The following is a 71,644-nucleotide window of genomic DNA, read 5'->3' on the forward strand; positions in this document are numbered from 1 at the left end:
ATAATTAAAAAATTACCAAAAAAGGGACTCCAATCTTTGAAATGCCACTTGAGCTTTTATTCGTGTAGACATTTATCCACTTCTTTATTTTTTTTTAATAAAGTTGCCAAACTGGTCCAGGGATGGGTAGATGGGGCTTGTCATATAGTGAATCCCAGCCAAATGCAAAGCCACCTTCTACAGCAGAGTGGCTGGAACATTTTTTCACAGAGCTTGACTTTGAAGAGCAACTCTGTACAGTGCAGTGAAGCCTGAAATTCAAATTAATGCACATTTGGACTTAACCGTAGTGGATCAAATGTTCTGGAAAGGCATCTACTAAGCTGGCAGAACATTAGCCTTCTTTCTCTGATAACCGGAATGAAAAACTTGTTAACTGTCAGGCTCTGAGGTCACCTTTTGAATCTTTGGCCAGCCCCCAAGCTTCATAGGCTGTGACAACGAGTTACAGGGATAGTCCTGGGGACCCTGGAAAGGTTAACCATGCATGGCAGAACCCTGAAGAGTCCAGAAGAATTAACCTTATCTAATGCACACGAATGGTGCGCAGACATCTGGTAATTGTTAAAGATGCCTACCAAGGTTCATCTGGTCAACAGGAAGAAGCAGGCTGGCAAAATGGAGGTGGAGGAATCTTCAGTGCCTCGCAAAAGCATCACTTCCAATGCAAGCTACAAGGGCCAGCATTGCCCCAGGGTGACGCTCTAGCCCTGACCTTCAGTCAGCTGACTGGCTGGGAGAACTTCCCCTTTGTAATGGCTACCAATAAGCAGGGAAAGCTTCATGGGACACAAACCCACTGATAGCCTTTGAGCTCATTGCAAAGAAATGACACCTTTGACATTTGTATATATTGAATTCCACAATTTTGAAAAAGCCTAGGATTTGGGAGCTAGATATGTTGGATATGCAGACTTGTGGATTTTAAATGTACGGAGATGTTAAACTCAGTGATAGTGATGTGTATATTTTGAGGTGAAAGTTTCAGATACAATGAAAAGGGGAAATTTTAGCCATCGGGTCTCATGGAAATGGATGCTGTTTGGTGCCAGGTGGATTTGTTGGCAATGAATGTGATCTTGGGGTACTTGTGGACTGTAAGCTAAATATGAGCAAACAGCAGTAGTAAAGAAGGCAAATGCAATCTTCTTGGGCTGTATCAATAGAGGCAACACATCAAAATCACAAGATATGATAGTCCCAGTGTATATCACATCGGTCAGACACCCCCCCCCCCCCCGAGGGATAAAATTGAGAGGGTTCAGAGGAGAGCGACGAAAATGATCCGGAGCCTGGGGACTAAGCCTCTCCTTCTCAGCCAGGAGAAGAAGAGGTTGAGAGAGGACATGATTGCTCTCTTTAAGTATTTGAAATGTTGTCACTTGGAGGAGGGTAGGGAGTGGCTCCTATGGGCAGCAAAGGATAGGACCCACAGTAATGGATTTAAACTACAAGGAGAATGGTATCGGCTAGATCAGTGGTTCTCAACCTGGAGGTCGGGACCCCTTTGGGGTTCAAAGGACCCTTTCACAGGGGTTGCAGCAGGGCAAGCAGCTTGGCAGGGGTAGATCGAGATAGAGCGTTTGTCTGGAGCAGCAGAAAAGAGCGAGATCAGCATGGTGGGACAAGAGGCAGAACTGAACTGAGAAACCCCGGGAAAAAAACAATTTATATACAATCTTGAACAATGGATCTTCACGCCATTGGTCAGTTCCGGTTTAATTTCTGAGAAAGAACACTTGCATAATTTTATGGTTGGGGGTCACCACACTATGAGGAACTGTATTAAAGGGTCATGGCATTAGGGAGGTTGAGAACCACTGGGCTAGATTATCGAGGGGGATTCACAGTCAGAGTAGTTCAGCAGTGGAATTTCTGCCTAAAGAAACTGTGAGCTCCCCCTCAATGACAGTCTTGAAGCAACAGCTGGACAGATACTTTATGTTCCAGGCTGATCCTGCATGGACAGAGGATTGGACTAGATGGCTTGTATGGCCCCTTCCAACTCTATTTGATCTCTGCCCTATGAAGCATTATTCTACAACATGTAACAATTTGACTAATTTCTGCTGGACATTAAAATGAGCTGACTCTGTCCTTATTCTTGAATCTTACAGCCCCAAAGAATACAATGTGCACTATAGAATCCCATCCAAAATCAGAGCAGACATTTCCATTTTGTCTTGTATTTTGACACTTTTAATCTGACAGCCTTGGAGTGCAGGGGTGTATGTGTGTGTCTGAAGAAAAGGTGGGGGGGGGGGGGGAGGAAGCAATCAGATTCAGAAAGCAGAAAAATAAAAGGAGGGCAGATATTACGTCCCCTGTGCAACCAGCAGTGTCCTTGTTACTAAGCTACTGTGACAGAAGAATACATGTTATTTGGCCTTTGCAAATATCTTTGCACTTATTCAGCTGCAATATGTCATGAAACGCCTGTGATCAGCTGAATCAAAGACATCCCCTGTTTAGGCTGCCATTTCTGCTGGGTTCTCAGTTCTCTTCTAAGAAGGAAGAAGAAAAAAGCAACAACAGACTCTACTAATGAAATATTCTACCCTGCATTGAACTATAAAGATTGTTCCACTGTTTTCCTTTCTGGACTGAAAGGGGGTTTAGTTCATAATAACCTTCCAACCATTTTGAAGTTATCGGACACCTTATCTTGTTCATTTGTGTATCATCTGCCTTCTAAAACAGGGGTAGTCAACCTGTGGTCCTCCAGATGTTCATGAACTACAATTCCCATGAACCCCTGCCAGCATTTGCTCTCTTTATGGAGCGTTTGCTGGCAGGGGTTCATGGGAATTGTAGTTCATGAACATCTGGAGGACCACAGGTTGACTACTCCTGTTCTAAAAGAACCATAGAATCATAGAGATGGGTGGGGTCATACAGGTCATCTAGTCTAACCCCCTGCTCAATGCACGATCATCCAATCTATGTCTGGTGATATGGCATGATGTACATTTCCAAGCAGGCTCTGTGTTTGTACAAGCTCTGATCTCAATTAATATATTGAGGTGCCCTATCTTAGGGCTGGATTCAGGCTACATTTTCCATCTGCGGAATGCTTCCCCTTTCTCATTGCAACACACTGATCTCGATGGAATGCTAGTCATATACTGCAAGTCTCATTCGTTTCCAACTTCTACCATGGAAAACTGGGGGGCTTCTGAACCAAACTGTCTGCTTCTGAACCAAAGCAGTTGGAAAGCCACCCAATGCAACACATGGCCAATGCTAGCTGGAAGGATAAGGCTTCACTTAAAGCCAGATATTGATCAGCTATCCCTTAGGGAATGGATATCTGTCTTCCTTTTCCCAAATTGAAACAGATTGCATTCTACACTTAATTGCCTGGCTGCTGTCTCCTTCCAGCTTGATTGGGGAAGCTAAGAGGGGGGGGAGGAGAGCTGTGATCACGAAGCTCCAGCCAGCATTGAAGGAGCACAAGGATGGAGAGGGGTTTATTTCCTGCTGTTTGTCTCCTGACTCTATAGCCAAAGCAAGTGGGGGGGGGGGGGAGGAAATGGAGCATGAGTCTGCTTGTTTATTTTTCTTTTCCTGAGTGAGGTGGGGGGGAGAATAGGGGGGAGAGACAATTCAAAAGGCAAATCTCATCACATAGAGGTGTGAGCTTGGAGCACAGTCACTTTAGAAGTGAAGGCAAAAATAAATCTAGTGAGGGAATGGCAACCGGGAACAAGGCAGTCTTTGAACTGACACCCTGACCAGGCAGCAACAGACGGCCTCACTTCATAAGCGTTGGAGGCGTGGAGGAGGAAGTTAATCGGGCAAAACACAGAGATCTACACTTAATACTGGGCCTCTCGGAGTGGATTCCTCAAATGCAGCGACTTTTATCTGCTCCTGGATATTGTTGGGGGAAAAGTAGAGTCACTGCGGATCAATTGTAGACATTGTAGAGGGAAAATTTTAAGCACTAAATATCAGAATTGAAATTGAATAACGTATAGATTACTTTTTTTAAATATGGTGTCACCGGGGATAAAAGGCCCAGTGGAGATTCAACTCTGATTTTATAATACTGCAGGCAGTTCTGCAAGCTCTTGAGCATGAGCTTTCCCCAGTCTTGCGACCTATAAACCTTTTTGGCTTGATGAGCGGTAGACTGTACACTCTTGGAATGCAAATAGTATAAGAAGAAGAGTTGGTTTTTATACCCTGTTTTTTAACTCCCCAAAGGAGTCTCAAAGTGTCTCACAATTGCCCTACCGTTTTTCTCCCCACAGCAGACCGCCTGTGAGGTAGGTGAGGCTGAGAAAGATCTGAGAGAACTATGACTGGCCCAAGTCACCCAGTTGGCTGCATCTGGAAGAGTGGGGAATCAAACCCGGCTCTCCTGATTAGAGATCGCTGCCCTGAATCACTCACCATGCTGGCTCTACAGCAGGGGTAGTCAACCTGTGGTCCTCCAGATGTTCATGGATCACAATTCCCATGAGCCCCTGCCAGCAAATGCTGGCAGGGGCTCATGGGAATTGTAGTCCATGAACATCTGGAGGACCACAGGTTGACGACCCCTGCTCTACTGTATGGCATAGAGGTAAATCACAGGTGTTCTCTGGGCTATCTCACAACCCATTTTTCATGCTCTCCTTCATTTTAGTCGACTGTAAAGCAAGGCAGATTTCTGCTTGAGAATATCATCTACGGCTCCCATCTTAGAGCGCTTGCTTAGACATAAGCCCCACTGAATAAAGTAGCACTTGCTTCTGAGTAGATCTGCTTCAGTTTGCCCCCTAAAGCCCCACCACACCACCACAGGGAACTAAGTCCCATTGTTTTGTGTATTTTTATGTGAAAGAAGAAAAACTAATCATGGTCTCACTGCGCAGAAGGAACAGATAGTTCTAGAAGGGAAAATGAGCCATTAAGAGGCTTCTGTCGCAAACTTTTTCTAAAGCAGGACTCAGAATGTGTGTCATGCGAGGAACACTATTAATTGCTATTAATTCTTGCAGAGTGGTTGGTGTAATCTAGTCAATTATTTAAACCCAGCTGGAGGTAATAACTAATGTTTTTCTTTATAAGCCAATAGTACAATATAGAGTCAGTATTCATGTACTGAGAGGCTGTTCTCCCCAAAGCCGCTACTGTGGTTTGTTCAGGAATAAGCTTTATTAGTTTTCTGACATAACCCACAGCGGGTGATTTACCGCAAATGCGTTTAAACAGAACTGTGTCTCCTAAGGATTATAACTGGAAGACAAATTTGAGCCAAAGTAACGGGAATCAATCTTTTCAAGATGTGTACAAAATCGTGTCTTTCAGTTGGAAGACAATTCCTTTCTCTGTTCAACCAGGATGCAAACAATAGCAAGTCACCTCTCTCTTCTTCCCAGTTGAGAGCAGCCCTCAGTACGATTAGTATACCTTATTTGCCAGCTGCATCCTAGAAAAGCAGCAGAGATAACCCAAATAACAACTCATGGGGGCACTGAGGCTTCCTCAACAGAAAATGAAAAGGAGCTAAAAAAATAGACCCCTCAAAGTCTGATACAAGGCAGAACAAAACATATGATGATATTCTATGTATTACAGGGCAAGCTGAGCGGTTGGTAATTCCTCGATGCAACTTTGTGATGCTCCAGGTCCAATTCTGCTGGTCTTCCAGTGAAGCTCTCTGGCAAAATGGAACCAACTGGGCATCACAGGAATCATACCCCAGGCTTTAGCTTAACAAATACAGCCCCACAATGACAATGATCTGTTCCAGATAATATATTTCTGGTAAGGCCTTGGAGGAGGGCCATGTCTCATGTCTTAAGTGCCACTCAGCACTTAACACCCACTCAGTGCAGCTGTCCCGCCCCTGAGGTCCTCCTCCTCCTCCTCCAACTGGCTTGCCTGTCTGTCCAGCGGCCAGCCAATTGCCTTCTGTCCCCCACCCCTGACCAGTCCCTCCTCCTTCCACTTCCCTTGGAGGCTGCAGATCCCTGCCACATGAGAGCTGCCCCTGCCAGGGATTTCCATAACAGCTGCCTGCAGCCTTTCCAGGTCCTGGAGGGGAGGGAGAGGCCAGAGTTCTTCCACCCCACCCAACCCAATCTAGTGCCCACTGTATTCCTGAATGCAACTGGCTTTCCCCCCTAGTTCCAATAATAATACCAGTAAATGTATCACCTCCTCAGCAGTTAAATTTGACATGCATATTCTGCCTTGTACAAGGTGATAAGAGCCCAGGAAATACATCTGGCATGGTAGTTCATGCCATTGTGTTCTATGACTGGCACAGGTAACTGGTGGCGCTTCCAGGCAGGGCAAGGCCAGGCCAGGGGGATGCATGGCCATCTCTGGCTGCCAATGCAGCCTGCCCTCCTGCTTAACAGAGCAGAGGAAAATATGCAGAAACATGCAGAGCTTGAGGGCCTTCAAAATATTTGGGGTTTCACAAGTTAACTGGAGTTTAACTGAAGCTTTATAGCTCTGCTGTCTCCATTACTATGTCCATTGGCTTAGCATGAATTGGGCTTTTTTTGCAAATGCTCTTTGAAATCTTGAGACTGTCTGATTCTTCTCTGAAGTGCCTTTTGTCACATTGTCCACCAAAGTATTGTCACGTGTATCTGTTCCAGGCAAGCCCTTGCTCTCTTTTCTGTAACATTCAGCTGATGACATAAAGCAGAATGCCCCCCCCCCCCCGCCTATTCGTTCATAGCGTCTGGGCAAGGGGTGGGTATCTAATGATGCAGCATTGCTTGCTATCTTTTCTTCTCTAGCTGTTCAATTTTCCGTCAGGAGCTTAGTTCTGAAATGAGACAACTCCTTAAAGGATCAATTAGAGTTCTCTCTCCTGCACCATTTCTGCATTTTCAAAGCTGCACTGGACTCCCTATATTTGGGAAAGGGACTGTTTTTTTTTTTTTAAAAAATTATTTCATTCCTGCCTCACCTTCCTTTGCAGTGGCTATACATTATTTTCTTCTCCATTCACTCTGGCTCTGTTCTTAGTGATTTATACAAGTATATGAAGTCCCTTCCTCTCTCTAGGCACCAGGCAATAGTCATTTTCATCTCTGTGAAGGGTGCTGTGGTACGCTTCACTTTAGTAGTTTCTTTCAGTTGTGCAGCCAGGATATGATTGTTCATCCCACTCCAAGTGGAAGGAATCAAAGCTGGTATGCTCAGTAAAAGCCAAAACATAGGCTAATTCTATGAAGTCTTCTTCTCTAAGGTGTTTAGGGCTGTAAGAATCTTCTCCAGCAGCTCCCTACCCACTCTAGAGAAGTGGTGGTAACAACTCCCAGAACAAAGGCAGAAGCATCATGCAGCCTGCATTTCACTGCTCCCCCCTCTATTTTTGGTTGTTTCTCTCACTCTTGGTTCCCTGGAGTTCTCTGTAGCTAATATGCAGATTAGAAATCAGTCCTCCTGGAGGAAGCTTCAGAAGACAGACTCTATGGTATCCCATGGAGTTTAGCAGATACGGAAGACCTAGGGATATCTCGGATCTCCACTGAATTCTGTTCCCCCTCTAAAAGCCACTCTCTTCTGGCATGGTTCCCAAACCTCCAGGCATTTCCCAAGCCTAATTGGCAACCTTTATTTATTATTTATTAATTCGACTTATTGTCTGACACTCCCGGAGAGCCGTCTCAGGGCGGGTTACAAAAATAGGTTCTAACGCCACCACCCCTCCCGATAAAAACCCAATTAAAAAACACAACAATATCATGGAAACATAATAGCAACGTGGTGGTAAAAATAATCCCATCCTATAGCGGCTTGACAATTCTAGCTGAGGATTTGCAGGAGACATCTGGGGAGGGTGACATTCGGGGAGGTGGGAGAGCTCTGTGAGGTTGTGATGCACCCTCTGACGGTGGCATTTCCTCCAGGGCAACTGATCTCCATAGCCTGGCATTCAGTTGTACATTCAGGGGGGCTCCAGGACACATCTGGAGACTGGCAATGATAGCAACCCTAACCATCTGAGGGGGGAGGGGGAAGCACTACCCAAGAAACCAAGGCAGTTACAGAGGCATCAATTAATGGTGGTCAGGGACACATGTAGGATTGCCGGGTCTCCCTGGCCGCCAGTGGGGATTGAGTTGCTAGCTCCGTGATAGGAAACTCCTGGGATTTGGGGTTGGAGCCTGGGGAGGGCAGGGCCCTCGGTGGGATCCAATGCCGAAGGGTCCACCCTGCAAAGCATCCATTTTCTCTAGGGGAGCTGATCTCTGTAGTCTGTAGGTGATCTGGAATTCCAGGGGATCCCCAGGTCCCATCTGGAGGCTGGCATCCCTAGACTAATCAATGTCTTTTATGAGTCATCTAAGAACTGGAGACTCCTTCACCAGGAGGTTAGGGACCTTTTCTTGGAGATGAAGCTCTCAAAAGGTTCCGGGGAAGGAAAAACATGTATTTCTTGCTGCCCTCTTGTGGGGAAATCTTATCACTGCCCTTAGTGGAGGCTGTTTTCTACAAAGGTTTCCATTACTGTTTGGCTCAGAAAGCCTGTAATACTCAGTTCGCAGACAGTCTCCATAGTCTCCATATCACAGACTACCTCCCTTGAGAGTTTTCTTTTGTTTGTCCAAAAGACAGAAGAAGAATGGTCAGTTCTTTTATGTTGCTTTTCTCTACTAGAAGGAGTCTCAAAGCAGCTTCCAATCTCCTTCCCTTTCCTCTCCCCACAACAGACACCCTGTGAGGTGGGTGAGGCTGAGAGAGCCCTGATATCACTCTATCAGTGCTGTGGGAAGCCCAAGGTCACCCAGCTGGATCCATGTGGGGGAGTGCAGAACTGAACCCGGCTTGGCTCTGTGTTTTTAGTGTTTTTAGGAGGAACTACCACCCAAATCTTTGGAGGCCTCCCATCCAAATACTAACCAGGATGAATTCTGCTTAGCTTCCAGGATCTGGTGAGATCACACTTGCCTAGGCTATCCAGGTTGGAGCCATTTAGGTGTTGGAAAGTAATACCATGTGTCCGCCTGTCAAGGTGATTTCACAGGCTGTCTTGGGTTTAGACTGGGTTCAGCCTAAGCTTCCTGCTAATGTAAAGGGAGGTGTGATTTCCACTCATTTCCCCTTTCTGCTACAGACCCCTGATTCGCCCCACATGCCATTCTTGAAGGTCTCCTGTCCCCCAGCAGAAGCATTTTGGGAAGATCAGTGGACTGCAATGGGAAGCAGAAAAGTCCCATCTGTTCTGCTGATGGAAGTGCCTTCCAATAGCAGACAGTTAAGTCCACATCCAGCCCACAAATTGCAACCTGTCTCCTAAAACATTTCCTAAAAGATTAACATTATGGCTTGTTGTTTGCTAGAGAGGATTTATGTATGTGACATGCACAGAATGTGCACCATCTTCATTGCTTGTGCACTTGAGATTAGAATGCGGGGGGAAACAGGAGAGGGACTAACTCCATTACAGAAGAAATAGCCATACCTTTCCCTTCCTTTGCCTGTTCGTAGTGCTGAATGCTTCACCTCACAATAATATACCTCTCAAAATGGCAACAGGAGCCCACTTACACTGGCATTCAGAGAGAGAATTGTTGTTTGCCAGTATGCCCCGTGATACTAGCAGCAGGCTCCAGTTTTGTATTTCCCAATGAAATGACAAGGTGAATAACTTCTGGAAACTTCACTGTACTGCCTGTGTTGACATGCTGAGGAGCCCAAACGACTGGTTCTGACAGAATGCCTGTCATCTGCACCCCATCTGGCTGGAGGAGCCCACGGGTCAGAGCAGGCAATTGGACTCCCTCACAGCACCCTCCTGAGTTCCAGACTTGCTGATGACCCTTGAGCTGCTAGTGCTGGGTACAAAAATATCAAGTCTGTGATATTCATTTTGTGACCAGGGAACTGTTAAGATGGCTCGTTCTTCCTTGCCTGACATAAGGCTTCCTTGGGTCTAGTTCTCACAGGAGCCGATGAGTTGATTAATTCAAAAGAAATTCCATTTCAACATCCGGAAGAAGTTCCTGACAGTTAGAGCGGTTTCTCAATGGAACAGGCTTCCTTGGGAGGTGGTGGGTTCTCCATCTTTGGAAATGTTTAAACAGAGGCTGGATAGCAATCTGACAGAGAGGCTGATTCTGTGAAGGCTCAAGGGGGTGGCAGGTTACAGTGGATGAGCGATAGGGATGTGAGTGTCCTGCATACTGTAGGGGGTTGGACTAGATGACCCATGAGGTACCAACCCTATTATTCTATGATTCTAAGTTCTTTCTGTATTTTTCCAGAGCCCTACACTACCAAATAATTCACTGCACCAGAAAACCTAGGTTTTAAGCAAAGGGATATCAGCTTTGCCTTCCCACTCTCATACTAAGGCATGGCAGAAACATGGAAGGAGACCAAGAGATGCTCAATGAGAAGGGAAAACATATTTCCCCCCTTATCCTGCTCTTTCTCTCAGCCCTGTTACAAGATATCTTTATGGGAGAAAGCAGCCAGCATGCCGGACTTTCTTTTACTTCCTTCCTTCCATCTCTTTTGTTCTTACCCCCAGCACCCTCCCCCCTCATGATGGGCTTTTCAAAGCTTCCCTCCTCATTTACAAGTTCCAGAATCACCATTTTCTCCCCATCCTGCTGAAGTGGAAGCAGCCTTCTTTCAATGTTACACTGCCATTTGTATCCGTAACTACAGGCACACTTCTTCCGAGTATACGAGAGGACAGTATCCGTGTGCACTTTGACCCTCAGCTGGTCCAAACTGGTACAAATGGGGGTTGCTCTGATTCTGAAATAATACAAACTTATTTACTGGAATAAGTCCTCAGTTGCTAGGAGCAGAATGGCAGGTTCGGTATGATGCATGACCTGGGGGAATTAGGTCAGAGAGAGGGAAGCATCCCTTGTGGGCAGTTTAAATATGCAAGAGAGCAGAGCACCAAGCAGCTTAAGAGAATAAAATCTTTTTATTAAGAGAAACAAATGTTGTATAGAAAGAGGAGAGAGAGAGAGAGAGTGCTAACTAACTGTCTAACTGTTATGCATTAACTCAGTCTGTTCTGGAAGCATGCAGGGAGGAAGTGGCCTCAAAGCAGCAGGAGGTCTCCAATTGAGCCAATCAGGACTCTGGAGGAGATTATTTGGAAAATGTCAGGAAGTTCCTGTTCTAACTATGCTAAATTCACATCTCTTCTGATGTCCTCTGAAGGATATTCTTCATATGCTTTTGAATCATGCACACTACAAATCTTGCATAGTTGAAGATCCCTTTCCCTGATGGAAGATCACATATCACTTGCATGCCAAGAACCAAAACTACCCCATCACCAGATTAGGGGGCGAGGCCAGCAAGCTACTGATCTATATCTGAGAATATTATTAAAGAATGGTTTTGTGGAGGGAACTGGAGAAAAAGCCCCAAAGTTGTCACTGATTTGGGGGGATTCCCAGCCCACAAGCAGGCAAAAGGAGCCTTAGGACTCTATGCCCTTTCTCTAGTCCTGGAACACTTTATTTGTTTGATTTCTGTACCGCCCTATCCAGGAGACCAGCTTTTTTCTAAAGTGTTTCCTGTCTACTTCCTGTTTCACAAAACGAGGGTCTTCTAGAAACCTGCAGTGACTGATCCTTATGGGAGAGGAGACCTTTGGATGGAAGACTCCCATTCACATGCCATGAGACTGCACATGCCATACAAGGCTACTCATGCAGGAGTGAAAGTCCTGAAGGACAGCTCCATCAGATTGGCAGGAAGGGAGTGCCGGATGTCCTCCTTCACACACAAACAGAGACAAAAGAGGTGGACAAGAGACTGACTCCCCCACTGACGGTACTGGGAAATCCATAACTGGAGATTCTCCGGTGATGGCCAGTTTCTCCGGCTCTGCTCAGCTTTCCATGGAAGGAGTCAGACTAATTAAGGCTTCCCACCAAGCCTGCCTTGGCTCAGACCCAATGGTGGGCAGACAAAGGGGGTGAGCAAAGTGTTGAGGGGTTATGGATTGGAATAATAATGACACGAACACAGGTCTTCTGAACTGCCTTCTCAAGGATCGTGTTGCATATAGTCAGGCCCTCAGACATACAGCTGAGTTCCAGGTTTATTACCTAATATGCAAAACTAAATTCCTGGTTATCTGTTTTCTCTTTGGAATGCCCAACTCACATTTGCCTTAGCTGGCTAAAGCAATTTATGTTTCATTAGGCATGGATGATAACAAATGAAACGGTCCAGATATACGAGGCTTGCTGCATCAGGCCAAAGAGCAATTTGACTATTTCCCAACAACAGCTGACCAGATGCTGCCAGGAATCCCAGACCATGAGCTGAAAGCAGCTGCCTACCTCAACTGCTGGCTTAGCAACCATCCTCGTGCCCATCACCACAGGGTTTTTGAGGGCGTTTTATCACATGAGAACCAGTACAATGAGAACCAGTACAGTTAAGAACATCAGACTCCAATCTGGAGAACCAGGTTTGATTCCCTCCTCCCACATGAAGCCTGCTGCATAAACTTGGGCAAGTTACGGTTCTCTCAGAACTCTCTGGGCCAATCACAGTTCTCTCAGAACTCTCTGGGTCAATCATAGTTCTCTCAGAACTCTCTCAGCTCCACCTCCCTCACAAGGTGCCTGCTGTGGGGAGAGGAAGGGAAGACAGTTGTAAACCTCTGAGATTCCTTCGTGTATAGAAAAGTGAGGTATAAAACCCAACTATTATTAAGAGCAGGAGAGTCTAATCTGGAGAGCCAGGTTTGATTTCTCCATGTGTAGCTAGCTAGGTGGCCTTGGTCCAGTGATGGTTCTCTCAGAGCTCTCTCAGCCCTACCTACCTCATGAGGCACCTATTGTGGGGAGAGGAAGGGAATATAATTGTAAGCTGCTTTGAGACTCCTTCAAGTACATGTCATCATGAGCACAACGTGGAGAATATGGGAGAAAGAGCAGAGGAAGGGAAGTACTCCCTCCACACACACGAGCAGGGTTCATCTGACGGAATTTCCCCCAGAAAAGAGGCATCAGCTAAGAAATAGGATGGATGGCACAGGACAGTATTGATGCATTCTGCATTATTCCTTTCCCCAATAAAATTCCTCTTGTCCAGTGAAATCTCTGGACCAGTGACAAAAATAACATACCCAGGAACTTGATGTTCTCATGTTGTGTGTCTGAGTCATGTTTCCACTCTTTGGGCTAGCCAGAGCAGGCTGTAGGTCTAGTTCTCATAGACAGCGGTAGTCAACCTGTGGTCCTCCAGATGTTCATGGACTACAATTCCCATGAGCCCCTGCCGGCAAACGCTGGCATGGGCTCATGGGAATTGTAGACCATGAATATCTGGAGGACCACAGGTTGACTACCCCTGCTGACAGAGGTGCATGGCCTCAGATTTCAGGTGGGAGTTATATATACAAATGTCCACCAGAGGCCACTGCATTTACCGATGTAGTAACAATAAATCAAGGGTTCATAATTCATTGAGGAATAAACTAATCATGATAGGTCAGCCATGTGTATTAACTCACAGGGCTTTGTATATAAAATGAGGCTGTTGATCAGCTGTTCTCAAATTTTCACCGTTGAGAAACCCCTAAAACATTCTTTAGACTTTGAGAAACCCCAGAAGTGATGCGACCGTGCAGAATATGGTTGGGAAGCATAGCTGATAGATAACAGTCTTCTTTTTTATATGAAAATGAAACCAGCATGACAAAGGGGAGTCATTGCCTCCCACACCCCCTTTTTCCTGCCCAGCCAGGCCATCAGAGTATGCCAAGGCAAGGTGGGGAAAGGTTCTTGCTACTCCCTGCACATTCGCATGGAAATCTGGCCACATGGCCAATAAGGGCTCCAGGAGCAGTTGAAGGAGCAGTCAATAGCATGGGAGGGAAGGCTGGAGCCGTTTCTGCCTGGGTGTCCTGGTCAGGAGGAGAAAAGGACATGTCTGAGCCCAGGAGGCCCCAAACTCCCCGGGCTGTCTCATCTAATCACTTGGCAAGTAACTCAGCTGCATTTCAAGACTGGTAGGATTCTTCAGTCTAAAGAGCCCATTGATGCCTCTGGGACCCCCACCTCACTTATGCACGTCTACATTTCAGCAGGGGCCTAGATACTAGAGGTGGCCTCTGTATCAGGCTAACATTGCATGGCAGCGAGTCACACTGAGAGAGTAAGGAATGGTGGGCAGCTCCTCTGGTAGGCAGGCCAAGCCCATCCAAAGAAGGAGTCCACTGGAGGGCACTCTCTGACAATTCGCTCATAAGAAGCCACCCAGAACTCTAAGACAATAAGCAAGGGGCCGATTCCAGCAATTTCCTCCATATCTCAATGACTGGACAGGAGGTTTCTGCCTTTCTGGAATCACATTGAACCCCCAGCCATCCATACTTCACCATCTAACTTCCAGATCTCCCCAAGGGAACAGTTTTTATACTTCCAATGCAAAAACTGGAAGACTCTCCTCTACATTGCAAAGACTGTCTTTTAAACTAGCTCTTCTTTGCAGAGATTGAATTTTTATCATTCACGTTCCAATGCTAACACCCCATCCCCTCCTCACTCTTGGCAATAAAGTGTAAACAGCTACCCCTTGGCCCCAGTTTTGGTAGCTCATGGACTCCTCCAGTTATTGGGACTTCATGGTTGGCTTTCTGCTCCTTCTGTTCCTCCACCGAATTTCCCTGCTTCATCTTCTTGCTGCCTGGTCAATGGCAAGCCTCCCAGCCTCTCTCCTAGAGCAGGCTTGGATTTTTTTTTTTTTTTGGATTTTCCTCTTGCATTTCTCCCCAAGTAAGCAAGCAGCTTGTTAAGAGAGCCACTATGGTGAAATGGTTAGGAGTGTTGACTTCTAATCTGGCGAGCTGGGTTTGACTCTGCACTCCCCCATGTGCAGCCAGCTGGGTAACCTTGGGCTCACCACTGTGCTGATAAAGCTGTTCTCACCAAGCAGTAATATCAGGGCTCTCTCAGCCCCACCTCCCTCACAGGGTGTCTGTTTGTGGGAAGGGGAAAGGGAAGGCGACTGTAAGCCACTTTGAGACACTTTTGGGTAGAGAAAAGTGGCATACAAGAACCAACTCTTCTTCTTCTTCTTCTTCAAGAATGATTTAGGGATGGTATCTGTGTTTTAGCCTTGCAGGTTCCTCTCCCCCCTTGTGCCTCCATTTTGTTGCTCAATTTAATTTAGTTTCTTTTGTGTTAATTAAATAAAACCCTTCCCCTTTTAAGAACCACGTTTGAGGCCAGTGGCACCTTTAAGACCAACAAGGTTTAATTCTAGGTATAGGCTTTCATGTGCATGTTTCAGGATCTGACTGGATGCCAGCCTCCTGCCATGATCATTTGGTATTGTCATCTGTCAATGTCCCTTGTCATTTTGTAGTCTGTATATTGTCATCTGCCAGCGAGGAGCTGGCCTGGGAAAGTTAATTGATTGTAACGGGGTTTGCTTTGCTTTGCATTGCTTGCTTATTTGCGTAGTCTAACTGCCAATTTTCTCTTGGGAGGATTGAGCTGTGAGCGAGGAGAGTTTGGCCATTATCTGTGAGGATGGCCTGGAGTCAACCTTATGCAAATGATGTTATGTGCACCTGGATGCAAATCTCATTTCCGTGCTTTTCCTGAGAACAGGGGGAAGCCCACCGGTTATCAGTCAGTCAGTCAGTCAGTCAGTCAGTAACCAAACAGATCTTAAAATGATAAAATGAGCTATATAATATAGAATACAAAATAGGCAGCATATTATAAAAGTATCTTAATCAGGACTTTGGCGACAATAAGGGTTACCTCTGGATCTCTGTCGGAGAGCAGGAATTGCAAAGTCATAGACTTACTTGCAGAAGGCTTGTTTCTCAGCAAGGCAACAAAACTATCCTCCCGACATCACTCTAGCAAAATGTGTGAAATGGAATGAGGCCAGGCAGAACTGCATGGGTAGAGTCTCGCCTGATACGGGATACGATTAAACCTTCCCTCTAAAACCTTTGAGGGAAAAGCATTCATTCGAGCAAGAAGAAAAGCTCTTCTCAGGGGTGGAGCATCGAGAAGATGTAGATATGTAGGCATAAAATTTCTCTGCATAGCGACGCCAAAGAATGCTGGGGAGCAAACTCAAGGTTGGGTTATCAGTTGGAGGTGGGGGTTCTGGGGTTATATCGATCAATGCATTGCCTATCAAATCAGTTTCAGCAACAATTCTCATGAGCTTTGTATCACAAGCTTAATAAACTCCTTCTGCTGCTAATGCCAAGTGAGTTCCTTGAGAAAGTTGATGGGAACCTGACGGCATGCACACACCATCAGGTAGCTGCATAAGACACCTTAAGCCCCCTTGTTCTTTTGAGGGTCTGAATCCGGTCCTTGGCCTACACAGGTTTATGATCTCAAAGATATTTTAATAACACGAAACATGTGTGTTTGCTCCATGCTAGGGGTTGCTCCATGGGTACAGCAATTTGGGTAACAAAATGCTTCATTCTGAAATGGAATCAGAGACTTAGCGTGCATGTGCTGATTTTAAAACAAAGGCAGGTGCTCAAAATAAACCATGTGCCAGAATGTTGTTTTTTAAGGTGCACATTTGTATCAGAGCTGTTTTTAATTTTATTTTTAAGGCAGTGAGATTGTTTTCTGGGCCACTAAATGGACGAATACTCACCAATGAGATTGAAACAGCAGCTTTATAAATTGTTTCCTTGCAGTGGGAAATCGTGGCCTACATTGTCTTGATGTCTGAGGATTGGGGAGGGTGCTAAAGGGAAGCCCCCTCCAAGCGTCAATGTAATGATCATTCCTTTGCCCTGCTTCCTGATGATTCCTGAGCTCTTCTGATAAACGGTTTGGCTAATCATTGGAATGGAAGAATGTCAGAAATTCTACTTCAGACATTCTCCTAAGTAATGAAGAAAATCCATCACAGCGGGAGTTTTATCTCTTTCTTTGTTGGATGTAAATAAAATGTTTAGCTAATTTGCATCCATTAATCTTTAGGGCCATTGGTGCTACTGCCGTGCTGTATTCATGAGGGAGTTCTTTTGCATGTCAACAACATAAATAAATAACGCAATATATCCTAAGAGCAAGACATTTCGCTTTAGTTATTATTATTATATTATTCCTACTACAGAAACCCTCAAAAATCATGGGAAAGTTTGTTATTACCATAATGCATTTATCCCATCAGTCCAGACAAACAGAGTTCTTTCATTCCCATTCTGTTCTCACAACAATCTTGTGATGTTGGTGTGGTGGTTAGGAGCCTGGACTTCTAATCTGGTGAGCCAGATTTGATACCGCGCTCCCCCACATGCAGCCAGCTGGGTGACATCGGGTAGAGAAAAGCAGCATATAAGAACCAACTCTTCTTCTTCAGTAATATCAGGGCTCTCTCAGCCTCACCCACCTCACAGGGTGTCTGTTGTGGGGAGAGGAAAGGGAAGGCAACTGTAAGCCACTTTGAGACTCCTGGTAGATAAAAGTGTCATATAAAAACCAACCTCTCCTTCTTCTTCTTCTAGATTAGGCTGGGAGAGTCTGATTGGGACAAATTTACCTAACGCTATCAGGATGGAGTAGAGATCTGAATCCAGGACACCCGGGTCCTAGTCCAACACTCTAGCTCCTACACTACACCAACTCCAATGGCATTTTTACACCCTTGTTGTTGTTGATGATGAAGATTGGATTTATTACCCGCCACTCTTGGCAAAGCCGGCTCATGGTGGGTTACAAAATAAACAATATAATCCCCTAAACCCCCTGTTCCCCTTAAAACCAACAGTTAAAATAAGCTACCCAACAACCAGTGGCACCCAACCCACCCACCTCACTGGGGAAATGGGAGAGGATGACCACTACTGATGACACATGAGGGGACACTCCTCCTTTGGGGAGGCCCATAGATCTCCTTTTGGCCCTATTCGCCCTGGCCTCAACCATAAGCCTGGTGGAAGAGCTCCATTTTCAGGGCCCTGCGGAAATGTAGCAAAATGCTTACCTTAGGTAGTCATTATATTCCAGCCCCTCCATATGAAGTCGCCAACATCCAGTATCTGGGCAGCAAAATGCTTACTACATCCTCCATTTTAAAGTGCTAGTTGGGGAATCGCATAAAGTAGATTCCCCATTCTATTTAGTGCTAGCTAAGGGAGAGCAACCAGCAGGCAACCAGCAGATGGAAGTTATGGATGCTCAGATGTGCTAAAGGCACCTGTCTCATCCCGCCCTCGCACCTGCCTCCCTCTCCCTTGTTCCCGGGGATGAAAATATCTGTTTAAAAATGGCTAACTTCCTGGAGCAATGAACAGACGGACAAGCGTGCAGGTGATGCCAGAAATAATTTTTTCCCAAAGTTGTAACACAAACCATGCCTCTCTAAAGTTCCCCCCTCCCAAATCAGGAATGAGATTAATTTTTCAAAGTATCAAGACTCATGATTCCATAAGGGGTGGCATTCAAAAAGCACTATGCATCTATGAATAGATACATAAGCGTTGAAATGGAGAAGTATGAATTAAAAATAAATTAGTGGCTATTGCAGCACCTTTAAAATATGGAGAAAGGGGATTGGTTGCCTGGATTGATTGACAGGCAGAAGAAAGTCATGTATAAAGCATGTTACTCTCTTCCGCCATTTCCAGCAGCAGTTTTGGAGGGTGAGAAGCATGAAAAGGTGGCAGACAAAAGCGAGACAGCAAAAATGTGAGGAGGGGCCAGGAGACACAATATGATTTAGCGCTACGCCATTCAGCTGACGTAACACTATTTTTAGTGATGTGCGGAAATGTCCTCTACAAACTCATGCCTTTTTGGTCAGTTCATGTCTCTTCTGTGTACTGAAGTGCTGTCTTGAATGGAGTTTTCCTTTTCCCCCCAGAGTAATATCAGACACCAGGAGAGGATACAAATACACTTAAGGAAGCAGAATGTGCATTGAATATTGAATTGTCCCCACTTCTTTCCACCAAGAGCACACAGCCCCTAGGCCAGGTTCTTTTTTCCCTCTTCCAGAACATCCTGTGATCTCAAAACAGCTAAGCCAATGAGTGTTTAGAAAGGGCCCCCAGTTAAGTCCGTTTTCTAGTCACCTCTAGCTCTATTCTCTTCAGGTCCTCCACCCCAATTTCCATTTCCCTCTGTATCCTGACATCTCTAAGCCTCTTTTCCTTGCCCATAGAGCTTCTGCTACTCTTTGTTTTCTGGTTTCCTGATTCATCTCAGCTGAGTTACCTCTGGTGTTTTCTACATAAAAGATGCTAAACAAGAACTTCCTCAAGAATATGGGCAGATTATAGCTGCTTTAGGCTTGAAGATGAATGGGCATGAATTTATTTATCTGATTTCTATCCTGCCACTTTCCATAGACTTGTGGCAGGTTACATAAAATAGATAAAACCCACAATAAAACCAGTCCCCTTAAAAACATAAACCAAAAGAAGATGGTATAATCCCCCTTCCACTCCTGTTATCAGCCATTTGTCACAGTATGGGAGGATCACATAATGGTACTGCGTTGGCTGGAGGAGAGGCCCCAGTTGCTCCTAACCCCGGCCTCAACCAAAGACCTGTCGGAAGAGCTCCATTTTACAGGCCATGCAGACCTTGGACAGCTCCGTTGAGGCCCCCAGCTCTTCCTCATTCCACAAGGTCGGGGCCGGGACCAAGAAGGCCCTGGCCCAGGTCTGGTGTTTTATTTACATTCAGCAGAGAAGGATAAAATGCCCCTGTCATTTTGATGGCAAGGCACTGGACACAGCAGCAACATTTCGGAACAACCACCACGCTACAAAAGCAAAGGATAAGCCAGATCACAACAGCAGAGCATCAGGCCATTTTGCTTTGACAGCCCTTTCAATGGGCTATAAATGGCAGGGATCTCTGTGTGAAGAACAGTTGCTTGGAACTTTATTGGTTTAAAATTGTAACCCTTTTACTGATGACTCATACGCTGACTCGAGCCACCAGGAAAGCCAAAGATCAATATTTTAATGACTAAACAAAGTCAAGGGCTTCCAATTCCCGTTCAACGCAACAAGATAGTGAAGCACGTAAAGCCGCATTGAAACTGAAGAGATCTGAAAATGTTCTGACTAGGGCTGGATTACATCCTAAGTGCTGGGTGACCACCAGCTAAAATAGCTAGCGATGCACCTTGTATGAGATCTGGCTTTCTGAGACTTGGAAGGCTGGTATCATTTTGTGTAATAAGCTCTTGGGTGAGGGGATATCACTGAATCACAAAAGCACCACTGAGGAGCTAGAAAGCATGTTGTGGGTTACCATTAATGTTTAGAGTCTGTTTTATTTCCTCACTCTTGTTCTTGAGTTTATAACGAAACCACCTGTGGCAATTTGAATTGAATTGCTGCTGGAGGCAGATTTCAGAGTGGGTTTCGTGGAGCTCATTTGTTAAGAGTGATAGATTCTAATAGGGAAAATGAGGTTTGATTCCCCACTCCTCCATATGCATTCAGTCAGTTGGCCTTAGGCCAGGCACAGATCTCTCAGAGCTCTCTCAGCCTCACCTACCTCACAGGGTGTCTTTTGTAGGGGCAGGAGGGGAAGACGATTGTAACCTGCTTTGAGACTCCTTCAGGTAGTAAAAAAGCAGGTACAAAATACCAACTTTTTTCCTTCTTCATGTGGTTATGCCTGATATGCCTCCACCTCTTTGGCGCAGGAGATGCTTCAGGAGATCCCAAGGGGCACCGGCTTTTTGTCTGCAGACAGCACCCGTTGAAAAGATGCCTGCCTTGTAGCGAGATGTTTCACTTGCAGCCTACCAGCATTGAGTGATGGGCCCCAGCCCTGCACGGCAGCCATTTTGTTCTGGCACTCAACATTCCAAAAGCACCACAGTCCCAACAAGACCGCGATCTCCATTGGAGGGCAGGCAAAGCTTGTGACACTGTTCTAGGCTTTCTCAACAAGGGTTTCATGAAACACTGGGGTTTCTTGATGGCCCTGGAAGGATTTTCCAAATGGGTGGGAGTTAAATAATATTTTAATATATATTTTAATTCTGTTAAACATTTATCAGGCGAAAGGACCATATATGGTCATCTTGACCCACCCACCCCTCCCAAAATGGCCAGTGATGGACCTGGAGGGGGTGGGAAAGGGAGGAGCCCTGGGTGGGCGTGTCCATAGCCATGCTTCCCAACCATATTCTGCACAATCACGCCACTTCTGAGGTTTCTTGAAGCCTGAAGAATGTTTCGGGGGTATCTCAATGGCAAAGAAGTGACATTATGACACTGCCACTGCAGCACTGACATTCCTTTGTGGGAGAACAATGGCACGCTGGAATTAGCTTATCGACTCAGGAAACACGATGCCGGGCATGTCGTAGTATGATCTCGCTTCTAGAACACTTTTCCATTTAAGTTAATAATGGGTAGAAGGGGGCCACTGAACCAACCTCTAACCTCCAAAGCCCTTCCCTGCTCTGGCACATAAAGTGCCCATTAATGAATAGCTAAATATTTCCCTGCAGGTTTCACAGGCTTCTGCTTGAATGAACAAGAAAGGAGGCGAGCTCTGAAGGAAAATGGGAGTTAATTTATGATTCCATTTGCTTCAAGGCATTTGAATATACTGGAGCTCTCAAAGGGTCAGATTTCCATGTGCAGAAATTGAAGTGGTTGAATACATTTTAAAAATAACTAAAAATGATTGGCTGAAACCCTTTCCCCCCCTTTCTTTTTTGGCATTTGGGTTGGGTTTTTTAAAATTAGTTTTTCTATAATAGGCTACTGATGCTGAGAAAATACTCACCTTCTTGCATAGTGCTGAGGTGGGGGGGACTGCTGGACTTTTTAATGGAATGTCAACACCTAATGGATCACATTGGATGTCTTTTGCTATGGCAAGAGCAGAGCTGACGGTGTCAAGTTTCCTTTCCTCACCTTCTCTCCTGCCTCATTATTACCAGAAACCATTTACATGAAAATAGGATATTTATTTCGCAAAGGTTCCTGGGCTCCCAATGGCTGCTTTCCACAATAAGTCATCTTAATCATTTCCATGGTAACCGACTGTGACAGAGGAACGGCAGAGACAATTTTGAGATTGGGCTTTTTTCAAAGCCAGGAGCAGCCCTTTAAGTCCAGGAGGGACAAACAGGGAAGGTGCCAGGCAGCTGTCTGAGGGGACCAGATGTTGACCTGATTTGATGTAGTGCTTAGGAATGCGGACTTCTAATCTGGCAAGCCGGGTTCAATTCTGCACTCCTCCACATGCAGCCAGCTGGGTGACCTTGGGCTCGCCACAGCACTGATAAAGCTGTTCAGACTGAGCAGTAATATCAGGGCTCTCTCAGCCTCACCCACCTCACAGGGTGTCTGTTGTGGGGAGAGGAAAGGGAAGGCAACTGTAAGCTGCTTTGAGCCTCCTTCTTCTTGATTTGGTAGACCAAATTTCTAGGGAACTGCAGGGGTTCAGAAGCTGAGGAACATGGGAAGAAGAAGAAGAAGAAGAAGAAGAAGAAGAAGAAGAAGAAGAAGAAGAAGAAGAAGAAGAAGAAGAAGAAGAAGAGTTGGTTCTTATATGCCGCTTTTCCCACCCGAAGGAGGCTCAAAGCGGCTTACAACCGCCTTCTTATTCCAAGGCTTGACCAGTTTGAGTCGCCAATCCCTTACTTGGCCATACCAAAATCCATCTTCTTAAATAAAGGATCACTAGTGATGTGATAGCAAGAAGCAATTATTTAAAAATACCTTGTATACTATTTAGGCCCCAAACCTTAGGTTTCATGTCCAGTTGTTTTGCTTAGTGGCACAATAAGCATTTCTCTAGAACAGGAATCGGGCTATATATATAGCTATTTTGCCCTCTTGTTAATTAATCTGGTGTTATACGGCCACCAGATTTCACGCTAGAATTTATTTCATAAAATACTGATCTTTGGTATAGTTCTTTCTAATTACTGGGAGCCAGATGGATTAAAGTATACCCAGGTTTTTTGCATTTGCTAGTGTTTTGTGTTTGTGGCATGTGATGAATGTGAATGATGCTTTATGATTTCTGTAGCTTTGTATCCATCAAGCAGCCAGCAAATTTAAATATAAGCCAGACAAAGGCCTGCATGGGATAATGGGAGGGAAAAACAAGTTGGACCCCCTTTCGTCCTCTGGGATCTGCTCAGTTTCAGGGGGTTGGGCAGACTGATATGACCTCCATTCTTCCAAGTGACATACAGCTGCTCTCAAGAATTCTCCCTTCCTGGCTATTTGCAGCTGTGAACAAAGCAGTTTTTATTTTCCCTTTGTTTTGGCTAATTTACAAATTCATATTTTTCTGCATACTTGGAAAATCCCAGGCATATCTAATCTGCTGATATAAGCATTGTGCTGTTTTCATTATACACATATGAGTAGCCAAGTCACAACTTGATATAGACATATATTAGAATTTTAAAATTCTGGCAATCCCCAGGTGCATGAATTCCTAGATAAGGCACAATAAACAGCTGCCTTTTGTGCCTCCTCTGTAGTTAGTTAACCTGCAGAGAAAAACACCTTGAGTAACTAATTAGTATGTGATCTGTTGGACTCAACTAGGGGCTTATGAGAGCCTTCAGGGCCCATCTTTATTAGTTTCCTCCATCTGCAGTTTCCCCTCCAGTCTCTTACTTCCCTCTTTCCATGCATCCTTCATCATGCCTTCCCTCCAGGCCCATTTCTATCCTTTGATCCATTTTCTTTCCTCTGCTTTCTGGCCCCAAGCATCCTGCTTTTCTTTCCTGCCTGCCTTTTTCTTTCCCACATTCACCTAGGCCTAGTATGCGCAGGCACTTTCCTGTGCTTCCAACAAGCATGTCCACTGGGTTTTCTTTGCCATTTTACATTGATTATTCTCCCTTCTGTGCTCAGTTTGCTTTCTGGGAGCTGTTTTCCGAGGTTTTCTGCAAGCACTTCCCCCTTGTTTCACTTCCAAGCTGAAAATAATTCAAAAGCATACAGATTCCCTTGGATTTCCCCCCTCTGCCCTTTTGCCACCCCTCAAAGGTCACTTCTCACTCACATTGAAGCTGCTCCACCCACTCTGCACCTTCCGCCAGCCTCCCCCTTCATTGATGTATAAACTCCATTTCCCTGTTTTATATTTTTATTTATTTTTTAATAACAAGCAGCATGAGTCTAGCAATCAGAGACTGTTGCTAGTCTCATATCACTGAATTAAAAAAATGTAAACAATTGGGGGAGAGTTTAAAAGGAGCTGTGCAAAGTTTAGTTCCTTGCTGGTATTGAGTTGGAAAAGGGATCGGACAGAAGTCAAATGGTAGCGTCCTATGCAAAAAAAACCAACAAAATCAGTGCTGCATGGGAATAAAATAAGGGGGAGGGGATAATCATCACAGAATGAAATGGACATGGGATGTAAAGAGAGAGATTAAATCTGAGATGGGAAACTTTGAAAACATTTTTCCTTTTGGTGCTTTAGTGAAGGAAGTTTTTTGTTTGTTTTGAGGGGGAGCCATTTTGTCAGTCTCTGGTAGCCTAACATTAAAATGGCAGCTTTGGCATGGCCAAATTAAAGAATCACATGGTATCAATCCATTTGGAGGAAGAGTACAAGCTGCACACGACAGTCTTACTGCCAAGATTACAACCAGTGTGCCAGATCAAATTAGAGAATCACAAAGAGAAAACCACACATCTTTTCAAGGAAAGGCAAGGAATTAGCACTATTATGCAGCTGTGCTAGAGCATTGGCAAAAATACTCCACTATTTTTTTTAAGATTATATTATTATTGATCTGTAGTCCACTCTTTCTCGAAGGATCTTAAAACAGAGATTTAAAACAATTTAAACATTTAAAATTTATTTTAAATTGATCTCTAAATACCACATTATTTAAGCAAGAAAGAAGAAGAAAAGGGTAGGGGGAATAGATTAAATATAGTCTCCCTAATGCAAATTATTAAGGTGAAACTTGGACAGGGGTGCCAGGAAATATATAGATGTTATTCTGGGGCCTCAACCATAGGCCCAACGAAACAAGTCTAAGAAAGCTCTCCAGAGCTTCTGCCAGAGGACTTCTCCCCCACACAAACTGCAGCCCTGTGCAAAGTGTGGTGGATTTGCAGCTGACTCTACACAGGTGTGCATGCACACACACAAATGTTGCCAACAATGACAACTTGTAATGCCAGTGTCAGTGGGTTCTACCATGCATTCTATACTCTGAACATGTTCCCCCATACGATGACTTTTGTGACTCCCATTTTTCACAGTGGCTGATAATACAGCAGAGGATCCGCTGGTGCCCCACAACATGAAAAATGGGGCTTTGCAGCTGCTAGTTAATTTCAAAAAAATAGACTTGTAAATTTCCACATTGGGTGTTCCCCCTTTGTCTGCATTTCTTTCTGCTCCCTTTCAATTTAAAAACTAATGCTAAAATGCATGTGCAAAATCTGAACCACAAGGATTTAAATGTAAGGAGGTTGTTGGACACTATGCAGCGATAGGACAATTGCATTTTTTTTTAAGTTGCCCCCCTCCCAATGAATTACAAGTGAATTTCCACCCTGATTTAGAAAAGTGAGGTTTTTAAAATCTTAGCTGCAGAATAAATATACCAGAGGAAAAAGAATGGTGCACAAGGCAGGCATAAAATCTGAAGCCAAGATTAAAGGCTTACTGCTCTGAGAATCTGCAGTAAGAACTGCATGCGTAATGAGCCCTAAAGTTTCAAAACTGCACCAGCCATTTTGGATTACCTATGCCACCACTGTCACCATTGGTGATGCTGTCTGCAATTGCTCTAGGCAATCCATAATGGATCTCAAAAATCTCACACAAGGCAATCTTAGCATTTTAACCCTCCAATTTTATTCTCTCCTTTTTCAAAATAGGCTCTTCTGATCAGATTTTCTGTACATGTCCCTGTTGTGCCATTTTTTTGATCCGCACTCTGGGGGCTTGTTCAGAATTAGACACAGAGATGTCCTGAGAAGTGGTTAGGAGGCTAGAGTTAAAATTTAATTGATGTGTCTGATGTTGATAGGGATGCTCATCTCTTTGATGACTCTCAGTAGCACAGAAACATTCGAAGAGCTGCAAGCTGTGATATAATACAAGTCAGTAACTGGGTTCAAGTAAAGATCTTGGTTATCACCTACAAAGCCCTTCATGGCTTTGAACCCACATATCTGTAATATTTCTCACCCTGCTGTGCTTTACCACAACATGTTCCTCTGAGCAAAGTCTGCTGAAAGTCCCAGCCTGCATATAGGTGAGAAACCAGCTGAGCATCTGTGAACATTCCGAGAGGTGGCTTCCACCTTGTGGAATGGCCTGCCTGAGGTGGGCAGCCAGGCCCCCACGTTTCTGTCATTCTGCAGACTGTGTAAACCAGAACAGTTCAGCAGGCATTTTTATAAAGGGAATAGAGTAGTAACAGAAGAGAATGGTTCAAAAAGGCACTTTTATAAAGCGAACCGGATCGCTATGCTGTTTATTGTCTGCATTCTTACGACACAATCATCTTTTGTCTTCATTGTCATAGTATGTTATACTTTATACTGTTTTCCATTTCCATGGCTTTCTCATTTTGTAACGGTTGCGTCCTTCACCAGATGTCTTTTGCTGCCTGATTGCATGGTGTTGCTGGTCATATTCTGCCTTGAGTGGCAATGAGAAAGGCAAATGAAAAGTAAATAAATAAACAGTTTGCATTGCAAAATCAGAACAAATTGTGGCATGGAATGCAGCCCTGTGCATTCCCATGTTATCAACGCGGCAGGTCACCATGTTTTGTTTTTCGAAAATCAGTTTTTATTTTCCTGGATTCACATGTTAACGGAGGTTACATCTTTATTCAAATGCCGGTGTAGCCCCATGGTGGCAGGGCCCTTTTCACAGAGAGCAAGTGTGTCCCTCTCCTTGCCAGTCGTCTAAAGCCGAGATTCTTTAATTACAGTCAAGTTGTGCTCCTGAATATAGCGTAGCAGGATCTGACCTCTTCTGTCAAGGGTCTGAAGCCAAGGCCTCAGTCCCTCGATGCCACCCTGGCTTCCCCAGAATTCTTCATCCACGTACAGTGACTGCAGCAGCAGGTTTTGCAAGCATCCTGACCTGAGCACAGTCACCGCTGTCTCAGGAAACCTGGCCGAGGAAATTAAACAAGAAGGAGTGAGTTTCAAAGGTAGAATCCCATAATGCAGGAGCATTGGGGCAAGCAGGCAACATATGAGCCAGTCCTGTTTCAGTTCTCTCAACCATTCAGCTCTGTAGCTTTTTGATTATTTTATGCAAAACTGTTCCCAGGCTGAGAGGTTTGCATCCCTGCAGGTTAACGCCATCCATCTGGTAAATAAACAGTACAACCCTGTAGCACCTCAGAGACCGACAGTTTTACGATGGCATAAACTTCCCTGGACTGGGAGCCAATTTATCTGATGAAGCAGACCCTAATTCTTGGATGTTTACTCTTAGTCAGTCTTTAGGCAGGGCCTGGGGGAGAGGGGGGCGTTTGGATTGGCCTTCACATTTTTGGAGGACCTCAAATTTAGGCTTTTGATGGTAGCTCCAAATGAAATTATACATACAGCTGCAGACATACACAGGGAGGACTGGAAGAAGGCGACACCCGTCATACAACTTGAGCTCCCTATAGCAAGCCACTCTGGCTCTAAACATTTAAAATATGCCACAACTTTTGTAACCCTGTTCTGGCTCGACTTCATTTTAAAATATATATATATACCGGGAGTCTCAAAAGAGCAAGTGGCCCAGGACTTTCTCAACCTCTTTGGGATTGTGATTCCCAACAAGAGACTTTCATACAGCTGCCATCTTGATTTTAATATGAGGTGTTCTTAGATTCAACCCAAAGTCTTGAAAGCCCTCCTCCCCAATTAAAAGTGTCTAACATATGCACATCAAAAGGAGGCTATGTCCCTCTTGTGACGCATACACATGCCCTTCAAGGACAGACCAAAAGGTCATGACCCTTTGGGAGCAATCCTCCCCTGAGATGCTATTTCAAGGATGTACATCCAGGTGCTGCTGCGGAGGCCCCCACCAGAAGTTCCTTATGGTAAAAAAAGAGAAGACATGTGTTTCTGTGACCAAGAGGGCAGCAGTATCCAAAGTGAGTCCCTAAGCACTGTGGAGGCAGGACTGCTTTATTGCCCACAGGTGCCAGGCAGCCCCAGAAGGCTCCAAACTGATAGAGCAGGTGGCAATGCTGAAGGTGGTGAGAGGCATGTCTTGGGCCTCTCATGGCCTCTTGCACCAGTGCCCTTGCCACCTGGACTCCAGGATGGGCTGCAGAAAAAGTGCCACCTGGGCTTGCTGTTAATTCCACCTTGGACCCTGCTAGAGCAGCAGGGAAAGAAGACGCTTGAAGGAGCTGTGAGCCAGGAATGGGAATTCCTGAGAACCAACACAAGTAAATCCCATTCATTTGCCTTTCTTTCTGTGAGCGGTTGACTGGAAGTAATCTCCTACCCAACTATGTGCTCTTAACTATACAGAATAATATTTCTGGAGGACGGGAGGAGGAAGGGGTGTCACTGGCCATGAAGCTCCCAGACTTTCTGCTAAGAACACTTCTTACCCGTCGATGCCTTGCAGCAACCTGAAGTTGAGTTTGGCTTCTGGGTGGAGAGGCCTGCCTGCGTTGTCAATAAATACTAAGCGAGAAGGCTCACTGCTCCGGATCTACAAAAGAAGGGTAAACTCAACAACAGGGAGCCCTGTAAAAGTGCTAGGAGTTTTAATGAGACAACGGCAATGTCTCTTTTGAGCATACTTTACCGGCACTGGGTCTCAAGCCCATTCCCACGATATGGTCAATTTATATCATTTTGGGGAGGGGGGAGGAATCATGACGAATGGAATAGTATTATGGGGTGACAACGACTGGGAACAGCATACCAAGATATGAACCAAGGCTAGCTCAGAGGGGTTTCGGCATTTCTCATGAAGCAATTCTTGAACGCAGGCCTCAGAAGGATCTGGCTGAAAGCCACAGCAGTATCGATCCAGGCGGTCATGGACCTGTGGGTGATGTGGTATATTCAGAGGCATCAGAAATCCATCATACCAAACAATGACCCTTCATGTGTTTAATATCAGTATTTTGATGTGACTAAGCTCCAGACAAAACGTTATGGCACTGGATAATGCACTTTCAATTCACTTTTAGGGCACTTTAGTGACCATTTGCAAGTGCATTGGGCATTTCACACAATAAAATCCAGATGTAAAGTGCATTCATGTGGATTGAAAGTGTATTATTTAGCATGACTGAAAGGGATAACACTCTGGGGACACCTCAGGTCAAGAAATCAATGCAAGGATGATTCTGAAGCCTCCCCACCACCGCTCAGGCATAGCACAGTCCAAACTGCCCCCCCTTCTCATTCAGACCTTACTGATCACTTAGGCTACTCATTGGAGAGGGTTCCCTTCTGCTATGTGAGGAATCTTCCACTGGAAGAAAACTTTTTCCTGACTTCTTTGACCAACAGGAAGAGTTTCCATAAAATTTCAAGTCTGAACATTCTGGAAAGACAGCCCCAAAGCAACTGCAGGGGAAAAAGACGCGGTGAGGCAAAGGAAAACCCAAAAAGTGGGCAGATTGTACAATGTTAGGTGGAAGCCCACCCCCACCCCCACCCCAGTGCAGCTTGGAAGCAAGATGTATGCGTGGAGAAATCCCCAGTGCCATCCCCAGTCAAACAGGTTTTACAGATTTTTAAGCGCTTAGAAAAACCTGCAGATCTGCTTACCTGAGACAACGGTGGGATTAACATACAAAGAGAGCCCTCTGCTGTCTGCATCACAGCATCTGGGCCTCACACACACACACACACACACACACACACAATTAATGCTCTTAGCCATCATGTCAGCAAACTGGCAGGTTTCTGGGTTTGATTTCCTGAGACACGAAAGCAGGGCTATTTCTCCAAGGAAAGCTGAGCTGATATTCACACCGTTTCAGCAGATGGTGCGTCAACAGACGATCTAAACGTGTGAGAGTTGGCAGTCTGTGCCTCTGCCTCTGCTTTCTCACCTTCTGGGGTTGCCAGGGAAAATAATCACATTCCAAAAGATATCGGAGAGCCTCTATTACACAGTTGGTGGCACAAAAATGCCTGGGGGGGGGGGTTAGGTTGGATAGGATAGGGATGAGGGCAGGGGAAGAATCCAAGCCTTAGGAAAGAGCAGCTGCCCCAATAAATGGAACAGCTGGGGGTGACATTCTGTGTCATTTAACATGAGCATAATGTCTGAGTGGAATTCTTGAGGAATTCTGCTTTGTAAGTTTTAAAAATCCAGCATGTTTCTGGTCCTCTCTGCAGTGGACAGCACACTCACTCTAACAAGGTCTGCAACTATGGCTTCAGGCTTATCAGAGCGATCTTGAAGAGTGTTATACTACGTCCATTGAAGTCAATCAGTGTACAAAGGGGTAACTCTGCTGGGGGTTGCACTGCATGCTTCTTGAACAAGAACTTCCTACCATGTACACAGCAAACAAACTCTGAACCCTGGAAGAGATCTGAAATGCAACATAGGCCTCTGCTACTCTAAGAGAAGGAAAGTCCCATTAAGGAAAACAAGCCACTCGGTGTGCTAAAAGTTACCATAATAGGATAGCTGTCGTAGCTATTGTCTCGTAACTGGAAGTTACAAGTACGGATGTGAAGTGTTCATTTTAATGAAAGCAAAACTTATCCCTTGTTTTCCTGCACAGGATATTCCATGTAGCCCTTCACCTCGACTATCCTAGTACCAGCCAAAAAATTGCATATTGATACACAAAGTAAGAAACCATCTGTGGAAGTGGAGCAATCTAGGAAAGAAATCAGAACCATCCGCCAACTGTATCAGATTCCGACTGCTAAGCTTCAAGGCAACCCTGCTCCCCAATCATTGTTTACTCTGAAACTAGCCTCACGAGGGCCTTCAAATTCATTCCTAGGTAAGTATATTTCGAACTGCCAGCTTAACATTCCTCACATTTCGTGTATCATTTTGCAACAACAGAATGGCTCCTAGAATAATTTCCACATGAAATTATATGCGAACCAGTCTGCCTTCCCAATGGACCCTGCGTTCAGATTATGAATACCGTCAGCTAGACCCTGGACAGCTACAGTTCAGTGCTGCCTTCAGAACTGGTTGCAGCAATTGCACCTTTTCACGTACGTGCACCCAGGGAAATACTTCCAGGAGCCACTCCAAGGCTCGACAGCACAGCCAGCTCTCTTGAAAAGTGGCTCTTGCTCACTTGCTTGGTTCACTTGCCTAATGCCCAGAACAAAAAGGAGAAAATATCCTGACCCAAACCGAAATCAAGAACTGAACATGGTCAAAATAAGGAAGATGAACTAAAGCCTCTGTAGCGCCGAACACAATTTTAAAATTTACTACTAATATTTATTGGAGTTAAAAAACCAAGGCCTCAATAAAATCAGTGCATACGTGCACACCAATGCTTCCACTGACCAGACACATTTTGGAGTTGCTGCCTTTATCAAGGGTCAGGCAAAAATTAAAACAGCATACATAAAAGACAACAAATACAAGAAAGCTCCTTTATATAACCTTCATATGGCCTTTTATTGAGCCTGAGCTATAAGCCTTGGGTTTTTAACTTCAATACGTATTTTTACTTGCTTAATGGTCCATGTTTCATGCCATTTTGAATGAAAAAGCATTTAATGCATTTCATAAACAACTTGGTGTAGTGGTTAGGAGCACCAACTTCTAATCTGGCGAGCTGGGTTTGATTGGTCCCCAACCTTTATATCACCGGGGACCAGTTAACGCTTGACAATTTTACTGAGGCCCGGGGAGGGGGGGGGGGTGCCAAAGGATGTCGCCGCTGCCTGAGCCCCTGCTCCACTTGCTTTCTTGCTGGTGCCCCTGACTTCCCACCGCCCGCTGGGGGAAGCTGCCAGCAGCAGCTGCACAGTGCCATGCCAAGGGGGAGCCCCAGGCATGGCAGCCGCCGGAGAGCACCAAAGGTGAGCCGGCAGCAGAGTGGCAGGGCAGACTCTGAGGAAGCAGCCGGGGAGGAGTACAAGGAGGAGCCGCGGTCCGGTACCGACTGATCTCCGGACCAATACCAGTCCCCGGACCGGGGATTTTGGACCACTGTCTTAGAGGATCAAAAGATCATAGCCCTAAAACTTTTTTTTCTGTCTGTCACGGAGGCTTCAACTATGCAAGTACCAACAGAAGCAATTAAACTTATCACCTGACATTTTTAAAAAATCTTCCTTGTACACACACTGCAAATGCCATTATGATCAGAGAGGGTGGCCCTTCTTTGCATACCCAGGGAATTGCTGATTGCCACTGTGGGATGGTGGGTGAATTTCCGCCAGGCCAGACTGGCTCCGGAGATTTCTGGTGGGGGGATCACTTGGTGGAGGGAACATTGGGGTCACTATGGGTGGGCAGGTAGTTATGAGTTCTTGCATTGTGCAGGGGGTTGGACTAGATGGCCCTGGGGGCCCCTTCCAACTCTAGGATTCTATAAATGCTTCTAAAGTGTGTTCACATCTCGGTACACTCTCTTCCAATGACTGTTCTTTGCATCCTTATTCCTATAGAAGAGACGCCTGCAGAATGATTGGAATGATATCAGTGAAACAAGCTGGGATTTGTTTTTTAAAAATCTACAGTAGTATCTCTCTGTGAGTTTGGGGAGTTTTATGATGAATTTCAATCCGTGTCGCTGGCCTTTGAGACACTGTATGAAGCAGCCATATATTAAGGGAGCTGCAAATAATACAGTTATGGGAAAGGCCTATAATAACATTTAATAGCGGGAAAGCTATCTCATCTCAGTGGAATGTAATTTCTAAGCTCTTCTGTAAAATGGCTGATTCTTAGCAGGAACAAACCACTTGGAGGGCTGATTTATACAGTCAAAATCTCCTCCATCAAATGCATTCAGAGCCATCTGGAGTCATATCATCACCTGGAGGCTGTAATGTATCCAATTCTATCTTAAGTGCAGTGGAAGCAATTTCCAAGATGGCGGCAGAATTTGCTCTAGTGAATCACTGATGCCGCTGCTGGATGCAATGGGCCGTATCAGTGCCCAATCTGTTTCTCGTGGAGATTTTTCCATCTGAACTTACACAAGGCAGAGAGTAGGGGGGAAAGATGCAAACGTGTTGAACTGGTCTCTATAGGCTTACTTGGACTCAAACATTCTCATTTCGTTCTTTCTTGGTCTAGCCTCTCTAAAGGTCTTTTTCAAAGGGACATTTTGAACACCCATTCCAACACAACAGCAACAGCAGCAGCAGAAGAGTTGGTTCTTATATGCCGCTTTTCTCTACCTGAAGGAGTCTCCAAGTAGCTTACAATCGCCTTCCCTTTCCTCTTCCCACAACAGACACCCTGTGAGGCTGAGAGAGCCCTGATATCACTGCTCGGTCAGAACAGTTTATCAGTGCTGTGGTGAGCCCGAGGTCACCCAGCTGGCTGCATGTGAGGAAGTGCAGAATCGAACCCAGCTTGCCAGATTAGAAGTCCGCACTCCTAACCACTACACCTGCTTTGGATCATGCTCAGCCCTTGTGTTGCCAGATGTTTTAGATCATGCTCTGTTGCTTCAGCACGTTTACAGCATCATCCTGAGCAGCATTTTATACCTTCTATACCCAATGGACTTAGAAGAGTGTGCCTCTGCTTCGGATGACGCTGCCAGAAGACTGGAAAAGAAGGGAACGCTCAGAAACGGAAATCTGACACCACTAACGCAAAAATCTTGATTTTTAGACCTGTGCAAATTAATGTTCCTCTGGAGCGGCACATTTTGCTACACTGTTTTTAAACGTCCTGCCTCTCTCGACCAGTCCTTATCTAGTCTCTACTTGGCTTCTTCAATTCATTTGGTTCCAGTCTTGCCCAGACCCCCCCCCCCCCCCACACACACACACAGACTGATGGGTCGGTCCCTGAGAACTGGAGCCCAGAGCTTAGGCAGCACACTGGTTTCCCAAAGCTCTGAATTCCAGCACCATAATCCAACATCCACTCAACCCTGGGAATGTTATTAAAGACAATATAGATTTTTAAATAGGAAAAGAGAAATTGTGAATTTTTTCCTGTATAAATTTCATTTCCTACTGGTGCTGAACAGGAATTTCAAGACTTGCCAAAGAAAGGTTTTAATTTTTTTCATTCTGAGACCAGCTCTCTTTCCCCCCCCCCTTCTTTTTTTTCTTTTTCTTTTTCCTTTTTTTGGATGTCCACACAGATTTTCACAACCAGCTTGTGAGGCAGCTGGTGACTGGCTGGCTGGGAGAGGACGGCTGTTAGCAACAAAAAGGTTTTGCTTGTCCTCAGTTTTCGAATGTACGTTCTCAGGGTGATACACAACTTCCTAACTGATGTGTCAGGTTTAGTTTTCAGGATTCATAAACCAGCAGTGTCAAAAATATTTTTGGTTTAGGCATTTTATCTAAGCACTAAAAAACAACAAAATGTTCTCTGTTTCTACTTTTAAAAAACATCTTGGCCAAACCTACCCCTCTCCTATTTCTTCTATAACATTATTGTTTAGTGGGGTATAGAGGAAAAATCAAGATGAAAAGGGGGATTTCTAGAGCCCCTTTTACCTGTAGAAGAAAGTCAAAGAGCGCCAACTTGGACCATTCTGAGTGATGGACAGTTAGACATGGGGCTTTCCCAAGAGAAGTTCTAGAACCTTTCATTCCACACTGTTGCTTCAGTAACCCTTGATAATGTTTCCATCCCAGAGCAAAGGAGTTCTGGTCATTGTTGGAATCATTTAAGTGCTGTATATCAGGTGCCCACCATACAATGGGTCGAGTCTTCCCTCTGGTATACTTGTAGGGCAGCAGGTGACTGTCAAACTTCCTGGCCACCATAGGCAGGCTCCGATGCAGTCCCAACACTCTGTCCAAGTGAAAAGCCAGAACCTCATAGAGGTCACTGGACCTCTTGATTAAGCCACATAGCTCCTCCAGACAGAGTCTTTGTAGGTCACGTGAAAAGGCATCTGGGTTGGACGAAAGGGCAACTCTCAATATTTGCCCATGAGCAGGAATTCTGGCTTTGTTTATAACTGCAGTATTAGCCAGAAACTTCATCTTCCGTACATCGTCAAAAGTAAACCAAGGCAAGATCTTCTCGCCAAACCTCAATCTACCTTCTGGTTTTCTAGGAAGGCCTCTGTATTGTGGCTCTTTGCACCATTCCGATTTCTGTAGCTCCTCGGTTTCTGTGGCCCCAAAATGCCATTGTGGAGTATGAGAGGGAATATTATCCATCAGTCCCCGAGTGCCTGTCATGCTCTGGAAGAACTGCCTGTCTGAGACAATAGCTTTGATTAAACTGGATTGGTGTTCAGGGCCAGCTGTCTGCACATCTGGTTTGCATTGCTCCCGTGATACAGCTTGCGGGCCTGCTGAAGAGTTCTTCTGATATAAAGGAGCTCCACGCTTTCCGTAATCATGTGAGAAAAGGGAAACAGGGGCCTTCTGTGTTTCCCCCCCTACCTCCTCCTTTGTACAAGGGTAGAAGCGACAGCCATTCCCTGCGTTTCTGAAGGAGCCACCGAGTTCCCTTTTGTTCCCATGCTTAGACCTGAGAAGATAGTCCGGGCATTGTGGTCCTCTGCCCTGCCCAGAACATTTCCCAGCACGGTTTTGCTTTTGAATCTGCCTTTTGTACTTTCTCTTTGCTTTCATCACCTTTCGTCCACCCCAGTTGTCGGGCTTGATCTTTTGCTTCCAAGAGGAGCTGGGGTTTGATGGGCTTTGTCTCCGCTGAGAGCTGGGCCACTTCCTGTGGCTAAAACGCCATGATTGCCGGCCAACAGAAGCAGTCGAGTTCATCCACAGACATTTGGACTGGACACTTTTGTCGCCCATCGGCAGATACTGGCAATCTGACCCCTTGAAGGTGCTCAGATATGGTGGAGGGTAACTAGTAAGGGCAAGCATAGATAAGGCAAGCAAGAAGCAGCATCCTGTGACACGTGATCTCTTCAGCCGCATCCTGTACCACCATCTCTGGACCTGTGGAATTAGAAAGGAAGCTTTATTCACCCGGGATGGATATTAGCTAGAGATGGGCTTGCTAATACAGACAATATGTACAAACACCATGGTTCCCCAAAGGCTATCATGTCCTCATCATTCAGACTGTGGAACGAAGAAGCACCACTTTGAATCCACAGAGAAAGTTCAAATAGGACAACAAATTCTGGTTTTAAATTATTCCAGTGAGAGAGGATCTAATGGGCTGGCAAGCTCTCGCTCTCTCCCCTCACACATGGCCCAGAAATGAATCATAACCACTTTTTATGGCAAAAATCACAAGTTGCAATTTTCGCCAGGCCACAAACGGTGCTTCCGTCCCAAACCGGTTTCAGTCCAGGATTAAGCCATGTTTTGGAATCATGGCTTAGAGAGAGCAGGATGAATGACAGGTTGTGGTTCCAAACTGAACTGCAAAGGGGGCAACAACATGTCTTTGCCTCTCAGAGCTTCCTTTTTCTATTTTGATTTTCTCTTTCTACTCTGACTCCTGACACCCCTGGGAGCATTGGAGGCTGGGCAAGAGGTGGAAATGACATCACGTAAGACATCAATGTTACTTCCAAGTGAAAACATGGATATGATGTCAGTGTGTCAGGTGACACTTTGGACTTTCCTCAAACTCGGTGGTAATATCATAGATTTGGTGGGAATTTGCAGAGTGTTGTTTGCTGTGCTAGTGTCACACAGCATCTGCAGGGAATGGCTTTTAAAAAATAAAGGAGGGCCCAGGATTAATACAGTTGCATGAGTTTGGATTTCATCTGAATTCAGCAATAGACATCACTGTTCATCCAAGCACCACTAGACTCTGAAGACCTAGCTAGCACAACAGCTGTTTGAGGTATGTAAATATGTACCCAAAAATATGTACCTGATACCTAAAAGGCAATTGTGAAGGGCTGAGATTTCGACAAATAAATTAGCCTACAATCTGGGACAAGCGTACCTGATCGCCATGGAGACCGTCGCTCTGACACCGCCTATTGAATACTTTAGGAGTAAGTCATACAAGAACCCCTTGGCCAACAGTAACTCTGTATTTCTGCTTCTGTAACCATGCACCAAAGCATCTCCTAGGCTGAAGCATACGACTGCCCTCCAGTGGGAAACGAGTAGGGAAAGGCAAACAAACAGAACCCTGGTTTCTTATTTCTATAGATGCACAAACCTACATACACTTTGGGCTATTTCCGAAAAAGGAACTCTTTATCTATGCAGCAGGCAAAAAAAAAAAAAAAAAATCCCAAAGCAAACCAAACCCACCCACCCGCACTGCTAAGAAGCATGGCTAGCAATAACATTTTGCAATTTGATACAGGTTGACGTGTTTAAAACATTTCATAACCATTATCTCAATAAGCCTCACAGCAAAGACAGCTGATAATGGATCCATAGGGTTGTATCTAGGGTTGGGCGGTTCGGCGCGCCTCGGCCGCTTCGGTGATTGCAGAAGCCCAAGGTGGCCAGTGCCGCGGCATGGAGCTGACGCTGCCCTTCCCCTCCATGCCACGGCGGTGTCTGCCTCGGCCGCTTCCTCGATCGCCAAAGCTTTGCTCCTTACCATTCCTATAGTCCAGATGTGTGCTGCAGCTGGAAAACACCAACTCAACTTAAGGCCATCTAGTGACTTGACTTAGATGGCTGAGGCTACCCTGATCTTATCCGACATTGGAAGTTAAATAGGGTCGGTCCTAGTTAAAACTTGGAAGGGAGACTAACAGGGAAGCTCAGGGTTGCCACACAGAGGCAGGGTCATCTCTTGCCTTGGAAACTCTACAGCAGGGGTAGTCAACCTGTGGTCCTCCAGATGTCCATGGACTACAATTCCCATGAGCCTCTGCCAGCATTTGTACCATGGACTACAATTCCCATTTGCTGGCAGGGGCTTATGGGAATTGTAGTCCATGGACATCTGGAGGACCACAGGTTGACTACCCCTGCCCTACAGAGTTATCTGGGACTGGACAGCCCTTTGTACCATCAAATCAACATTTACATCCATAGTTTCGTGACTTCACCACTGCATCGATCCTCTCTGGCACTCCAATCCAAAACCTTTAAGGAAGTCAGAAATCGCACACAGACCATTCCAGTGTTTCATGTCATAACAGGTAGAAGAGACTAAAGAACTTGGGATGACCTGGGTGCAGAGCATCACTCAAGAAGCTTTGATTTGAAGAGACTTGGGTCTTGGCCCTGCCACCACTAATTTGGGGGAAGAGGATATTTCATGTAGTTATTCAGCAGTACTAGTATGTCCTTGGTAAACATGAGCATTGCCTAACATAACTACCTTGTAAATTCTAGTAGTAGGGGAACTACTAGTAGGCACATGCTTTTTCTTACTGTTCAGGCATGAACTGTGTGAAGGGATGAGAGAAATTCTCCTTCTTATAGCATTCTCTTGCAAACTTTCAGCCACAGGAGCTGAGCAGGAGAAATACCTTCCTTAGCCTTTGCAACCTTATCCATGCATGGTAATGTCATTCTTTTTGTTCTCGCTCTCTAGCCTAAAAACTGAATTGCTGCCTCCCAAAGACTGCATAACATGCTGCTCAAGGAGACAACAGAAATGTCAGTGTGTATTTCTGGAACTTTCTGTGCTGTCTGCAGTGAAGTCACATCATGTATGCTGGGATACTCTGAATCTAGGAACCCCACCGATGTGAAACCCTGCTCAGTCTCACTCTCCCTCGCTCTTTTTCTTCTCCATCTGTACCTTTTCCTCCTGTTGGTCCCTCCTTAATATAATGCATTCTATCTCTGACTTCTGCTTTAAACTTAAGCCTCGCATCATGAAAAAAAAACACATCCAACATAAATTATGAGTAAGGCCTGTGCCAAAAATCTGCTATTAATTTCCTTGTCTACTCCTCTGCTGGCCTCGTTAGGGTATGGACATCTTTTCCTTTATATACCCACTCAGGCATTCACCTATTACATTCAGAGTAGGGAGTGGGCAATTCCGAGCTTATCCCTATTTCCCCTGCTAAGTTCTGTGGCTATTTTTTCTGCATGTGAAATGGATACTCAGAAAAGGCAGTACAGGAATTGGGGCCCGTCACTCATGATTAAACCCATGGGCAGAAAAGGAAGGAGGTCCCAGCCTGCTAGTTCATAATGGAGATTACTACTCTTATCCTCATTCACCAGATCCACAAGGAGCAGATAAGATACAGCTCTGCTCTATCAGTTTGCTGGAAAAGGAGGGGCCAGAACTAGGAGGAGAGTTGCCAACTATATTCCTGGAGATTTGGGGGTAGTGCCTGTGGAGGAGGTAATTTGGGGAGATATTTAATCTCAAATCTATGGTCTGCCCTCTGAGGTGCCATTTTCTCCAAGGGGATTGATGTTTGTACTTTAGAGATCAGCTGCAATTCGGGAAGAACCCACCCCCTCAAGACTGATGGCCCAAGTGAGGAAAATTGTTATTTGCAAGCAGATGTGCCCACCTTTCATACCTACACACAAGGGTCCCTTTTAGGGTTGTGTGATTCGGCCACCAAAGCAGCCGTTCATGCCCAAAGCGGCCAGCGTTGTTGGCCGCTTCGGGCATGAATGGCCACTTTGGCCGCCAAAGCACACAACCCTAATCCCTTTGCATCAAATGAGAAAGTAATTCTTATCCTTCCCTTGTTTTGTAATGCAATGGGGAAGAGGCAGAAAAACTTGAAGGCATTGTAAAGATCTAGGGTACTCCCACCCTGCATCGCAGCCATTTAAAAGCTTACAACTTTCTACTCCTCAAGATCATAGAGATGCATTTGAAGATAACTAATACATTTACATATATATGCAACGTTGAGAGCTGGAATATTTTTTAAAAATGAACACCCTCAAGAATAAAAATTTGGCATGTGTTAACCAGATTCTACCCATTTCTGAAGAATGGAAGTGTGCAAAAGACACAGCACAGATGAAGAAGAAGAGTTGGTTCTTATATGCTGCTTTTCTCTACCCGAAGGAGTCTCAAAGGTACTTACAGTCACCTTTCTTCTCCCCACAACAGACACCCTGTGAGGGAGGTGAGGCTGAGAGAGCCATGATATTACTGCTTGGCCAGAACAGTTTTATCAGTGCTATGGCGAATCCAAGGTCCCCCAGCTGGCTGCATTTGGGGGAGCTCGGAATCAAACCCAGCTCACTAGATTAGAAGTCAACACTTCTAACCACTACACCAAGTTGGCTCTCTTCACCAAGCTGGATCTCTTGACCTGTAGCTGACTTTTAGATCATAAAAGTCTCACCAAAAGGCATGCATCAAACTCAAGACAGAAAATGAGAAGCAGTCAGAACAAAAGGAATGTTACAGATCTGTTGCAAGATTGATCAGAATTCAGCAGGATTAAATGCAGAAAAATGGGAGTGTAGATAGGATCCAGGGCTAAATCTGCACAGAGCTTTCCCCCCCTGCTTTCAATCCTGGTGAATTCAGATAAATTTGAACCTGAGTCTTTTTGCTCCCCCCCCCCCCGACTTGAAACAGAAACCCATCTGCAAGCGGGCAGGTGAGTGGGCGAGCAGGGAGAGCCGAGATGAGTGGAGATGAGGACCCCTGATTTCACCCTCCAGAATTAAGAGAACTGCCTCCCATGCTGATCTCTCAGCCTCTCCTACCTCACAGGGGCTGAATCTGCAAGCAGACAGGCAGGTGAGTGAGTGAGCGAGCGAGCAGGGAGGGGCGGGTGTTCAGGGGGGAACCGAGACGAGCAGAGATGAGACAGCAGCAGCCTTTCACAGAATGAGGCAGATCTCTGCTGAGAGAAGTGTGGATTCTGGAGCACAGTCACTTTAAACCTTTTAAAAAATTAATCTTGCAACCAGGAATGAGGAATTCTTTGAACTGGCGTCCAGCCAATCAGGGACTGACTGCCTTGTTACAGCATCGGAGCCATGCGGCAGCAATAAGTTATTTCAGGGAAAGCAGACAGCTGCACGCTTACTCATGCCAATTTTTCAAATATCAAGGGTTATATCCACTCCAGGATATCGCGGGGAAAAGGTAGGGTCACTCCGGATCAATCATGCTTGTTGCAGATGGAAAATTTAAATTGTCCAAAATCAAAATGGAAATTGCATTCAGCGTAGACAGCAGGAATTTAATCGACCTGGGATTGGAATAAAAGCTCTGTGCAGTTTCAGCCCTGGTCTCCCTAACGAGATGGAACATGATTATAATCCACTTTGATCTCCATTGCGAAGAAATGTGAGCTCCAAAGCAATGAATTACCCCGCTCTCCTGAGTTTGCTTTACAGATCAAATACCAACAGCATTGTCAGCTTCCTAAACTGGAAGAGGACAATTGCTTTTTCAGGCAGGTGAAGAGGATATTCACTCACAGTGTACAGACCCATTTCTTTTTCCCCTCTGTTATCTCCAGCCAAACAGGTTTTGCAGAGTTCTGAAGCACTGCAAACAAACCAGTTCAACAAAGATGCTAGCGCGGTGAGTCAGCAAACCTGAGGAAATGTCATTTCTATCATATCACTGTCATTTCCCTCAAAACCTACTATTTCTAGCCCAAATCACATTACCACTTCTGCTTTAACAGCAGCAAGTTTTGGCTTGCATCTCTTCTGCTGCTTATAATACCTTGTTGATCAAAACGTGGCCTGATTCTCTTTTCCAGCATTATTTTTCTGCAAAACAAATGTTACACCTGAAAGGAAACTTTTCACATCCCGGGCAATTAAAAGTGAACCCAAAACGAAGGTGGTGAACCCAAAAGCTAGCAGTGGAGATGCTGAAAAACGAGTGTGGCTTTTACAAGCCAATGGGTGTCGGCATTTCTTTTCCTTCCAAGACTCTTGCATCAGATTCATGTGGATAGTCTGACATTTTATATTATGACTGAAATTCAACCTAATGCAAAAACCATCCACGCTGCTAGGTTGACAGTATGAACAGCAGAGAAGTAGGACGGCCCCTTTTCTGGAAATGAGAACCGATGCCTGCCAAGAGGGTGTGGTTCATACCTTTCAGGGAAGCTTCCAAAGTAATCATCTTGGGTCTATCCATCATCCAAGCCAAGAACGGTCTGTGGTTCAGTGGGAAAGCATCTGCTTCACTCACAGAACCTTCCAGGTTCAATCCCATCATTTCCAGTAAAAAGAATTGAGAATTCAGTGATGGGAGATCCTGAAGAGTCAGTCTGAGTAAATAATCCTGGCCTTGACAGACAAATCTAGTCAAGAATCAAGTGGGTAGCCGTGTTGGTCTGAAGTAGCACAGAGCCACCTTAAAGACCAACAAAGATTTATTCAAGGCGTGAGCTTTGGAGTGCAAGCACTCTTTGTCAGACTATGAACTTCCATCATGACAGTGGAAATAAAAAGCAAAAGTTAATTCTGTTAAATTAGTGTCACAACATCCAAATGCAGCCATATGATAATTCTTTGCTAAAACAGCCAATCAGTCCTCTCGAATTCAGTTGTAGGGAAGAGTGCTTGCGCTTGAAAGCTCACCCCTTGAATAAATCTTTGTTGGTCTTGAAGGTGCCACTAGACTCTGATTAAATTTAGGTAAGACAGATTCAGAGTAAGGAAGCTTATCTGTTGCCTTGCAGAAACCCAAGAATGCTAAATGGAGGCGGCAACCAAATGTATGAACAAGCCTTCCCTTAAAGACAAAGCCAATACAGGTGTTTAGAAACGGTTTTATTTATTAAAAGCATTCTTTTACACTGAAGGCGCTGGGACAGCTAACATAAAAACATGATAATAGTGCAAAGATTCCATACCACCTCCAAAACAGCAGATCCTTTCCTCTCCTGAAACTCACCCCAATTCACAGGAAACGAAAGGAACACACAGTGCTTAGAAGCCCTTGTGCTTGTGAACTTGGATCATTCCCACCTCATCTTTCCCCTAGAGCAGGGGTGGTCAAACGGCGGCTCTCCAGATGTCCATGAACTACAGTTACCAGAAGCCCCTGTCCATGGACTTCTGGAGAGCCACCATTTGGCCACCCCTGCCTTAGAGGCTAAGATGTTCAGAAAGCTGCTGCTCAGCATCACAGGACACCCATGAACAAGCTGCAGCAATAGAGATGGGGCTGCTGTGAAGAGAGGGCATCAGGCAACATTGCCTCTCCTTGCTCTCCACCTGGTGCAGTTTCCACCGAAGCAGAAACGGGGGCAAGATCACCCTATTTCCTTCCTTTGCAGCACCAAGAGATCCCCATGATTCTGAGCATCAGTTTTTCAAATTTTCAAGAGTTAAAAAAAATATATCAGCAAGAGCTATAGTGTTAATGCACTAGTCCCCATCTTTCAGAAAAAGCAAGCTGGAATCTAGTGCATTGATGTAAAAGACTGCTATAACATGAAAAAGCTACAGTAATACAGTCGGGTTCCTTACAGTGACATTCACCAGGCTTTTCAGAAAGCAGGCAGGGCCGTTCTAAAGCAGGGCTTGTGAATGGTTGCTCTCCTTCAAGTGAAAGGTTTTCCATGGCTGAGATGTGGCTAATCCTTGCTATTTTTTATGAGCGCTCTGATGGTGGGGCCGCAGGCAGCCACAGAAGGCTGAGGATAGCGAGGGGCAGGTTAAACTCAAAAGTATGTTGCATTGCCTCTGCATTTGTACTACAAGTACGAGCTGCACAGCAAGCAGTCTCCACATGGAAGCAGTCAGGAAGAAGATGGCCCAGCCCAGCCCATACTCAATGAATGCCCATGTTTTCCAGATTTGTTGGTACTCTCCTGGGCACTGTTGATCTTTCTGCTTGCTGAGAGCTCATTTTCAAGACAGTGTGTGAGTTTTATCCCAAACATAATGACTATGACTACTTCCATAGCCATAGGATTGCCGACTTGGACCTGGGAAATTCATGAAGATTTGGGAACAGTGCCTATGAAAGGGGAAATTGGGAAGGGACTTCACCTAGAATCTATAGTATACCATAGAGTCTGCCCTCCAAAGCTGCCTTTTTCAGCAGGGGAACTCCACATTCTGGGGCAGGGGTTGGGTAGCAGGACCTCAGTGGGGTAAAATACCATAGAGTCCACCCTCCAAGGCAACCATTTTCTCCAGAGGAACTGATCTTTGTAGCCTTGTAACTCTGGAAGAACTCCAGGCCCTACTCCAGTGTTGGCAGCCCTAATACACTCTCTCACACTCTGTCTGTCTTTCTTTCATCCTACCTATCTACCTACCTATCCATACCCTGGTCTTCAAATAGTCTGAACCCCAAACCAACTCTTCATCATCATAAGCAGCAGCATGGGACCCTGTGAGCTCCATACTGAAAACACTGACGTCAGTCACATGACAGGAAGGGGAGTTAGAGATATACCTCCTCCATGACCAGAAACATGGGAGAGCAGATCAAGAGGATCTGGGACAGGAAATAGAAGCCCAGCACCAGAAGGCATACAGAGATTTATTTATTTATTTGATTTCTATACCACCCTTCCATATGGCTCAGGGCAGTTTACATACAACATGGGGGATACATGTAACGAATTTGTACATAACATAAACAAATACAACAACAACAATCCAATAGCACAATTTCAGTGATCATAAACAATACAACAGGAACGGAACCCAGCCAAGGCCCCCAAGAGGACAGACTGGTTCAGGTCAGGGAGGGGTGTCTGAGGGGGGACCTGTTGACGGTCTCAGGCAAATGCCTGGTGGATGAGGGACTAAGCTAGGGATCAGAGCAAAGGTGGTGTGTGGGGTTGACCCTTCCGCAGAAACATTATTCTAAATATGCATTTTGTGCCGATGAACTTTGCCACTAGCTGTATTTACAGTCAGCAGGGGAAGAACTATTGTCCTTCCAAGCCTCTGAACATATATCAATTGCATGAATATATATTCTTGTTTTGTAGTTTTCTTTCTTGATCCATGATTCCTAGCACAGTCTTCTATATATTTATAATACACAACATTTTTTCTCAGTTTCCTTAATTTATAGAAAGAGAACTCTGGTTAATGTGCTTGTATTTCAAGATGCACACAGGAAAAGCAGAAAACAGATTTTCCGTCTTCTCTGAAGAACTTGCAGCATGCTGGGGATTTTTCAAAACTGTTACAGGAGACTGTCATCAGGTTACCTCCGAGGCCTTCTGATTTGCAGATCTGGCTGGTTTCCCAACATTTCCCCCCCTGGAAAGCACGTGAAGTGCATTTTTAAAAATTCCAGACACCCTAGATCAGGGCTTGTTCAACTGCGGCCCTCCAGATGTCCATGGACTACAATTCCCATGATCCCCTACCAGCATTCGCTGGCAGGGGATCATGGGAATTGTAGTGCATGGACATCTGGAGAGCCGCAGTTTGACTACCCCTGCCCTAGATGCAAAAGCCTGGACTGAGCAGCAGAAGCCCCTCCTCACAGGAGACGTCCCCCAAAAGAGATGGAAAAGCTTCCTCCTGAGCTCTGATGCATTATAGAAGGGCCCGACCCTCACAGGGGTATTTCAGGTCCTTGTCCTCCTTCAAGTTCAGCTGAAGTAGTACAAGTCCTTCCAAATGTGTGATGCACCAAAGATGGCTACTGTCAAGATCCTGTATGTTAAGTGGGAGGAGGTGGGAAGAGAAAAGTACTGTGTAAGATTGGACACTGTCAGATCTTTATGCTTGAGGATATCCAAATATGCACAACAGGACACACAACCCCAAATATCCTGCCATTTTTAGCAGGACTCCCAGCTGATATCCAGAGCACAGAGATTAGTCCGTCCATCCCCCAAGGAAATGGAAATTTCAGAAAGTGGACCCTACAGTATCGTGTCCCTGCTGAGTTTTACACACACTCACACCCCAAATACCTCTCTCCATAGGGTTCACCCACCCAAATCTCCAGGAGTTTCCCCAACCAGGAGTTGGCAACCCTAGGACACACCGAAACAGAAAATAGGGATGTTTATTTCAGACAAAATGGCTACCCCCTGTATCAAGGAAAGGGCAGGTAGCTCATAATCCCAGGCTGCGTGTTTGAATCCCTCCAATTGTAAGGGAGGGAGAATGTATGGGCTGGATCCTTCCCAGTTCCTGAGCAAGAAGAAAAGAGAAGAGCTGTTTTTTATATCCAGGTTTTCACTACTCGAAGGAGTCCCAAAGCAGTTTACAATCGCCTTCCCGTCCTCTCCCCACAACAGACACCCTATGAGTTAGGTGGGGCAGAGAAAGCTCTAAGAGCACTGAGAGAACATCTTTAAGAGAACCGTAACTAGTCCAGGGTCACCTAGCTGGCTGCACACAGAGGCATGGGGAATCAAACCCAGTTCCCCAGATTAAAGAGTCAGCATTACAGCACGCTGGCTCTCGAGAAGTAACCCTTTCTCTGATTTCAACTATTCTGGCCAATGAGTGAGGTAACTGACAAGGAATTGGACTCTATTTTTAGTGGGATTCTATTTACTTAGTGTTGTTTAATACATGTCCACATTGAGTTCTTATGTTTGATACTCTCTTTCAATTGTCCCAGAAACATGCCCCCAGGGAGCCCTCCTGCTCCCAGTTACCCTTCTTCAGTGCTTCCACACAGTACTCATCCAGCCTTGAGGCCTGGGGTTCACGGCTTCCTCAGACCCTTCCAGCATTTGCATGCCAAGTGGCTCAGGAGGCAGCCACCATGCCAGCACACCGTCCCCTAATGAATCCCAAAGGGGAAATTAATGCAGCCGGCACACTGAGAACGCCGGTCTGCCCCTCTCTGCTGCTGAAGGGCCTTTTGCTAAGGGCAAGGGAAGCTGCTGCCTACCAACCAGATAGATTCAAGTGGGTAGCAGAACAAAATTTGAGTCCGATGGCACCTTTAAGTTCAATAAAGTTTTATTCAAGGTGTGAGCTTTCATATACAGGCACACTTCCTCAGACAATGAAATAGGAACCATCAGAGTACAGATTCAAGGAGAGAGTAAATTAGCAGGAAATTAGTAAACAGCATCATGAAGATATCCAGCAGGTATGCGGCGTAATGAAAATCAAATAATGGTCTCCTGTCCTAAAACTGGATAGATTCTAAATTACATTGCATATTTCATTATATCACATTATAGTCCCATGTCCCTAGAGAAATAAAAGAGGGGATTGAAAAAATACATATATGACAGCTGAATGAAATTATGTAGTAAGAAACCAATATCCCTGTTGATTCCTGGGAAATCCATGGTTTTGAGTGTTGCAATAACTTGCATCTCAGCAGTTTCCCTTTTCAGTCTGTTCTTGAAGTTGCTTTGCAATAAAACAGCTACTCTGAGAGTCTTCATTGACTGTCCAGGAAGGCTGAAGTGTTCTACAGGTTTCTCAGTCCTGTAATTTCTGATGCCAGACTTGTGTCAGTTTATTCTTTAGAACAGGGTTTGACCTATTTGTCCTATGTAGACCAAGCTCAACATGGCGGGTCAAGTGGAATGGAGATGGATGAGGCTAACAACAGGTCTTTATAATCACTCAATGCTTGAGTGGAGATGGAGGAAGCTAGCAACAGGTCTTTATAATCACTTCTTCTCACCACTGGGAAAGCAGCTGCCCTTAATCACTAACCTTAACCCTTTTATTCCCCCTATGTTGTTGTGAACGGCAACTGAACCCAAACACCATTTGTTATTCTAGCAAAACATCATTTGATCTTCACTATGTTGCATATTTGTTGGACAGCTTCATGATGCTGTTTACTAATTTCCTGCTAATTTACTCTCTTCTTAAAGTTGTACTCTGATGTTTCCTATTTCATTGTTTGAGGAAATGTGCATGCACATGAAAGCTCACCTATTTAAATAAAACTTTGCTGGTCTTAAGAGTGCCAATGGACCCATGTTTATTCAGGTTAGGCTGGGAGCAGAGAATTGTGAGGGGAAATTATTGAGGTACTTGGAGCTCTAAAAGGTGTTAAACCAAAATCTGAGCTGCCTGTCCTGAGCCTCCGGGAGAGCAATATATAGATACTAGAAATTAAGCCCGCTGTATAGAAAATACAGCGGGCGCTAGTGGGCAGTGGGTGGAGGGAGGAAAGGAAGGTAGGCAGGCAGCCAGGCATAGAGAAAGGGAGAGAGAGAGACAGAGAGAGAGAGACAGAGAGAGAGAGAAAGGGAGAAAGGAAGATTGAGACAGAGAAGGGGAGATAGGAGAGTAAGCATTGGAAGAAAGAAAGAAAGAAAGAAAGAAAGAAAGAAAGAAAGAAAGAAAGAAAGAAAGAAAGAAAGAAAGAAAGAAAGAAAGAAAGAAAGAAATGGAGCAGGAGAAAAAGAGGCAGAGAGAGAGAACGGAAGGAAGGAAGGAAGGAAGGAAGGAAGGAAGGAAGGAAGGAAGGAAGGAAGGAAGGAAGGAAGGAAGGAAGGAAGGAAGGAAGGAAGGAAGGAAGGAAGGAAGGAAGGAAGGAAGGAAGGAAGGAGAGGGAGGCAGGCAGGCAGGCAGGCAGGCAGGCAGGCAGGCAGATAGGTGCAATGGAAGGGAACGCGGCAGGAGTGGAAAGAAGGGGCCGCTGGGCAGGTGTGGGGGGTGAGTAGTGAGGGGGGAAGAGCTAGGGGTAGAGAAGGGTGGGGGCAAGGTGTTTGGGAGTAAGGAACCAGCAGCAGAGTGCGGGGGTGAGTTGTGGGGCGGGGGAAGCATGTGGGGTCAAGAGGGGTGGCTGCCTACCAGTGTCGGCATCGACTCCCACATTTGTGTGTTGTTTGGGGTCAGTGGCGAGTCTTGCGGCTGGCTGGCGGGCACCTGCGGGTGTTTGGGGTATGCAAAGAGACAGGGCTGCTATGTCAGTGATGTGGCAGGGCTGTCCCTGTGGCGGGGCCGAATGCGGGTGGGGCCGGGCTGCTGCCAGGCAGCTGCAGGGCTTCAGGGTAGGAACGGGACAGGGCCGCGGCGTCAGCGACACGTCAGGCCTGTCCCCTTGGTGGAGGGCAAAGCCCCCCCCCCACCTCTAGCAGGTTGGGCCAGGCGCCTGCGTGTCCTCGCGGTAGGCAGCCTGGTCATGGCTGCCTGGGGGGAAGGTGGTAGATGTGGGGGGGGCGGGAGGCTCTTCATGCCTCCTGACTCATCAGGCCGGGGCCAAGGGTCCAATCACCAACTGTGCTGCGCTCAGCTGGTGATTGGTGCCTTCTCCCTGGAATGATAAGTGGAGGGCTCAATCGGCAGGTGCAATGTGCCTGCCGATTGAGCTCTCCGCTTGTCATTCTGGGGGGAAGGGGCCAATGGGCTCCCTTCCCCCATCACAGACAGGTTCCACCCCAAGGGCCCTTAGCATTTTATTTATACTGCCTCCACAGAGCAGTTACAGATGTTGTATGCCACCCCAAGATGACAGGCTCGATTGGGGCAACTTATAAGTACCAATCAGCCAATTAACCAATTAGCCAATTAAACAATTAGCCAATTAACCAAATAACCAATCAACCAATTAACCAATTAACCAATTAGCCAATCAGCCAATCAACCAATCATCCAATCAAGCAATCAACCAGCTATACAATTAACCAATTAACCAATTAACCAATTAACCAATTAACCAATTAACCAATTAACCAATTAACCAATTAACCAATTAGCCAAATAACCAATCAGCCAATTAGCCAATTAGCCAATCAACCAAATCAACCAATTAACCAATTAACCAATTAACAAACACACAGATAAATACATTTTGGGCCTAATACATTTTGATCTATAAGATGTGATGAAAACCTTATAGATTGAAACATGTTAGATTCAAGGTTTTTGTATTTATAGTGTGCATGTTTGAGTGAGGCGTATGTGACCTTTAGGGAAAAGAAATGTTCCTTTTTTATGGTTCTGCAATTACCTTGAGCTCTGTTTAATAAACTGCTTCTTTAATATATTTTTCCAAGAATACAACGGGCGCTAGAGCTTGGCAGTGGGAAGAGGAAGGGGAGGAGTTGTCCAGTCTGTAAGGGCATGGGGTGGAATGTGTGTGTTGTGTGGGAGGTTGTGGTGGCATGGTGGCAAATGAGGGTATGGATATGGAGATATGGGTGTCAAGAACCTGTGGTGTGGAATGTTCATTGAGTGTGGGAGAGGACTGACCTTTGGGAATTTTGGCATAGTGCTTACAGATGAGCTTTCCAGAGCCATGTCCTCAGATATGTGAAGGGAAAATCAGACTAGAGACTCTTCTTAGGGGAAGATTACATGGCAACCAATTCCTCCCAGTTTTGCATCATTTCCCTTCTTGTGTGAATTAGGCCACATTCACCGAAATGCCCCTCTGCCCTAATACACATGGGGTAGTCACAGTACACAGGTGTCCACCCTGTTCCTTCTTTTCCATTTTTTCAGTGTTGATAAAATGTTATGTGCCCACATGCTTCTTTCATGGTTGTTCCTTAGAAGAACGGATTTTTGTACCCTATTGCTTACTACCGAAAGGAATCTCAAAGCAGTTTACAAACACCTTTTCCAGTCGTCTCTCCACAATAGTCAACCTGTGAGGTATGTGGGGTTGTAAGAGATCTGAGAGAACTGGGAATGGCCCCCAGTGACTCATCAGCCCTCATGTGTCTCAAAGCATTTTCCAATCGTCTGCCCTTTCTCTACCCATAGCAGAATCCCCAAGAGGGAGGTGGGGTAGCAAGCCTCACAGGGAAGCTGGCAACCCTAAGAGGAAGACTCTCTGTGCACAGCAGTCTTGACCTTAGTAAGGTTTTTTATACTGTCTTTTTAATTTGCCAGGCCAAGGTTATTTGCCAGGCCAGTAAGACATTACAGTTACCATGTATCTCCAGACATTTACTTGTTCTCTATTTACAGTTTCAGGCTGTAAATATTTATTTAGAACTTCCTGCACTTTCCAAGCTCATAGGACTGATGCTGGTCTGCCTGTCTGCATCCCAGAATACAAACAGTTGCTGGTAAGGGCTGGCCATAACCCATCGGCCAGGAGGGACACTCCTGCACCACTCCCTCCCAACTGCTGGCAAAAATGTCTCCTCTGAAGGCTGGACTCTGAGGCATTGTATGATTTTGAAGTCCCACCTCCAAACCTCCAGGAATATTTCCAACCCAGGGGTAGCCAACCTCCAGGTGGGGCCTGGAGAGCTCCTGGAATTACAGCTCACCTGCAGAGTATAAAGATCAGCTTCCCAGGCAGAAAGGACTACTTTGGACAGGGTTGTGGTAGAGAAGAAATATTTAAGGCCTCCCACACAGGTTGTTGTTGAATTGAAAGACTTGAGGTCTACTCAAGTTGTTGTGCAGATGAAACAGGAGACAAAAGAGCCAGTTTCTTCTGCAGAATAATGCTGTGCAGTGACTTCAAATATGCAGAGAGTTGCAAAGAAGAAAGACACATGGCTTGGCTGTGTCTAACCTCCAGGCAGAGCTGTATTTTAAGTGAGAAGGGGCTTTTCTGTGGCCTCCCTGTCAGGCAACTGTTTGGCAGAAGGGGAACGCTCCCCCCCCTCAAAAGGAAGGCCCTCAGGCTCCCCTGCATTGCTCTCTAAAGGAAAATGCCTCCCTCCCCTCAGTTAGGGCCTGTCAGAGGCTCCTTCGCAGCATGCCTGAAGGGGGGGGGGGAAGGGGAGCACTCTGCAGCCTCCGGCCAGCTCTGTCAGGGTTCTGAGGCAATTTGCTGTTAGACATGACAGTTTGGACAGCCTTGGGGCAAAAAGGGCTGGCGCAGCCTCTGTTCTCATCCCCCTTGGCAGCCCTGCTGACCTCCTCTCCCTGGTCAGGAGCAGACTGGCAGCCAGACTGGGCTGGGTGAATGGAATTTTGGTCTGTCCTGGTGAGGGGCCAATGGGGAAGGCACTTCGCACACCTCCCCATTGGCCGCTTGGCCCTTGAGTGGCCTGTGAGTGGCACTTGGAGGGGCGAATCAGGAGCCGTTTTGCGGCTCCTGATTTGTCCCTCTGAGTTTTTATCATGGACAGAGCCCTCCCTAACTCCTCCCCAATAGCCCTTAGGGCTTTATTTAACCGCAGGGGCGGTTAAAGATAATAAATAAATAAATGCTATTTAAGAGAAAGGGGTTCCTTTTGGAGGGGAGGCTTGAAAGTAAAGAGAAAATTAATCCCAGGTTGGGAAATTTCAGAAGATCTGGGGGTGGAGCTTGGGAAGGGCAATTGTTTTGTTGGGGGGGGGGGAGGACCTCAGTGGGGAACAATGCCAGAGTCCACCCTCCAAAGAAGCTGTTTTCTCCTGGGGAACTGATCTCTATAGTCTGGAGATCAGCTGTAAAACCAGTAACTCTCCAGACAGCCCCTGGCAAAGATATGTGGGGAAGAAAAATGGTGAGGGAGAAACAAAGAAGAAAAGACACTGTATGTGGGTGGGAAGGCATGGAAGTTTTCACCTTCTTATCCACGATCTTTCCAGAAAGATCAACTAAAGCAGGTTTTGGAAACCAGGGAGCCAACTTGGGAGTAACCCAAACGGTGTCTGGCTGCAGGACAAATTTGCGTGGGCAAACCACTTCGACATCCACAAGCAGCAAAATCAGCAAAAAGCCAAGATGCCCATGAACGTAATCTGTGAAAAGCAGTATCTTCCTGCCCTCCCCACTGACGGTTGTATATGTTGGCCCTGATCCCATATTGGCTATATTCCTCCATGGCACAGTTCCCAGCATGGTTTGGTCCTCTGAGTCAACGAACCACTTTTGAAGGCTCCGGAGACTTCGAAGCGGGCTGTGGGTTTTGCCAGTTTGCTGAAGGAACCCAAATTGGGAACCACTGTTGGGGGAAACTATCGAGCAACGTCCAAGTTCAGCGCTCAAATGACAGGCGGAAGTTAGAAGGCCCTTAATGAAGCCCACAAGATGGTTCCCCTGACACCCTCTCTGGAATAAATTTAGAGAATCAAAATCTTGCCTCCCCATCTAAAATTCAGGGTGGGGCTCCAACTGATACAGGGATCAGGGTTCCCCTGCCCCCCTCATTCAAACATTGCCCAAGTTGGCACCTAGAACCTTGGGATTCATGCCAGTATCCTTTTTCTGTGGCATGGGCATGGATCTTCGGACACAGGAATGAATACTGAACAGAGCCAGCCTGGTGAGATTGTAGGTGATTGACTAGGGCACTGTATTATCAGAGTCTATTTATGTTTCTGTCCTGTAGCAACAGAGGCTTCCACCCCCCCCCCTTTGCTGATGTTGTTTGGGGGGCACAAAGGGGAAAGAAACAAAGAGGAGCCTCATTCATAGAATCATAGAGTTGGAAGGGACCTCCTGGGTCATCTAGTCCAACCCCCCGCACTATGCAGGACACTCACAATCCTATCGCTCATCCACTGTAACCTGCCACCCACTTGAACCTTCACAGAATCAGCCTCAGAATCAGAACAAGCAGTTGTGCCAGACCCTACAGATAACAAGCAAATGTGATAAGGGCCTCTGAGCAGCAGCCAGATGTGCTTCATCTACTCTCCCCAATAAGTGCTGTGGGGGCTTGTCCTGAGATGGCCATTTACACTGTAGCTTTCTTAAGCAACTGATTTGGGCAGCTGACAGCTCTGGGCTGGTTCCCTTAAGAGCGCCAAGAACGTTATGGCTTGAGTTAATATGCAGACCGCGTGTTTACATCAGTGTTCAAATGTGCAACCTTGCACATTTTTCAAAAGTCCTACAATTCTCCGTAAGAAAACCAGGCTCAGCATTCTTGTCTTCTGAGAGGCTCTCTCGTATTCTCCTTTGCAAAACAATGTCCTTCCCACACCCACAATAGTAATTCTGGAGCGGTAGTTATGCCCGTCGGTCAGCAGACAGGAATCTTGTGGCACATTAAAAATGAACATTTTCATAAGCTCTCGTGAAAAGGAAGAGGTCCCCATGCACCCCACACCCCACATGAAAGATTAAAAGGTAAAGGTATCCCCTGTGCAAGCACCGGGTCATGTCTGACCCTTGGGGTGACGCCCTCTAGCATTTTCATGGCAGACTCAATACGGGGTGGTTTGCCAGTGCCTTCCCCAGTCATTACCGTTTACCCCCCAGCAAGCTGGGTACTCATTTTACTGACCTCGGAAGGATGGAAGGCTGAGTCAACATTGAGCCGGCTGCTGGGATCGAACTCCCAGCCTCATGGTCAGAGCTTCAGACAGCATTTCTGCTGCTTACCACTCTGCGCCACAAGAGGCTCCACATGAAAGATTATGTTGGACCAAAAGATGCAACAGAACTCCAGTTTCCACTTCCCTTACCGTGAGCACCAGCCTCTACGGAATCAAGGATAACTTTGAAAGAGACGGAGGAAACAGAGAAATTGGCAAGTCCCCTTTCAGGACAAGGATTCCTAGAAGTCTTCAAGACCTGGCATGCTGAGAATGCTAAACATGTGATTGATTTAAGAGAAAAGGCTTTTCCCATAGAAATATCTATGGTTGCCATTCTCCAGGAGGGGCCTGGCTATTTCCTAGAATTACAACTGGTCTCCAAGTGAGGGAGTTTTCTTCCCCTTGGAGAAAATGGCCGCTTTGGAAGGTGGTCTCTCTGACCCTGCAGAGATCCCTTCTCTCCCCAAACCCCCCTTCCCTAGGCTCCACCCCAAAAACGTCTGGGTATTTCCCAATCAGGAATTGGCAATCGTATGAATAGCAATTTAACTGACTGAATGTGGCTCTATGCTTGCTTGTTTTTTTTACCGATTCTTTATTGTTATCGATTGATCAACGCTTGTCTATTATTACAATTTTATTGCATCGTTTTGAGTTTACAAGCTGCTTCAAGTAGGTCTCCAAAGAGGCAGCATATCAATGTTCTAAATATATAATAATATTCTTCCAAGAATATTTCCTTTCATACTTAATATAGAAACATGACAAAAATGGATGAGAAGGTCTGATTCAAAAGATGCATTGGTCCTAAAGGTCCCAAATCATGTGCATGTATCAGCGGAAAGAAGAATAAAATGTTTTGCATGTGTCAAATGTTGGAACACACCCACATTTTCTATAGGCATGACTGCAGGGCGACTTTCCATGTTGGCAGTTCAGCACCAGTTTGGTGGAGAGCATAGAGCACCCCACAGCGTGGTTGTGAAGGCAAATATGGTGTGCATGTGGGAACGGCAGCGCTGACTGCAGCTTTTGGCTCCTTAGGGAAAGGATTCCAAAACAATAAAGAGTGTCCTCCAATAGAGCTGCCATCAGAAAAGGACACCAGATTCCCTACAGATCTTATGACCGCTTTCATGGCCAATTACATGAATTAAGATGTTTGGCTGACTGGGATAGGTCAGGCTATCCTGATCTCATCAGATTTTGGACCCAAAGCAAGGTCAGCACGGTAAGTACTTGGATGGGGGGCCATCAAGGAATCCCAGAGTCACACCACAAAGGCAGGCCAAGTGAAACTGCCTCAGTGTCTCGCCTTGAAAACCCTACAGGATCGCCACAAATTGGTTGTGACTTCATGGCCCTTGATGCACACGTGGACATTTCACTAAAATGTAAAGAGGCAAGGTGGGCTGGGGAGATCCTTTTAGAGAGATCAGCTATTGTTGTTGCTTTGTGCTGCAAAACTGGACACCCAAATGTACCAGTGCTGATCACAGCTGAGAAGGAAGAGTTCTAACCCTATCTTGTAACGGACGAGAGTCTGAACAAGCCCTTCGCATACATGAGTAGAAGCAGCATAATCCTGCCTTGGACTGCTCAGCAGAACCCAGAGGGCTGAGCAGGAACTCCTGGCTTGTTCTTGGATGGGAGGCCACCAAGAAAGTCCAGGGTCTCTACACAGAGGCAGGCAATGGCAAAACCACCTCTGTCTGCCTCTTGCCCATTAGGGATTTCAGCCACAAGCACAAGCCACAAAAAGCACAGCCCGTCCCCTTGGGTCATTGCCACAAGCTGAAAACAGCCCTCCCACCCACCCCTCTTTGCTCCCTATATAGACCATTGTATGCATGTCCACAAAAATAATCCAGCACATGGGGGAATTCGGGGGGAGGGGCTCTCCCTACTTCCTCCATACCATGCATTTGTGCATTCTGCTCTCTACCATTTCATCCCTATTTTCCTCTATTTAAAAGCATTTGTTTTACTTACTTGCTTCATTTACACTCCACCTGTCTCTCCAGGGCGGACCCAAAGCAACTTCCAGCGTTCTCCTCACCCGCACCCGCCTGAGAGCGCGCCCCCGGCCCGACGCCCCCCAGGGAGCTCCCAAAAGTGAATGAGGGTGTGAACCCAGGACCTCGACGGCGGTCACAGGGCGCGTGGCCAACCATCCCTAGTTCCCCGGCTGCTTCAAAACCAACCGACGCGCTGGGTCAAAACTTGGGAAGGGGCGCGGGAGCTCGCCAGAGCGGCCGCCTTCCAAGCCCGACGTCGCGCACGTGGGATCAGGCACTTTGCGGGCATTCTCGAAGTCGTTCCGCACCGGCAACTCCAGCGGCAAAGGCGCCTTGAAAGTGCATGGCGCGAGGAAGGCCAGTCCAAGAAGCAGGACCGACAAGCAGCCGGGGGCGGGGAGCCCCAAATCTAGCCCGGAACCCCCCGAGGGACTTTTCCGGCACCCTGACAGGTTTGCATGCAAGCTCCCTTTAGAACCTCCGCGCGCCCGCCTTACCATCTTCCGACGGGCGGCTCCCCTCCTGCTCTCGGCCCCGTCGTTTCCCGCCTCCCTTTTGTCCTCCGTGCGGCGGGGCGGACCTCCCTCCTTCCCTCCAGCCGCGCCGAGGCTCCTGGCGCCCTGCCTTGGTGGAACGGCCGGCCGCCGGGGAGGGGCCGGCCGCGCTGGGCAGGTGGAGCCCTGGCGGCTGCTGCTGCTGCTCTTGCTGCCGCCGCCAGAAAAGTTTGGCCGAGCCCTGCGCGCCCCGTCGTCAGTCTCGCTTGGCGGGAAAGGAGCGGCTGACGCTATGGGGCGGCTCCTCGCACTCGCTCGCCGCCAGCCCGGCTTCCAGCGGCGGACTTGGCCGAGCGCGCCGGCGTGGCGCCTGGGGAGGGGGCGGCCTGCTCGTCGGGGGAAGGAAGAAAAGCCCCTCCAGGCGGCAGAAGGCTGCGCGGGGCCGCCAAGACGCAGGGCGCTTTCGCAGCCGGGTTTGCCTCTCCAGAACAGGGCCGTCTGTTTCCGCAGGAGATGGAAAGAGCGTTCACCGTGATGTCCGGAATGGCGCTTGGATTCCCTCTGGAGGGCAGCCGTCGCGCCCTTTCTGCACACCTTGGAGAACGCATTTTCAGTGTGTTTCTGCAGTTGGGTTTTCTTGTGCACAACAGGAAGATCGACTTCGAAAGTGCAGGGAAAGTGCCTCGTCTCACCTAGAGTTGGAAGGGACCTCCTGGGTCATCTAGTCCAACCCCCTGACGTTGCAGGGCACTCACAATCCTATGGCTCTTTCACTGTAACCTGCCACCCCCTTGAACGTTCATGGAATCAGCCTGTACATAATGGTTGGAAATCTCAAAAGTTAATGGCGGAACACCAAATGGTGTGATTTATTTCCATTCTTTCTAGGCCCGGCTTCCAAGACAACTTATGTGAAGTGGTTCCATGCAACTGCCGGGCATCAGGGCTGCAGAACCGGCCAGAAGTTTCAAAACAGAAGTGGAGCAAAGCACAAGTATTACCATGACTGGCTGTGGTGGGATTTCCTTGCTTTGTGTCCCTGGTCTGGTGATTTTAGCCCATTGACGGTTCACCAGTAACTCTGGGCAGCCTCATCAGAGGGAGGACATGGCAAGAGGGAAACCTCTCCATGCAAAACATGACACATTAAACGAGGCAACATTGACATCGGGTCAGCAGGGCGTACACTACATTCCAGACGACAGTCTTCACAAAAATATTTCCAGGCAACTGAAACGTTTAGCAGACTTTGAAAAGGCCAAGGCAGGAAAGCTCAACTTGATGTGTCTGGCTGGAAAGAGATGTGTGTGTGTGTGGATGTGTGTCAGAAGACTACTTTGCAGGGGTGGCCAACGATGGATGACATCTGGAGAGCTACGGTTTGCCCCCCCCCCCTGCATGGTTTGAATGCTGCTGCAGTAGCATCTGAGAGCATCTGCAGTAGCATCAGAGAGAATTTATATACAATCACGAGCAATGGATCTTCACGCCATTGGTCAGTTTCAGTTTAATGTCTGTGAAAGAACGCTTGCATAATTTGATGGTTGGGGGTCACCACAACAGGAGGAACTGTATTAAAGGGTCGCGGCATTAGGAAGGTTGAGAACCACTGCTTTAGGAAGAATTGTTTGGCCCAAAGGCAAAAACCGGACCTACTGGTGGCTACACATAAGTATCCTCAGCAGGTCTTGTAGCATCTGCCTGGGGGCTTTTCAGTCCCCTCTCTCCCCATGCCATAGCCTTGACTCCAACCAGGCCCCCACGGGCCCTGGCATTCAGCATCAAACAAGCATTCCTAGTGTATGTCTGATCAAAAGTCTTCCCAGGGAATATGAGGACTCTGTAATGTGCCAATCAGCCCTTCAGAAGCTACATCTGGTCTTGGGATCTCGTTAAGAAAGGGTATCAGCTCTTATGTCTGTCTTTGCCCGTGATGGGGGGGGGGGGTGACGGGGTTTCCAAGTCAGGGTCCGGGATAGAGAAGGGCAATGAAAGAACACAGGCTTGGACTGCAGAAGGTCACTGCTTCAATGCACTTCATTTCCAGTGAAAGGGGAGGACTTCTCTGTTGGTGGGTTAGGCCAAGGAGTTACATACAACCACTGGCTTGACAGAGCATAAGGCCACAACGTTTATGGAACACACATGACTTAGCAAGACTGCTTGCTATATAGGGCCAGCTTGGTGTCTTGGTTAGGACCTCTAATCTGGAGAACTGGGTATGATTCTCTGCTGATGAGATGACCCATTCGAACAGATGAGATGACCCATTCATCCAGGAACATGCAGCCAGCTGGGTGACTGGGCTAGGTACCATCAGAGCTGTTCTCATAGCAGTTCTGTCAGAGCCCTCAGCCCCATCTACTTCATAATGCGTCTGTTGAGGGGAGAGGAAGGGAATGTTGTGGGTAAGTCGCTTTGAGGCTCCTTCATCCAGGAACAGACTATACTTGCTATACCTGATCATGACTATGAAGCCAACGGTTAGCAGGCCATTGCTGATAGACCCAGAAATAATCTTCGACTTGGCTGTCTGCTCAGTAACAGCATGGCGGCTGTTCTTCCTGCATCCGCTTTTGTCTTTTCCAAGCCCTGAAGTGGTTCCAGGTCAGGAGGCAGCTTGAAGCAGAGACTCAGCTGCAGTCCAGTTCAGCGATGTGGCAGAATCGTCTGTTGCTGTGATCCTTTCTAATTGAGAGCCAGCTCATTAATTCCGTCGTATCTCCTAATGTTTCTTGTTGCTGTGCAAACATGTAATAAGAACTGCAAACAGAGGTAAATGCAGGTGTGTGATGGGAGATCTTTCTGTGGTTTCCAGCCACTGTATATTAGCACAAGCAGCCTAGGAAAGAAGGAAAGCTTTCATCCAAACCAAACACGGACTGGCCGGCAGGACCTCATGAACACACATATAGCTTTGTTCTTCTTTTTCCACATCTGTGCAGCAACAGAAGCACTAGATCAGGGGTAGTCAAACTGTGGCCCTCCAGATGTCCATGGACTACAATTCCCATGAGCCCCTGCCAGCGAATGCTGGCAGGGGCTCGTAGGAATTGTAGTCCATGGACATCTGGAGGGCCGCAGTTTGACTACCCCTGCACTAGATTATTGCAGATGTGCAACCCTCCATCGCCATCTCACAACGAGGACCACTGCAGATGGATTGATTGATTGATTGATTGATTGATTGATTGATTGATTGATTGATTGATTGATTGATTGATTGATTGATTGATTGATTGATATACCGCCCTCCCCGGAGGCTCCCCAGTGACGACTGTCATACTCCTGGAAGTGTTTCTCTGCTCCCCGGTAACTGACGCGATGGCTCATGCAACTCAATTTGACTTGAGCAGAAGCGGCGACATCTGCTTGGGGCCAACAGATGAGACGACCCATTCATCCAGGAACAGCCACCCAACAGTGCATTCCTGAACAAAGCTGCACTTTACTCACCGCATTGGAGTCAATCGCCTCAGAAGGGTGTAACTTTGCATAGGATAGCATTGTAAGGACCCCAGGCAAAGCCAGATCTAAGATGGGGATAATGACAAGTTTCCTTACCTGAATTGCTCCCCAGGTGTTGGAGTTCTGAACTACTGGGTCTTCTCAACTGGAATTCTGTAGGAATGTGCAATGTTCCCTTCCTCCCCATTAGAAATGTGTCTATATGTATCCTGTTACATTTTAATACCCTCCCCCCACAAAAGCAATCTTGATGTAATTATATATACCGAGGTTCTTTGGGGGTGTGCATGGGCAAAACAAAAGCACTTTTTATAGAAACAGCCATAAGATCACAGCAAAGCACCCCCACCAACCCCCCACCCCAGTTTTTATCCATCAGTAACTGGAGAGGGCAGTCTTTCACGTGGAAGTTTCCCCCATGGTTTGGGTGTGGAAGGGAAGTGATTTTCCTCCAGGGTTCCTTGCAACACTTTTTTCCATTCATTATCTTTCCAAAGGTGGTTTTTGGAAGAACAGAGAAAAGGCAGAGGAAGCCATGGAAAGACTCAAAGGAGAAATGCCAGTGTGAAGAAGCTCGGAGAACAACTGCTACCTTTGGGCATCAAAACCACCATAGAGAAGTAGAACCATGCAAATAAACAGAAGGAATTGAAGCCTTTACAGAATCAATTCTGCAATCATTTGAAAGGAAATTCTCTGAGATCATTCAGAATTCAGGAGAAGTTGCACACAGAAAAAAAACATATGACGCTGCCTTGTGCCAAGAGGTCGTGGGTCCGACTGGTTTTCTATTTTGAGTAGTGGCATTCTTTGCCATCTCAGGCAGAGAAAGTTCTTCCCCTTCAGTTGAATCTTTAGCCTGGGATCCTTCACCAGAAAGTGCCAATGATCAAAGCCATGCCCGGATCCAAAGCCTTGACCTTGCTACTACCATAAAGAAACTGTAGAATGAACAAAGGAACAGCACAGAGAAGATGCATGCATGATTCTAGACAGACGTTTTTTCTGATACTCAGGTCTTGACACTATTATTGTTATTGTTTATTATTGTTACTATTATTACTACTACTATTACTAGTGTTGTTATTGTTGTTATTGTTATTGTTATTATTTATTATTATACTTGTTTTCCACCATTCCCAGCAAATTGGCTCATGGCGGGTTACACAATAAAAACCCACATACATAAAAATCCCCAATAAAATAATTTTTTAAAAATTTAAATTAACGCTAATACAAAAAATTACAGTAGTACAACATGGCAGTAAAAAATAAGCCCTCCCCTATAACGGAACGACTACCGGCAGGGGTGACTGGGCTGAGAGGGAAACCAAGAATGGGACAGCAGCGCAGTAAGGAGTGTGGAGGAAGGATAACTTCCACACTCCATTTGTTTTCATCCCCCAAACAATGATCCCTCCCCCACTTCTTCTTAGACAAGAATGGAGGCAGATAAACTAGAATGAACAAACTTGGTGTCCTGTTGCTTGTGGAGCCCAGTCCTTCCTTGGAAACCTGAAAAGGCATCATTTCAGCTGTCATCTGGCAGCATGCCTTCCCTGCCTTAGAGCAACTGTAGTGCTGACATATGGAAAGGATTGAAAAGTCAAATGCCTGAGTTCAGTCCATGACTGAGAAGGCAGGGTTGCTTCCCTGGGGTGGCTCCCACCTGCAGAGAATTCTCCTTTGTCTTTCGTTGCTGTTGTGCAGACCAAGAGGCAGTCCCGGGGTTGTGGAGGGGGGAGAGGAATTCTCCACCCTTTTACTTCCTTTCCCCCAGCTTCACCAGTGGAATGCATTTGACCCAATGATTTTTCTGAATGCTGGGAAGTATATTCCGATAGGAATGCTGTTGTAGCAACAGAGCTGCTGCCAAAAACAAATAATGGCAAAAGCTCCACCAATGGAGTCGGAAGAAGAGCTGATTTTTTGTACCCAGTTTTTTTACTACCCGAAGGAGTCTCAAATCGGCTTACAATCGCCTATTCTTCCTCTCCCTACAACAGGCACCCTGTGAGAAAGTTCTGAGAGAACTGTGACTGAACCAAGGTCACCCAGCTGGTTGCATGTGGAAAATTAGAGGGAAGGGATGACAGGTATCAGGAGCAATGAAAAGAACTGTAGCCAAGGTTGGAGGAGATGTGCAAACTCTCGCCTTCCTGTCCATGGTCTCCCCAAATTTGCTTTCAATAAAATTTCTTGGTGAAAATCTTACCAAAACAAATCTGGGGGTAAACACAGCAAAGTTAAGGAAAACAAAGTAGACGTGAAACGTGATGTCACGTGGAAGCCCCTCCCCCATAAAATTGGGGAGAGCGCAAAATACAGCAAAACTAAGGAAAATCTGGAAGTGATGTCACTTCCAGGGGGTGTGGTGGGGAGGGGTGACCAGATGACACCACTTCTGGGACTCCTCAAAACCTGAAAAATTATTTCATGGCTTCCTTCATGGTCAAAAGCTTGAAAAAAGCTGCTCTAGCTAAATGCCTGGGCCCTGATTCTCACCGAGCCTTTTCCAATATGCACCTTAAGGGGGGGGGGGAATAAAACAAAGGACCACACTTAGTTGCCTGGGGTGGGATTTGAGATGAACCAAACTGTTTGCTCCTTGGAGTTTCACCTTCGTTTTGTTTGGGGAGCTTTTTGCTTTGTTTCCTTTCCCTTTTCTTATTTTGAGCTATTTCAATTTATATGCAATTTTCTCTCCAAGCAACTCCCACCGGGAGAATCAAATTATGCTGCCGCTGTTAACAGTGATTGACAAGACAGTGATATGCACCACTTCTCCTGATTCTGCCTGTTTGTGCACAGAGGCATTTCGAAGGCATTTCTGACACCTGAAAAACGCCTGACACCTGAGAAGCTGATACAAAGCTTGATCCTCTTTCCATGGTACCATCTGGACCTCCCCTTTCATCCTTCAATGAAGAGTTCAGGAGGGGAGCAGAACAAAGAAGCTGAGTTCTGGCCACAATGTCCATCAAGAGAACACAAACAATACAGAAAATATTTTACATCACACTAGGAGAGCAGCTGAGGCTCAGCAATAGCGTGTCTCCTTGCCATGCGGGTTCAGTCCCCGGCGTCCCCAGTTAAAAAGCCAGGTAGCAGGTAATGTGAAAGACCTTTGCCTAAGACCCTGGAGAACCACTGACAGTCAGAGTAGAGGCCTTGACAGACCAATGTTCTAATTTAGCCACTTCTGGCGTTCACTCATTCAGACATACATATTTATATGAACTGCGCCAAACAAAGTAAGAAGGGTTAGAGGAAGCTCAGAGAATGTGACAGCAGGATAGATGGCAAACTAGTTTTGGTTTCCCCGAGAACGAACATTTGGGGGTTAGCAATTTTTAGTCTGAACTCATCTGGCAATTTTTTGCTTCTTTTCTACTTGCTTGGGTGAGCTGTAGGGCTACAGTGTGTGTCTTTGCTAGGAGGACAAGGAAACGGTAGAGAATCCCAGCAATCGACAAAGAGAAGCAGTCTCTTCTCCATGCATGCCCCAGTCCTCATCTGAACTGAGCCCTGTGCATGCAGGAGCTGAGGGGGAGACCCTCTAACCCAGGGATAGTCAACCTGTGGTCCTCCAGATGTGCATAGACTACAATTCCCATGAACCCCTGCCAGCATTTGCTGGCAGGGGCTTGTGGGAACTGTAGTCCATGGACATCTGGAGGACCACAGGTTGACTACCCCTGCTCTAACCCGCATCTGAGCATCATGGCTGATTCCAGGTGAGAATCCCAGAACCACCCTCTGCATTGCATAATGTATGAACAGCATTAAGCACTGACAACCCTGTGTTTAGGGAGAATCAAAAGCCCAGTCCACAGGATTCCAGACTTTTTAAAAAGCACATGCAAAAGCTTTTGGGAGATGTCTCTCCTGCCTCAAACCTTTTGTGAGTTGGCACCTTGTAGTGATTAAGAGCAGCAGCAACTCATCTGGAGAACCAGCTTTGATTGCCCACTCCTCCACATGCAGTCAGTTGGGCCAGTCACAGCTCTCTCAGTGCTCTCCCAGCCCCCACCTCCCTTACAGGGTGTCTGTTGTGGGGGGTGGAAGGGAAGGCGATTGTAAGCCGCTCTGAGACTCCTTCGGGTAGGGAAAAGTGGTATACAAAAAAGAAGAAGAAGAAAACCAACAGCTTTTTTTCCTCTTCTTCAAGCAACAGTTTTTTGTTTTTTTTTTAAGATGATGATCCCTGGATACCATTTCTGTGAGCATCCCAACCCTGCAGGCAGATCTCGTGTTTGCCAGGAAGACAGCCGGGAATGGAGCCAGCTGGAGACGCCTGGTGGTTATTCCACTAAGCTGCTCTCAGTGGTCTGCCAGGAAACCCGTCCATCACTCTGAGCCGGAGGAGGGTGAAAAGGCAGGTGCAGGCCTAAATCAGGCAGAAAACCGTCTATTCCCTCCTCTCCTCCTGTTCCTGATGCAATTAGGCCAGCATCCTGACACCTGTAGACCGTCTTTGGCCAGAAAGCAGACAACACCTGCTGGCCCCTTCTCCACAGGGGCCAACAAAAGGCAAAAGACGGAGCTGTGGGTGTGTTTGTTGTTCACCGATGTCTTTATTCCTTTATTCCTTTGCAGCCCTCCCTGAACGGCAAGGGATGGAAGCTGTAATCAGCCTTATTGTTAGGCTAACAAATGAAAGCCTTCATGGTTTAATCAGAGACAGTCAATTTTGATCAGTGGAGTGGCAAGTTAAGGAAGACTTAAAAAAAAAAAGGTTATTTTAGTTATGTTGCGTTACCGGTGGAGTCAGCCTTAAGGAGGAAAGAGAAGATACCGACCAGCATGGTGGGAGAACCCGCTGGATGTAGTCCTTGAAGAGCAGTGGACTCTAATTTGGAGAACTGGGTTTGGTAGTTCCCCACTCCTCCTCCACAGGCAGCCAGCGGGGTGACCCTGGGCCAGTCACAGTTCTCACCGAGCTGCTCTCATGGAGCAGTTCTTGCAGAGTTCTCTCAGCCCCACCTACCTCCCCTGTGCTGGGGAGAGAAGGGGAAAGGTGTTTGTTGTAAGCTGCTTTGGGACTCCTTTGGCTAGTGAAAAGCGGGGATATAAAATAAAAAGCAAATGGATGCATGAGATACGCAACAGAATTGGAATGAAGGGTTGACTAAACATGAAACTGAAGAATATGGACTCAGACCATTGATCCATCAAGGTCAGTATTGCTTACTGGACAGCCAGTTTGGTGTAGTGGTTAGCAGTGGGGACTTCTGGCATCCCAGGTTCAATTTTGCACTCCCCCACAGCTGGGTGACCTTGGGCTCACCACGGCACTGATAAAACTGTTCTGACCGAGCAGTGATATCAGGGTTCTCTCAGCCTCACCCACCTCACAGGGTGTCTGTTGTGGGGAGAGGAAAGGGAAGACGACTGCAAGCCGCTTTGAGCCTCCTTCGGGTAGGGAAAAGCGGCATATAAGAACCAACTCTTCTTCTTCTTCTTTTTCTTACTCAGGAAGGCAGCAGTGCTTCAGGGTCCCAGACTGAGGTCTTTCACATCATCTCCTGCCAGGTCCCATTCCCTGGAGGTGTCAGGGGTTGAACCAGGGACCTTCTGCATGCCAAGCAGATGCTCTGCTACTGAGCCACAGCCCCTCCCAATGACGTATCATATCATCCTACTAGATAAAGATCTATGCGGGACCTTGCAGTGATGCTAAGCAGGACACTTAGGAAGGGATGCTCTCAAGAACGAACATATCAGGTGGGGCTTGTGTCAGAGGCCTCCCTGGGAACTGTACCCACACAGATCCCTGCCTCTGCCTTGCTCAATCCAGCGATTCTCAGATCTGCTTGCCAGACTGATCTGTCTTCCTTCAAACCTGCCTCTCCTCGGAAGTGCTTATCTAGAGGTGGGCTACCTCCAGCAGGCATATCCAACAGCTTGCCAGAGCCCTTTCGCTGACACGCTTGGCCAGGTCTCCGGTCAAGGAACCCAAGCGAGTCCTTGGGGTACCAGAAGCCAGGGATGCGTGATTTGGTTCTGTTTTTTCCCCCAAGCCCCCCAATAAATGCAGATTCAAGTTTTTTTCAGGCTCCGCTAAGCCGAACTGCAATTTCCCTAGAAATGAATCACCCAAATTACAGCAGCCTGAAATGACTGGGGTTTATATCCAGGTGATTTGGGGGCTTCCTTCCCTTTAGAAGGCAGGGGAAGTAAAAGGGATCCATGAAATGGTTGCTAAACATTTAAACTGAACAGCTTGAGCGACTGCACTACAAGGGGAGGGAAGTGAAAAGAACTGCTGGAATGGTGGCAGGGGAGGGGCTGGTTGTCGGGCTGTACAGGTGCACCTTTGCAGTAACATGACTCAGCAGAACCACATTCAGCTGAAGCATTCTGGATGAGCTAGGCCTAAATTTAGTCTGGTATACTGCAGTTTTGGCCTTTCTTTAGGCATTCTGGGTCGGTTTTGTTAACAAATATTGCACTTTTACACACAAGAGTCTATTGCTGTTCTGTCCTTGCAGCTGTCCTGCTATTCTTATACAATATTAATTTTGGGACAGTGTGGGGGGGAGCTGCTCCATACTTGTGTTTCCCTGTAAAGGGCTATGTGGTTTGGTCACCTTTCATTAAGATAACTGAACTCGGATCAAGCCTTCATGTGGGTATAGCTCTCAGCCAATTTGGCACTTTAAATCTTGCTTTAGAAAGACTCATTATGACAAAAGTCGTACAGGACAGATTCCCTACACTTGTGAAATTGGGGATAATCTCTAACAAAAACCTAGTTTCAGTACCTAAATGGTCTCCCAACACCAGAGAGGAAGAGAGAGCGAGTAATACATACAGTATAAATAAAAGTCACTCTTCCACCTTTGCAGTGTTATTCACTGGAATCTTCTTCCCTCCTTAAATTAAATTTGCTGTTCTAGAAATTACCCTAACATCTGTGCTAAGGTTATATATTTTCTGAATTAGAGCAGCTTTGCATTTCCCAAATATTCCTTTTGTCCCTTGTTTATGATTATGACTCAGACAAACATACGGCGGTGGGAGATACACAGCCACGATACCTTTCAGAGGTATTTACTCATTCCAATGGCTTAATCCAACTGTGCATACTGAAAAGCCTCAAATTGCTTTTCTAACCACCAAACAGCCTTTGCAGAGCTCAAGCTGTGACCATTTAAATGAGTAAGACTTGTCTGAGTGCCTAATAAATATGAGATTTTAAACGTCTCTCCAGGTGACAGTGCAGATTTCTACTTGCAAAAGGCTTTTGAGGAGAGCCTGGGCTTCAGCGAGAATCAGTGACTCATTCTTTGCAGAGGCTTCATATGCTCTCCTGAGGGCTCAGTCATGAAGCCTGTTCTGAACGCTGAGATTCAAGTTTGGGTCGCAGGAAACTTCTGAGCATGTGCAAATGGTCCATCCTTCATCACTGATCCCCTGTGGCTTTCCCCCAGACAGCTGTGGGGTGGAGCACACCTTTGGCACACAAAATGATCCAGCCTCAATGCCCACATGATTGCTAACCCCCCAGGAGGGCCTGAAGATCTCCTGGAATTACAGCTGATCTCCAGTTCTGTGACATTAGACCCTGCATAGAGCCCTTCCCTCCACAAACCCCAGCCTCCAACTCTCTCCCAAAATACCCAGGGATTTCCCAGCTTGGAATTGGTAACTCTGAACCGCAGGAATCTACGCTTGCCAACCTCCATGTGTTGGCCAGAGATCTCCCTACTATTCCAGCTGAGCTCCAGGCGAGAAATCAGGAGAAAATGACTGCTTTGGACGGTGGGTTTTATTGTGTTACACCCCACTGAAGTCCCTCCCCTCCCCAAACTGCATTATAGAATCATAGAGTTGGAAGGAACCTCCTGGGTTATCTAGTTATCTTGCAGGACACTCACATCCCTATCGCTCATCCACTGTAACCTGCCACCCTCTTGAGCCTTCACAGAATCAGCCTCTCCGTCAGATGGCTATCCAGCCTCTGTTTAAAAATCTCCAAAGATGGAGAACCCACCACCTCCCAAGGAAGCCTGTTCCACTGAGAAATCGCTCTGACTGTCAGGAACTTCTTCCGTATGTTTAGATGGAATTTCTTTTGAATTAATTTCATCCCATGGTCTGTCCCACTGGGGCAAGAGAGAACAACTCTGCTCCATCCTCTACATGGCACCCTTTTAAATACTTGAAGATGGTTATCAGTTCCCCTCTCAGTCGTCTCCTCTCTAGGCTAAACAGACCAAGCTCCCCCAACCTTTCCTTATATGTCTTGGTCTCCAAACCCCTCACCATCTTTGTTGCCCTCCTCTGGACATGTTCCGGTTTGTCCCTCTTCAACTGTGGTGCCCAAAACTGAACACAGTACTCCAAGTGAGGCCAAACCAGAACAGAGTAAATTGGTACCATCACCTCCCGTGATCTGGACACGATACTCCGTTTGATACAGCCCCAAATCCCATTTGTCTTTTTAGCCACCAAGTCACACTGCTGACTCATGTTCAATGTATTGTCTACTAAGACTCTGAGATCCTTTTCACACATACTACTGCCAAGATAATTCTCCCCAATCTGTATGGTTTTTCCTACCTAAATGTAGAACTTTACATTTGGTCCTATTGAGGCTACTCTATCGTCAGGCTACTCTAGATTCCAGTGGTTTAGGACTGCCGATTTTGGAGATTTTGGAGGTGGATCTCGGTGAGGATACAGTTGGGGAAAGGGAAAGGCCCTCATTAGGGTTCAGTGGCCTAAATCAGTCATTTTCTGATTTGTGTAATGTGGATATTAGTTGCTGTGTTTGTATATAGTTAAGCCCAGAAGACCTCAGGTTGTGCCTGCTGCTTCCTCCATGTTCCCTATTCAAACAAGGGAGAGCTTCACAGAAGACGGCCAAAGGTAAGAGGTCTCCTCTAGCACACAATAACATTCAACAATGCTTTTGCAATAGAAGCCAGGTGACTTTGCCTCCAGAGTCAAAATTTTCACCAGATGCTACTAAGTTTACCACCGCAGTGTCTTCCAACACACACAAGAAGTCTATTCTTTTATGCGACGGCGGCGGCAAGATTAGTGCTGGCTAGAAAATGGAAAACGCATGAGCTACCATCAATAGAGGACTGGCTGAGCAAATTGGCAGATCTCACCAAGATGGCTAAATTGACATTAATGGTTAATGGAAAATCAGAAGAAGCTTTCCAGGAACAATGGGGTCCTTATCTGAACTATCTAAAAAAGTAAATCAGAAGGTAAAGGAGCGGGTTCTAATACGCTTAGATTCTAAACAATTGCTTCACTAATATTTATTACTAGTAAAAAAAGCCCATTTGTAAAAATGGGCTTTGAAAGGGGAGTATGGGCAAGGGAGACAGGCGGGCACAGGAAGCCACCCATCCCGATCAATGAGAGGCACCCTGGCGGGAGTGGTCTGGGCGGGCCTGGTAAGTAAGGGTAGGCGAAAGGCGGCAGCGTCTGACCTTGCAGGGACCCAGGGTGCTGAGGCCGGCGCGGCAGGCGGGCTAGTCGCGATTGCAGGCGGGCAAGTCTCGTCGTCGGGTGTGGCCCGGTGTCCATGGCGGGCCTGGGGGAGGCAGTAGCGAGGCTGAGGGGTGGTGGGCAGCGAGGCGACGGGGAGGGCGGCGCGGTAGCGGGATGGCGCGCGTGCGTGTTAGAGGGGTGGGGCAGGGCTGTGTTGGGGAAGGGAACCAGGCATGCGCCGGAGTCCGCGCATGCCTGGTTCAGTCTAGTGCTGTGGCGGCGGCCGTGAAGGACGCGCGGCCTAGCCACAGCGCTATCGGGAAGGCAGAAAAGGGCGTTGGAGGGGCAGGAGGAAGGTAAGGACGGGCGGAGCGAGTGTGTTTCGGCCGGGGAAAGGGACGGGCGGGGTGGGGGTGGGAAAGGCGGGGATGGCTTACCTTTGAGAGGGCGCTCCGGAGGCTCCTTTGCGGCGGGCAGGGCGTCTTTTTCGCGGCGGTTCTCTCCCCGGTTTTTTGTGTTTTTTTTTAGTCTGGGAGTCCCCCTGCGGCGGGCCGAGCGGCGGTTCTCGCTGTTTTTTTTCTCTTTGAGTCCGGGAGTTCCCCCAGGCGGCGGTCGGAGCGGCGCGTCTCTGTTTTTGGTTTTCTCGGTGTCCGGGAGTCCCCCTGCGGCGGGCCGAGCGGCGGTTCTCTCCCCGTTTTTTTGTTGTTTTTGAGTCTGGGAGTCCCCCTGCGGCGGGCCGAGCGGCGGTTCTCGCGGTTTTTTTTTTCTTTGAGTCCGGGATTCCCCTAGGCCGCGGTCCGAGCGGCAGGTCTTTTTTTTTCTTCAAGGCATCGGTGGGTTCCCCCAGGCGGCGGCCTGACGCGGCGGGAGGCGCTTCGCGCCTCTCGCCGCGTCAGGCCGCCGGACAGGGAGCCCCCGGCAGCCGCGCTCCGCGCGACTGCCGGGGGCTCCCTCAGGCGGTGGCCTGACGCGGCAAGAGGCGCTTCGCGCCTCTCGCCGCGTCAGGCCGGGAGCAACTGCGAGGCGCGCTGCGCGCGGCTCGCAGTTCCTGGGGCTGGGAATCGGAGGGACCAATCGGCAGGCGCTTCGCGCCTGCCGATTGGTCCCTCCGATTGTCTGTCATGAGGAAGGGTCCAATCTGGACCCTTCCTCATCCCGGACTCATCCCGCCCCAGGACCCCTTACTGCTTTATTTAGTCCGTGGCGCCCGCGGCGCCACGGGCGGTTTACAGATATGTATGTATTCTATTTCTAACTTTCCTGGAAAAATAAAAATTATATATTAAAAAAAATTCACCAGGATTCTGCCTATTTAATCAGTCTCAGACCACCTTTTGCTATCTGACTTCCTGAAGAGTGTGTGTGGGGGGGGGGGGGGGCTGAAGTGCCAAGCAAGACTATGGCTTACTGTTCCTGGCTGGTGACAGCGGCAATCGATAGCATAATTCTCCCCCTTGGAGAAAGAGTCTGTGATAAAAAGAACTTAGAGAGGATGGCTAGATAAGCTTCTACTCCCTGCCCCCCCCCCCAGCAGCCCAGCACTTTTCTGCCACAAGACATCTGAAGCGGTGCCTCTATCTCGAAATTAGGTCAGCGCCAACTGCAAGAGAAAGGAGGGTCAGGCTTTGTCCTGAGAAAGAACAAGTCAGAAAGAAGTGGTCTCGACTCTCGAGTGGGCAATAATGCAAAATTGGGGGGAGGAAGTCTGGTCAAGAGCAGCTCAAGGAGTTTTGCTACCACCTTCCTCTACAACAAAGTCTGACCTCTCAACTTCTGCCGGGAAGGCCAGCGACCTCAGTGGGAGACAATGCCAGGGAGTGCACCATCCACAGCATTCATTTTCTCTGCTGTTTGGAGGTGTGCCATAATTCTGGGGGATTCCTCAGGTCCTACCTGGAGGCTGGCATCCTTACCCCTAGGCCCTGTCACAGACCTCAAGCTTCAGTGTCAAAGAACTGTTGTGTGGGCTGCAGTCTGGTCTGCCAACCCAAAGTAGTCTGATCCATGGTAACTCTGCTAGTAAGTGGGGAGGTGAGAGGGCCAAGCACAGTATATATCCTTGCTAGACTTTAGGTCGGTCCCAGCTGCTGATTCTATGGGACTCACATGTAGATGGGAGGATGGGCCAATTTGTTCATTTGTGCTCCTTTCACTGCACCCTCCCCTCTTTCTTGAGCTACCTTCGAGCCAAACCAGAAACACCATTTAAGATCCTGGAGTCCAGAGTATACTGTCCCTGGGAATGTTTAAACTCCTTC

At 46.7% G+C, this 71,644-nt stretch overlaps 1 protein-coding gene across 3 annotated transcripts; it reads right to left on the reverse strand.

Annotated features, from left to right (window-relative positions):
- Positions 1-25,749: 25,749 nt before the first annotated feature.
- GASK1A (golgi associated kinase 1A) lies at positions 25,750-57,006 on the reverse strand. Of its 3 annotated transcripts, none has more exons than XM_077303238.1 (5): positions 56,466-57,006; positions 34,541-35,965; positions 28,824-28,946; positions 28,504-28,607; positions 25,750-27,047 (listed from the first exon to the last, which is right to left on the reverse strand). In XM_077303238.1, exons 1-5 carry the CDS (start codon positions 56,466-56,468, stop codon positions 26,837-26,839), a joined length of 1,866 nt encoding a protein of 621 aa, XP_077159353.1. In that variant the 5' UTR covers positions 56,469-57,006; the 3' UTR covers positions 25,750-26,836. The 3 variants fall into 3 exon arrangements, with proteins under 3 accessions (XP_077159353.1, XP_077159352.1, XP_077159354.1); XM_077303237.1 differs by lacking the exon at positions 56,466-57,006 and adding an exon at positions 55,943-56,119; XM_077303239.1 differs by lacking the exons at positions 28,824-28,946; positions 56,466-57,006 and adding an exon at positions 55,943-56,119.
- Between the last annotated feature and the right edge of the window lie 14,638 nt (positions 57,007-71,644).

The sequence above is a fragment of the Paroedura picta genome, chromosome 11, assembly GCF_049243985.1.
Source record: "Paroedura picta isolate Pp20150507F chromosome 11, Ppicta_v3.0, whole genome shotgun sequence".
In the NCBI taxonomy this organism is placed as follows: Eukaryota; Metazoa; Chordata; class Lepidosauria; order Squamata; family Gekkonidae; genus Paroedura; species Paroedura picta.

Bases quoted from the DNA above. Each gene is read 5' to 3' on its own strand.
- GASK1A (XM_077303237.1), bottom strand. The intron at 28,608-28,823 runs GTATGCTGTTCC...CTTCTTTTGTAG, and splicing joins TAGCCTTGGTTCATATCTTG to ATCCGGAGCAGTGAGCCTTC. The intron at 27,048-28,503 runs GTAAGAAGTGTT...TTCCTCGGCCAG, and splicing joins TTGCTGCAAGGCATCGACGG to GTTTCCTGAGACAGCGGTGA.